The 72,089-nt window shown below is 36.4% G+C and overlaps 2 protein-coding genes and 2 long non-coding RNA genes across 5 annotated transcripts; all 4 read right to left on the minus strand.

Moving 5' to 3' along the window:
• Positions 1 to 1,625: 1,625 nt before the first annotated feature.
• Positions 1,626 to 2,647, minus strand: LOC130590201 (uncharacterized). The gene is made up of 3 exons (XM_057392235.1): positions 2,260 to 2,647; positions 1,940 to 2,139; positions 1,626 to 1,841 (listed from the first exon to the last, which is right to left on the minus strand). The coding sequence occupies exons 1-3, from the start codon at positions 2,645 to 2,647 to the stop codon at positions 1,626 to 1,628; spliced, it is 804 nt and encodes a 267-aa protein (XP_057248218.1).
• Positions 2,648 to 6,839: 4,192 nt separating this feature from the next.
• Positions 6,840 to 25,521, minus strand: LOC104903490 (protein LIGHT-DEPENDENT SHORT HYPOCOTYLS 10). 2 transcript variants are annotated; one of them, XM_048636042.2, is made up of 3 exons: positions 24,770 to 25,521; positions 20,102 to 20,146; positions 6,840 to 7,085 (listed from the first exon to the last, which is right to left on the minus strand). In XM_048636042.2, exon 1 carries the CDS (start codon positions 25,405 to 25,407, stop codon positions 24,823 to 24,825), a length of 585 nt encoding a protein of 194 aa, XP_048491999.1. In that variant the 5' UTR covers positions 25,408 to 25,521; the 3' UTR covers positions 6,840 to 7,085; positions 20,102 to 20,146; positions 24,770 to 24,822. The 2 variants fall into 2 exon arrangements, with proteins under 2 accessions (XP_048491999.1, XP_048491998.1); XM_048636041.2 differs by lacking the exon at positions 20,102 to 20,146 and having other exon boundaries at positions 24,770 to 25,513.
• Positions 25,522 to 44,490: 18,969 nt separating this feature from the next.
• Positions 44,491 to 45,596, minus strand: LOC109136070 (uncharacterized). Its single transcript, XR_002040835.2, has 3 exons — positions 45,455 to 45,596; positions 45,021 to 45,088; positions 44,491 to 44,767 (listed from the first exon to the last, which is right to left on the minus strand). It is a non-coding gene; the product is annotated as an uncharacterized LOC109136070 (long non-coding RNA).
• Positions 45,597 to 56,628: 11,032 nt separating this feature from the next.
• Positions 56,629 to 58,743, minus strand: LOC125493314 (uncharacterized). Its single transcript, XR_007269837.2, has 2 exons — positions 56,937 to 58,743; positions 56,629 to 56,827 (listed from the first exon to the last, which is right to left on the minus strand). It is a non-coding gene; the product is annotated as an uncharacterized LOC125493314 (long non-coding RNA).
• Positions 58,744 to 72,089: the final 13,346 nt, after the last annotated feature.

Here is a 72,089-nt window from a genome sequence, read left to right on the forward strand (position 1 = left end):
TACTCCTAACTGGGAAGGACCCTATAAGATAATCGAAGTCGTTCAGAATGGTACCTTTCGTCTCGAAGGATTGGACGGACGTCCTATTCCTAGGACGTGGAATTCTGACACTTTGAAGAAATACTTTGTTTAGAGCACCCAGCTAAATTGTAATCTTTTCCTAATGCATTACAATGAAAAAGTAGAATGTAGACATGTACCTTGACTATCCGTCAAGCAAACTTCATATAATACAATTCTACTTCTCTATGACTTTGTTTTAATTGTTTGCTTAAGTTACATACTAACGTCAAAAGCTAACTAATTTTCCAAAGCAAAAAGACAATGCACCTTTCATTGGGAGTTCGGCTGAACATGTAAACATGTCAGATTTGGCCGATTGTTTTCTTAAAGAGTTAAACATCTCCTGAACAAGGTCGGCTGGAAATAAGACGCCTTAGTAAAGGTATCTTACTGTCCGTCCAAAAGCCACAAAACTTCGAAATAACAACCTTAGTAAAGGAACAAGTTATTTTATGATTTCACAAAGATGGACGAGGTTTTCCGAAGAATCAGTTCGTCCAACTATCATTCAGACGAGTTGCTCTCCAAAGAGGCAGCCCGTCAGAATATTAGCCTGGACGAGTTGCTTCTGGCATAAAACGCTCGTCCTAGTTGTTTAAAAATTATCTTCTTAACTCCTTCTTGAACAGGGAAAAGTTATAAAAACTCTTCGTCCAAGAAGGGGGGCATATAGGGACATAATTTATAAAATGACTAAGTCTTTGTCCAAAGACGAACCCAGGGTCTGGCCGAGCAAACTTTTATACTTAAAATCCAAAAAGTAAAAGCAAGTCTTTGCTTGAGCATCTGGTTATGAACGTCCAGAAAAGAGCTACTGAGTCAGATCAGAATGATTGACAGTAATTTATACTTGGCTTTAATGATAGTACTAGAAGAAATCGGCCAAAAGAGTTGATTAGACCAGCCAAATATTAAGACGAATTACTTTTATACTTGAACATTGATGAATGTTGTAAGTATAATCGGCCAAAATGTTATGACGAACTACTTTTGTACTTGGTATAATCATGGAATTGTAAGACAATGCGTCCAAAACAGTAAAGCATAGAACAACAGAGATTGAAAAAGTTAGCTTCCCATAAATATAAAAAGATGATTACAACCTAAATTCATCTAAGTACAAAAGGAGAAAAAGTTACAAGTGGCTCACAGCCAAGATACAACAAAAGAACTAGGCGGCAGGAGGATCGTTGTCCTCTTCGTCCTGGGCCTCTGCATTGTCCTCTCCCTCTTCATCCTCAGAGGATTCTTCAAAGACGGGAGGTTCTGCTTAGTTATGGTGGCCTTATGCAAGGCTTCTTGGAATTCCAGCCGACGAGCATATCTGGGGATATCCTCCTCCTCGGCCATCATCTCAAAAGCCTTCACCGCCCATTCTTTTGAGGTATCTATGATGGTGTTCATAGCCTCTTTGGCGCCGGCAATTGTCTCTGCAACCTCAGTTCGAAGGGCTTGGTTTTTGACCTTCAGGACGAGGTTTTCCTTGAAGAAATCGGCAGCCATAGTCATGGCTGAATTCCTCTCGTCCGTCAGAACACGTTCCAACGAAGCCCGTTCGTCTATCACTCCGTCAACCGAAGAAGATAGACTTTGATCTGAGACTCCAGCTCAGCCGACCTTTTTTCCAAAGCAACTTTGGTTTGCTGGTGCAACACCTCTTGCTCGGAAATGACGAACTGAGCATGGTCGGCGGCCGCAGTTACGTCATGGACGAGCTTTTTATTCTCTTTTCTGAGCTCCTTCGCCCAGTCTTCTGTTATCATGCTGCGAGCAAAAAGCTGAAAACATAAAAGGATAGGGCATGTCAGGACGGATAATAAAAAAGTAAATGAAGACCAAGTAAAAAGCATAAGCGTCCGAAGAGGAAAGAATGTACCTCGGCAGCAAGCTGAGACATGTAACCTACATGCCCAGACGATGCTCCCCTTAACCCCTTGATATAAGTTTCGGGAAAGCACTTGAACAGCTCCGTCTTGAGCTTCTCACGATCAGACGACGACATCTTTCCAAAGGCTGGAGAAGATTCATCGTCAGAGAGGCTAGGGGAGCCGACAACAGCAGGACCCTTCCCTTTATCTGAAAGGTTAGACTCGTCAGTACACCTGATGGGAATAACCACGGTCTGTTTGTTGGACGGACTCATCGGACGCCCGCCAACCCGTAGTGTTCTAACTACGTTGGAATAGTAGGACTCACCAGAAGAACGGGAAGCCGTCCTATAAGCGGCCGGCATCTGGCCTACCAGTTGGGCCACTGGCCCAGAAAAGGCGGATCCGTCCACAGCCGCGTCCGGCTTGGAAGATTGTTCAGCGTCGTCCAGAATGACAACCTCGTCAGGTTGCGAAGAATCGGGTTGCTCAGCCGGACCAGTATAGGCCACCAGGGCTCGAGAGTCAACTTCAGCTGGCTCCTCTTTGGCCTCCTCCTTGGCCGGAAGGTCGATCACGACCTTGGGAACCGGCCGAGTGGTCTTCTTCCTCTTAGCAGAAAACCCTTTGCCTTTTTGAGGGAGGGGCTTCACTGGTGCCTGCTGGCCGTTTCTTTGCAGCGGCTTTCTCGGCCAGAGCTTTTGAAGTTGGGGCATTTTTCTGAAAAAGAAAGATTGGAATGTCGTCAAGATATCAATCAGGACGAATTGATCCTCAAATAAGCAACTCGTCCAACACTATTCTAGACGGACTGCCCCTCGAAGAGGCAAACCGTCAAGATATCAACCAGGACGGGTTGCTGTTCAGATGAGTAACTCGTCCTATGCTCACAGACGGACTGTCCCCTAAGAGGCAAGCCGTCAAGAATTCATCTAGCCGAGTTGCTTCTTGGGAAGTTAGCTCGTCCTGTGTTTCTCTGGACGAATTGCCCCATGGGTAGACAAGTCGTCCAGGCACCATCTTGACGGGTTACCCTCCAAAGTAGCAGACCGGCCGGCTCAAAAAAAAAAAAAAAAAAAAAAAAAAAAAAATATGATACATATACAAAGCTACCAAGGTGTCGGCCCTCTTTTCGGCACCTGACTTGCTGTACTCCTTCCATAGAGTGTCCGCAAATCTGGATGAGCTCATATCTCCTATCCAAGACTTCCTAGTTGCTCCTGGCTGAATCTGAAAGAGAGAAAAACAAATGTTGGACGAATGATAATAAGTCTAGAAATTTGTACTTGGAAGATTCTCAGTTGATATACCTCTGTCCTCGTCCTGCCTTAAGCCGGCAGCGACCAGGAAGTTGTCATGGTAAAACATTTCCTTAAAAGGAATCCAATTGGACGGACCTTTGAAAGAAACATCTTCCATAGTATACTCCGAAACCCGGAAGTACTCCACCATCTCTTCGGCAGAGTTACTCTCCAGTTCCAGTATGAGGCCATCCGTCCAGTATTTGTGGTTGTCCGGCTAAAATACCGAAGACGGTTTGCCACCGCTTTACTGGGCGCCTGGACAAAGAGGAACTCGCCCTTCCATGAGTGCATCTTGGAAGTCTTATCCCAAGACGTCAAGAATCCTTGACGGTTGCACACGCTCAGCCAGCTTCCTTCAATGGTCCTAGGGACCTTGGCGACGTAGTGAATATGGGTGAAAGCGGCCAGAGAAGGGTCCTTTCCCTTTAAATTGCAGACGGCCAGAAAGGTAAGAATGTTTTGCCAAGAGTTAGGGGCAAGCTGGTTATGTCCTATGCCGTAATACTGAAGAAGTTGGCTGATGAAAGGGTGAAGGGGAAAGCGCAGGCCGGCATCTAATGCCAGCCGATAAACTGCAAAATGGCCTGGAGGAGCACTGAAAATAGTGTCCTCTCGGCCGGGAAGTACAAAGTGGTAGCCAGGCATGGGCATTGCCACCGAAAAAGGACTAAGGTCCGAGCCTAATCGTCCTAACCATGTGTTGTCGGCCAGGATGAACCTAGGGTCAGAAAGGGGACCTAGCCGCCGTCTTATTTCAGACGAAGTGGTTGATGGCTCCTCTGAGCCACTAGCAGGGTCAGAAGAGCTAGCCGTCCTTGGCTCATCTGAGATCGTCCTATGTATGGACGGGCTGGCTTCTGGGAAGCCCCTGACTTCTGGTTCCTCCTCGGCATGTTCAGGAGAAGGAGTGTGGTAGGCAGGACGAGCGCTTTGGGTCTCTCGTTCTCCTTCGGCCGGAATTCGCCCAGTGGATTCCTCCCTTTCAGAGCTAGAGGCCGGCATGGTTACCCCTCTTCTGATGCGAGCCGTTTGCTTGACGCGCGCCAGATTACCCTGCACAGGTAAAGACTGGGTCGTCTGACTTTGCCGTCCATGGCTAAAGATAAAGAATGCATGCCCGGCCAAGATAGGACCAACTCTAGAAGATGCCGAGGAAGTTAGGCCCTCTGTTCTAGGGTTAGCACCAACCCGTGAGCGGCCGGAATTGTTCGAGGAAGAGGACGAATCCATTTTCTTAAAATATGTGTGCAATCAAGAAAAGAGTTGAGAATATACCTGTAGAAGAAAATTCGGACGAATGTTGAAGATGACTTGAAACCTCGGACGAGCAAAACACCAATAGCAAGAGCTTGGACGGGGTTGTTCTTCTCTCTAAAAAGTTCAGTAAAAATTTGCAGAGTCTCTCTCTCTAGAAAATTTCTCAGCAAAGTTAAAATGATTCCAGGAGCGACTAAGGCACATATTTATAGAGGGGTGAAAATGACCCCTCATCCGGTAAAAGTAACCGTTGTTCATAGGAAGTTGACCTGTGGAGACCGGCAAAATGGCGCCTCTTTTTTGAAAAAGAGAAGAGCAGTTCCAGGTCGGTTAAAAGAGGAAGATTAACCGTCTTGGCGCCCAAAAGATAATAACTCCCTCTTTTAAGGGGCAAATGTTGTAGCCTAAAAAATAAACGGCTCTGGTACTGACACGTGGCTTCATCTGAGCCCAACATGTGGCATATATGCAGGGGAATAAAAGTACAAAAGGGCCTGAAGGTGACAGGCCTAAAAGTACGTTTCTCTGGAAACGTACTAAAAAGACCTTCTTCTGGCCCCAAAAACTGTACTTAGGCCCAGTAAGTCTGATTTACACCTTTATATGAAAGTGAGGTGTACTGACCAGTTAACAGCTGCCACGTGTCCCAAAACTTTGATTAGCCAATCGGATGCTCCCAAATTAGGGTGACATCAAGGCACAGCAGTCATTTCAAACAGTATAAATAGTCCTTGATTTCAGGGTGAAAGGTACGTTTTTCAGAGCATAGTACTGTTACTCTGTCATAAATTCTTCTCTCTCTCTCTCTCTACTTTCTCTCTCTAAAAGTTCCTTTACATCCCTGATATCTGACTTAAGCATCGGAGGGGGAAATACCACCCAAACCTCCAGGGTGGGTCCCTTTTTGTGCAGGTTGCTGGTCAGGAGTTTGCTTCGGGATTTGAACCAATCATTGTTGCACAAGTCTCCAGTTCTAAGAACCCATCTTTGGGAGTTGTGATATCAATTGCTAGTTTTACACTGCATAACAGATGTTAAGTGTGTTTCGCTAGCCGCTCAAAAGTGCAGGCTGTTACACTTGTAGTTTAGAGCCCAAAACCCAACATACAAATACAAGTTGAACTAGATCATAATATGTTATTGTGGAAGATTTGGCCCATGTAGCAAATCTTTCAAGATTCGCCACTGATAAAAGGCCAAGGGTTGAAAAAGGAGGTTGGTAGATCTGATTGATGACAATAATATAAGTGAAGACTTGTACAGGGTGATTAACGGGTTATTAAGAAGGAAGGAAGTATTAGACTTTTAGGAGGCACTATACATAGAAATCGATAATTAAGGGTTATCATCTATACTAATATATTAAAAGGCGTGCATAAACTAGGAACGGTGCCACGTGGCGCTCTCCCTAAGGAGTTTTAGTTCATGTAATCCATGTACAATAAAAAAATTAGAAATTGCATAATATAGGTTTTGATCCCATGACCTCAAGTTCAATGTACTAAAGTTTTAACCACTAGACCAAGTTGTATTTAGTGTTATCATATCAAAGTAAAATATTAATAAATGAAATTTTTTCTTACCCGGGGCATAGCCCGGGCCTTATAACTAGTTTAAAATACTAAAACATGCAGGGCGGGGAAACATATGGACTTATTAATGTATTGTGCTCTATAGATGGTGTAGCTACATGACATTGTCACATTGACATAGGCTCTTGGGTTAAATAAGGGTTTAGGCCCCAAATACACAAGATAATACTCCCTTCGTTTCAAAATATAGTTTTCATTTCTCTTTTTTCACGGTAATTTATGCAAATAGAATCTAAGAGGGATGGTAAATTTTTTTTTGTTTATTTAAATCAATGTTGTATGGAAAAAAATGATTTTAGGAGAGAGAAACGAAAATAATTGGTGAAAGAACATTAATTGTAACTTTTTGGTTGAATAAACAAAGGAAAAAACAAAATTCAAGAAGCAAATAAATGATGGGACACGGTTTTTCTAGACAAATTACGGAAAAATTTAGAACAATATAGAAATAGGAACTATATTTTGGGACACTCAAAAAGGAAATGAAAACTATATTTTGGGACGGAGGGAATACTATCAGATAGTGTAACAATAAATACAACATATGGCCCAAGTGCCCACCAATATGCTGTTATAGTGGAATTATAGGTGGTTGCATTAATAATTAACACTTAAAAAGTTGCATCAACTATTATTTAGACAAAGATGCAAGATAAGATAATCAATTCGGAGTTTGTTTAAACTTGAATTTCAGAAATGATGAAAGTACGTTCATTAATACTATAATGAATTTCTTGTAGGGGTAAAAGATTGACTTGATGATGAAGATTAATAAATATGCATTACATATAGAGTGTACAAGAGAATTATAATTCCGGATAACAGCACATACTAAATTCAATACAAGTTAGCATCAATAATGATACTGATTTAGAGATAATCTTAATTAAGGAACGAAACAATATTGGTAACAGGCCTACTAATTAATGCCATCGGAAAATTTAACATCGTCTTCCACGCGGATGATACCCTGGCAGTAGAGACATCTTCATAGCGTGGTACTGTATTAAAAGAAACAATTCTCAATTTATATCATATAGATGAAAGCTATATATATTCATGATAATAGATGCAAATGAAGAGGGAGATCTATTTTTAACAGATCGATGACGTCACGACAAAATATGTAATCACATCCAAAAATATATAATTCCTTTTAGGTTTATTTACTCCCTCCAATATTGTCCATGTGTATGTAAAAGAAGTTATCATGTTATATCTTTCTAGCTATTTTTCAATATATGTATGTTCAAAATAAGTATTTATATTAGTGCTGATTAATAAGTAACCAAAAAACTTAACCATGAAAAGTATGCAGTTATGTATTCCCCAAGCTAAAATGATAATTGTTCAACATTATCATTTTCACGATCTTTAAAGCACTACATTTACCATTTATATACTCCCTCCATTTCCTGAATATCTTCCTTGTTACGGTTCCTACGGATATCAAGGAGGATCAATTTGTGTGGGGGTGGGATAGGTAAAATAGGAGAGAGAAAGGAGTTAAAATAATTAAACAAATAAAAAGGGGTTAAAGTAGGAGAGAGAAAGGGATAAAATTGAATTAATAATGTAATGTGGACCATATGATAGGGACATGAGAGGGTAATAAAAAGGGGGAAAAAATTTCAAATAAGGAATAAAGTAAAACAGGAAAGATGTTTTGAAAACACACTTAAATGGAAAGAGGGAAGATCTTTAGGAAACGGAAAGAGTATCTGATTACATATTACTAAAAAGTAAAGCAACTTAAATATATTAATAACACATTGAAGAGTAAAGTAATAATATTTCAACACTTACATATATTAGTGATAAACTTAATCAAAGATAAATGAATTTGACCCAAAAAATTAAACTAGAAAACTATTTGCTAATGGTCGGAGTCTTAGTGAATATTAATCATAAATGTTATATATGATCATAATCAAATGAGACGGTTCTCTCATAAAAAAATAAATGAGAAGATGAATTTTTTTTTTTTTTTGCATATAGATGTGAATATTACTTTACTAAGTATGACTTTTAATATATATTGAAGTTATTTTATATTATTTTCAGTTCAGTTCACCTCAGTTCACTTTAGTTCAATTCCGTTCAGCTCAACTATTTTGAAGAGAACATGCCTTAAGGGCAAAAGTCTAGTCAGATCTCTAAAACTAATATACTTATTTGTTCAAAAGCATGAGTTCTAATACAAGAATAACACAAGGATTTGGAGATAATTTACTAGTTTACAAGAGAAATCAATAAACAATAGGAAAATTCACAAGATAGAGCTCAACTATTACCCATCATCTTTTATAAGCCCCAACTATGAATTATTCACTGCACGTCCCAAGTTTCACATCTTGTGACTTTTACAAGACCCAGCAGGCAACCAACCCGCTATAGCAGGTTGAATGTCACGTGCTCACAGCTTAATGAGAGCACGTGAGTGTTGACATCCCCATATTTCCTCTCTTTTCTCTCATCTTCATCTCACCATGGCCGCAAGACTAGAGCTCCGACGAGTGGTAATACAATACTGACGAGACTAGGCAGTAGGGCTGCAGCGTCAGGGCGCGTGTCCGGCGGCAGCAACGAACAATAGCAGCAGCAGCGCAAACGAATTTGGGAAGAGAGCGAAGAAAAAAGGGGAAGAAAACTCCGGCGAGCAAGGGGTGATGGGGCAGCAGCTCAGGGGAGGAGAGCGAATGAAAGAGGGGAGCTGGGCGTCGGTGCGGCATCAGTGAGGGTTCACCGGCGAGAGGAAGAGAGAAAGGTGACGGGGTGAGTGAGAGAGAGAACGGTGAGGGTGTTTGGGTTTGGGGAGTTTTTTTTTCACGGGAGAGAAAAAAAGTGGCTGGGAAGGTGGCGGTAAGGGTGGCTCTGCCCTATTTTTCGGCTTGATGTGACATTTTTTTTGCGAAGGAGAAGGCGAGAGGGCAAGCGTTGACGAGAGAGAATGAGGGGTGAGGCTTAGGGTGGGGTTCGATGGAGAGAGGAAGAGAGAGATTATGGGTTAGGTTAGGAAGGCGGCGACAGGGGTGGCTCAACCCCTGTTTCCGGCAAGCTGATGCAGTGGAGGAGAAGTGAAGGAAAGAGAAGACGTGGGTCCCACATTTAAAAAAATTTAACCTTGGTAACAGGTTTTAAGTAAATTGAGACTTATAAAAATCACAAGATGTGAAACTTGGGACCTGCAGTGAATAATTCATAGTTGGAACTTATAAAAGAGAATGGGAAATAGTTGAGCTCTATCTTTTGAATTTTTCCTAAACAATATACCAAGAAGTATAATACAGAAGATAGGTGGTTTCATTAGCCAAGATATTACACGTAGATAACTTAGATCAAATTGCCAGGTATGAGATTATACTACATGATACGAATAATAAATTTGAGGGAGAGAGAGGAGAGTTTTCCTAAACATATCTATGAAGTGTTTGTTTTAATTCTTCTAGCTGGAGATGGGCCCTCAATTTAAAGGTAGTAGCAATAGGTTCACATTAGGGTTGTGAGTGCGTAGCGAAAGCAAATTAAAGATGTAGATATTGAGATAAATAAATAGAGTTGAAAATATGTGGCAAGAAAAGTAGTAAAAGATGGACACACAATTTAATGTGGGAAAAATCCTCAAATAGAGGCAAAAAACCCACGGACAACGAGTACCCAAAATTCACTATATGAAAATAGGAGAGTACAAGAACCCTAAATATTATTAGGTGAGTAATACGTTAAAACTCTCACTATAGTAATAAACTCACTAAAGAGTATTACAAAGAGGGATAGTGGATTAATAAAATAGGTGGACTAAAACTAGGAGGTGTATAATATAGGAAGACTTGTGATATGACTTCTTTTTTTTTTTTTTTTGATGTGTTATAAGTGCATCTACAACACTCCTATTTATACTTGTATAAGTCGGCAAGTTTAACTTGCATGATGATTCCTCATGAATCTAGATTTCTCTAGTTGAATGTCAGACATTTGCCGACATCATGCCTTGAGGATATTTTCCCAAAATGATTTCTAGAGAAATCATGATTAATCATGATCTTATTTCATAAGATGAGAATATATCTTTATTGTATTAGGCTTTTGGGCTAAGAAATTTGGGCCATGTAACCCAACAATCTCGACCTTGGACCAAATTTAATATGTACACGTCGTATGAACCCCAGACATTACGTAGATATGTCACACTGACCCAAGCTTATAGAAAAATGTGACATGTTGGAACCCGTCTTACAACAACATTGATGCCAAATCGGGGTTGTGTAGGAAGAAGCCATAATTGAAGAACCTTGTAATACATAGAGATTACTACGTTTGATGGCCTTCAGAAGTTCATGAGCACCTCTGGAGACTTTAAGTGCTCCACCTTGAGCCGAAATCTTGCACCCTTTAGAATCAAGAGTGCCCAAAGAAATGATGTTCTGCTTCATATCAGGAATATGTTGAACACTGGACAGAGTCCTGATCTTACTATCATATGTTTTGATCCGGGCAGAGCCAATACCACGAACTTTGCAACGGGAAACGTTACCCATAGATACATATCTATTCTTCACCAATTTGTAATCGATAAAGTGATCCTTTTGAGAACAAATATGGTAGGTGCACCGGAGTCAAGCACCCAATTAGAAGTTCTACTTCTTCCAGGAGAAGGAGCCAAAAGAACATCATCGGATTCTATTTCACCAAAATCGGCTAGTGCAGTTTCCGATGCTTTCTTTTCATTTTCTTCTCTTTCGAGCTTTTTGTTGAATTTAAAGCAATCAGAAACATCGTGCCCATTCATCTTACAATATTTGCATAAATTTTTAGATTTATGCCCATTAAATATGGTCCTAATTTTGCTAATTATTTTTCCGTGTGATCTCCTCCTACATTTAATCCTTCGGCATTATCATTGGAATGCACTTCAAGGTCAAAATTTTATTTTGAGAGTAAATATAATTTAATTTAACATCCTCAAAAGACAAAGTATCATTATTACCATATAACATGATTTCCTTGAAGTGCTTGTACGAAGGAGGTAGGGAGACAATTAACAACACGGCTTTATCCGCATCTTCAATCTTGACATCCAAATTTTCAAGATCAATAATAATAAAACTAAATTCACTAAGATGAGATTGGATAGAAGCACCTTCGGCCATCCGAATAGTGTAAAGCCTCTCCTTGAGATGGAGCTTGTTAGCGAGACTTTTAGTCATGTAGAGTGACTCGAGCTTTACCCATAGCCCTGCAGTGGTATCCTCGTGAATAACTTCGCCGTAGTACCTCCTTAGTTAGACATATTTGGATCGTAAATAATGCTTTATCATCCAACTCTTGCCACTGCTCGTCAGTCATAGTACATGACTTTTTCTGTTTGCCATCAATTTCCCTTTTTAATCCGCTCTGAGTGAGAACTACCTTCATCTGGACTTTTCAGATGCTAAAACCGATCTCGCCATCAAATTTCTCAATCTCGAACTTTGTTATCGAAGACATCTTTAATATAATAACGCTCTAAACAACCTTCGGCTATGATACCACTTGTTAGGGTTGTGAGTGCGTAGCGGAAGCAAATTAAAGATGTAGAGATTCAGATAAATAAATAGAGTTGAAAATATGTGGCAAAAAAAGTAGTAAAAGATGGACACACAATTTAACATGGGAAAAATCCTCAAATAGAGGCAAAAAACCCACGGACGACGAGTACCCAAAATCCACTATATGAAAATAGGAGAGTAGAAGAACCCTAAATATTATTAGGGTGAGTAATACAATAAAACTCTCACTATAGTAATAAACTCACTAAAGAGTATTACAAAGAAGGATAGTGGATTAATAAAATAGGTGGATTAAAACTAGGAGATTTTATAATATAGGAAGACTTTTGATATGGCTTCTTTTTTTTGATGTGTTATAAGTGCATCCACAACACTCCTATTTATACTTGTATAAGTCGGCAAGTTTGCCTTGCATGATGATTCCTCATGAATCTAGATTTCTCTAGTTGAATGTTAGACATTTGAAGATATCATGCCTTGAGGATCTTTTCCCAAAATGATTAGAGAAATCATGATCAATCATGATCTTATTCCATGAGATGAGAATATATATTTATTGTTTTAGGCTTTTGGGCTAAGAAATTTGGGCCATGTAACCCAACAGTTCATCCATACCAAAAAGATCGGATCATGGTTCTCAAATATGTAGAAAATTCATAACCAGATGGTGGTAGTCCTTCAATGTCCCCTACTCAATCCTTAAGCAGCCACTAAAAAGTACTCCATCCGTCTCAAAAATATATAGTTCTCATTTACTTTTTTTACGGTAATATATGCAAATAGAATCTAAGAGCGATAGTAAAGATTTTTTTTTATTTAAATACATGTTGTATGAGAAAAAATGATTTTAGGAGAGAGAATGAAGAATTTATTGGTGAAAGAGCATTAATTGTAACATTTTGGTTGTATAACCACAAGAAAAAACAAAATTCAAGAAGCAAATAAATGATGGGACATGGTTTTTCTAGACAAATTATGGAAAAATGTGGAACTAAATATGAATACTGAAATTATATTTTAGAACGGAGGGAGTAGTTAAATTGGAGTAGTAGCCCCTAAAAGTCTAAAACAATATGGCCATAAGAGGAGTAGTAGCCCTTTAGCCTTATAACGTGGACACAACACTACACATATATTCTTCCAGGTGGGATATATGACATTGTCCCGTATCATAATCCAACCCAAGCTGAGCTCTTGTATTGTGTTGAATGGGCTTGGGCCACGACCACCACAACAAATCGGGAAATAGTTATGTTCATACTATACAACGATAAGGGGAGTAGCCCCTTAGTCTTACCCAGTTGACATACCACTCCACATTCTTCGATGTGGGGTACATGACGCAAGACTCCTCCTGATGTTCATACTTTGTTCAATGTGGGATAACACTTCCACTCACATGTAGGTTGTTCATGAGATCTCAACAATATCCTTAATTGGTTGATAAAATTGCCTATTTTTTTATACTTGGTTTACTGATTTCTTTTGTAAAACTCTTTATGAATCTCCTAATCATTAGGGTTTTCTAGTGGTATTATTTTAAAATGTGTTTATAAATATAAAACTTTAAATATCTGTATGAGCTTAAAACTAACCTTAATTTGTTTGGAGAACGACCTCCATGAATTAGTTAGAGATAGGGGTGCTCAACAGGCTAGGGGCCCATTTTCAGTCGTCACCCATCTCGTTCATAAAAGGGCTGGGCACAAAATGGGTCGGGTGGAAGATGAGCTATATTAGAATTGAACTGGTTATGTTTTAAATGGATTGTATCAAAAATAAAAGGGTTGGATTTAATCATGTTATTCTCTCTCCTCTCTCCCCTTTGACTGCTTTCTATTCTGGGCATTTTCTCCCAAAATTAAACCCTAAGAAATTTTCAACGCCTAAAATCAAGCCTCTCTCTTTTGTAGACTCACTCCCCTAAAATCCAACACTCAAACCTCTCTCTTTTCACCGCACAGGATTTTCGCTTCTTCTGCTCCTACAAAGAAGGACAATGTAAAGGCTAGGCTTTTATCACCCAACTATTATTTATTCTTTTAATCTTCCTTTTTTTTAAAAAAAAATATACATGTTTTGACATGTTTGGTGTTTTTGTTTGATTAATATTGGCTTGTATTTCTGTAAACTTTTATTGGGTCATTGGTTGTGTATTGTTTAAGTGTTACTTAGTATAGAGTTAAAAAAAAAACTACTACCATAAATATGTTTTGGTATGTCAATTGATAATTTTGTGAGTTAAATGGGCTGGGCCAGGCTTAAAGTACCCTAATCCTGCCCGATCCGTTTAATTTATGCAGTGGGCTCGTCCCGAACCCGGCATGTTGGGCACCTTTAATTAGAGACTTAGAGAACTAAATGTATTATTGCAACTTTGGTGTATAATGAAACCTTTATATCTAAGAACATGTTTGAAATAAGAACATGTTTGAAATGATAACTGGTGTAGTACAAAAGTGTGAAAATAGAAACAAGAAAAAGAATGAAAAATAAAGTGCTTCCCTAATTAATGAGAATATTATCACTTTTATAATAGGGAGACATATTAGTCATTGAGATCATATGTAGCAGGAATTTTAATCTTATGATGCATAGACCCAGTTGCCTGCATGAGCGCATGACACATTTGGATTAGATAGTAGTGTACAAAGGATTATGCAGATGTGTTTAACGTAACCTCATGGAGAGAGACTTGCAAAAAGAAAAAACGTTAATTGTGCAATTACAACTTGACTCTACTCTTATCTCTAAATTAAGTGTGTCATTTTCACCTTGAAAATTGAGTTTCTAAACTACCTATAAAACTTTACTTTTGTATCTCTTATGTGTTGTTGTTTCCCATCCTGGAAAAGCGTTAGGAAAGCTACCATAGTAGCTCTTGATGCGTCAAAGATCTGGGCATTCCGAGTCTTCCAAATAGCCCAGAGGATTCCAATAAACACTAGTAGGGCCTCGCCTTGCAACCCTTGTGTACTAGCGAATTTAAGAGTATTATGTAAGAGCCAACCTTTGAAATTCGGGCTTGAGATTGTTTGAGAATCGATCACAAAGTTGTAGGTCCCAGACTTCCAGGGCCAGTGAAACTTTACTTCATATTTCTTATGAATTTTGAAGTTCTTTAATATTATTATACCACTAGATAATAAGAATTCATTAAATAAGTTCGATGTAACTTCGTCCCCCTTTGCACATGATTTCCATCTATTTGATTTATTTGTTACATTCACGAAAAGTGGAAATTCTCTAGTAAGTTTCCTCTAACGAAACAAAGCCTCTTGGCCAGATGGATCGGGGAGTATTATTTGTTTCTTCTATTAAATAATTTATGATCAACGTAAAAAAAATGGGGCTTTAATTATTAAACATAGTGTTTGGAAGGTCGGCAATGGCCGTACAATACACGCTGCATCAAATAAATGGGTTAACGGCTCTACCCCAGTCATAAGGGACAATATATCTCTTTGCAAGGCTGCCTCCCTTACTGTGGCTGACTTGATCAACACGCTAGCCAAGCAATGGGACTGCAGGCAAGTGAATCGCCTGTTCGCCCCACAAAGTGCATGACAAATTATGGAGCTTGAGCTCCCAGTGGTTTCCTATCCTGCGGACTGCCGGATTTGGCCACTCACTGAGTCCGATGATTACTCTATCGAAACAGGGTATGTTATTGTATTACAACACCAGCAAAATGATATTTGTAGCAGCGCATGACAGACGTTCAGGAGCGATTTTGTCGTATCCTATGGCGTTTGCACAGCATGCCAAAGTGAAAGCTTTTTCCATAGAAGCTATGGCAAAATGGCCTTGCCATCAATGCCAATTTTGAACTCGTGGTCTTCGTGCTTCTGCGGATTGCACTATTTTCCTGGAGGAATGCGAGGACAATCAACACTTATTCCGGTTGTGCCCACTAGCCCTGAATGTCTGGGACCTACAACTTTGTGAGATCGATTCTCAAACAATCTCAAGCCCAGATTTCAAAGGTGGGCTCTTACACAATACTCTTGAATTCGCTAGTACACAAGGGCTGTAAGGCAAGGCCCTACCAGTGTTTATTGGGATCCTCTGGGCTATTTGGAAGACTCGGAACGCCCAGATCTTTGACGCATCAAGAGCTACTATAGAAGCTTTCCTAGCGCTTTTTCTAGGATGGGAAACAACACCTTCTATTTACTCAAAATAGTGCTCAGTCTCCTCCTTCCGCCCTTCTTGACGGCCCGCCCCCTGGATATAAACTTGTGAATTTTGGTTGTTTCGACCAACAGGCCCCCGTCCTCCTTATTAGAAGCGACAGCTCATGGGACAATGAATCGCACCATGCTGTGGTCACCTGGGTGGAAGATATCCCCTTATCGGAGCATCAAGTTTCAGACTCTCAAGTCATGAAGGCACCCAATGCCTTGCAAGTTGAAGCACATGTCTGTCGCCTCGGACTCCTATGGGCGACCAAGAACTCATTCGCGAATGTCCTGGTCTACACAGATTCAGAGCTTCTTATCTCCCTTTTGAACCCAAACGCGACCAGAAACATATCCATTCACCACGCGCTCGAGGACATACGACGGCTAGCAGTGTCTATTAAGGGCTGTCGACTCATGAAGGTGTCACGCGATGAGGTTGCGATTGCTCATGATCTTGCCAGGACCTCTAGGAATCCAAGTTTCCCCTTCTTAACTCATTGAGTTATGGTCTTGCTCTAGGGCTCGTTTGGTTCGTTACTAGGTTTTTAGGATATCGTAGCTCTATTTTTAGTTTACTTTGTGTTCCACTTTCTTTGTATGTTTTTACACGTTGTCAAAAAAAAGAAAAAAAAAAAGTAAAAATGGGGCTTTTTGACCGTGATGCCAAATCGGTCTAATATTAGACAGCATGAGATACAACTAATACTCCGAAGGAGTATCACTCCGAGTATGTCGTCGATCATGATTCATGCTTTAACATGAAATCATGTAATGCCTTCCTTTATAAAGTAAGCTTACATCAAACTTGTTATCGGAATATTTTTTTTTTGGAAACATACTTATATTTGCCAGTCTTCCATTCTCAATTTTGTTCGTACAGCTGGATGAAGAGCTAGACTATTAGAGTGAAACTATGCAAGTAACTTTATAAAAATGTTTTTATTATTATTTATATATATATATATATATAGGATCAAGGTTGACCTATTTGGTTGAAAATCCTTCTTTTACCCTTATGACAGGGGTTTGATTTTCGCCTGTTAAGAGATTCCCAAAATTCCTTTCTACTTACGAAGAATATTTATTTTACCTTAACAATATATATATATATATATAATATAATATATATATATATATATATATTATAATATATATATATATATAAAATTCCTATGCATTTTTAAAAATTATGTATGGTGAACATTTGAATGATTATCCATGATATTGTAAGTGTTTATCCATCTCTTAACGTAGATAAGTATAAAAAAGTAGGAGTTAAGTATACTTACATGTACTGAACTTTGGATGTAGTTGTAGTTTACTCACCCAAACTTTAAAAGTTGCACTTTGCTCACTCGAAATACAAAGGTGTGAACTTTTCTGTTAACTTCAAATTTAATTTACAAAGAAACTGTGCGGTCCAAAAAACGAGAATGACAGTTATACTTTACAGGACAAAAATTTAATTCCCAACAGTAACTTAATGAGGCTATTTATGACTCCAAAAAAATGTGTTTTTTCTCCAAAATTCTCCAATTAATGCCCACTTCTCCTTCTTTGTAATATCCCTAAAATTTAAACTTGATTAACATTAATAATTAGCTTAAATAAAAATTTTAAAATTTCTTTATTTATTTAATCACTTCTCTAATATATTTGAAACAAAATAAAATCAAGTATTTGATAAAATAAGCTAACTTAGTCGGTGGTATAATAGAAGAAAGTAGAAAAGTAGTAATTTTATTAGCAAAAGAATTAGAAATTTTCCAAAAATGGAAAATCTCCCTGACCGCACAATTCATCTTGTTCCTCAATCTTTCTCTCCTTGTTTCTCAAGACATTCTAGAACACCTTAATCCCCAAGTATTCTTCAACATTAAGTATCTATTAGTTTAATAAAGTTTAATTCCTAAAATTTACTATAAATAATATGCTAATTTCACTATTCATTTCTACTTAATAATCAGAAAGTTTCAAACACCAACTACCCACAACTCCGGACACCACCACCACCACCACTACCACCACCCCTCTTCCCCTTCCCCTTTGCTGCCCAGACCCCGCGTGCACCATCATCGACCAACCGCTAGCACCACCGCCTTCTCCTCCATCCCCTACGCTACCCCGCTACACTCCTCCTCTTCTCCCTCTGCCCTTTCTCGTTGCTCCCCCTTCCCCCAATCTCTCTCCTCCTCGGTCCACAACTGAAATTGAACTGCTAATTATAATGTTAAAATGTATATTTAGTATGAGTTAAGTATAAGTCCAGTTTTAGGTGTATGGATCGAGTTAAGTATACTGCTACTGAAACCCCTTAGGTGTATGGAGTTAAGTATACTGCTAATAGAAGTCCACTTTTAGAAATAAATATACACTTTGCAAATTTGATGGAGTAGTCAATAAAAATTATAATTTTCTTGTTAAAAGAAAAAGAAATGAGGAGAGAGATACTCCCTCCGTTTCCTAAAGATCTTCCCACTTACTGTTACTACAGATACCAAGGAAAATCAAGTTGTGTGGGGCATGATGTGAGTAAAGTGGGAGAGAGAAAGGGGTTAAGATAAATAAACAAATAAAAGGGGTTAAAGTAGGAGAGAGAAACGGAGTAAAATTGAATTAATAATGTAATGGTGGACCATATGATAGTGACATGAGAGGGTAAATAGGAAAATTTGTTTTGCCAAATAAGGAATAAAGCAAAAGAGGGAAGATCTTTTGGAAACACCCTTAAACGGAAAGAGAGAAAATCTTTAGGAAACGGAGGGAATAATTGATAGGAAATGGGTAAAAAAAAAGTGTGGGGATTAAAATGCTACTTCATTACACCTCCCTACATTTTTGTGCATTTCATTATTATAATTAAATACCATAAAGTTAGTGGATGTTGGTTGACCATGTTAACAGAAAAGTACTTTGGGTGAACAAACTGCAACTTTTAAAGTTTTGGTGACTAACATGCAACTATATCCAAAGTTCAGTACTCATAAGTATACTTAGCTCAAAAAAGTAGATAGCAATAAGCAAATTAATTATTGACGAAATAAATGTGTACAAGCTAGAGCTGATCATTTAGGCCCGGCCCGACCTGATGTTTTTTTTGCTTTGGGCGGGATTTGGACAAGTCAAAAATGACTTTTTCGTCTATTTTTATTGGCACGGCCCGATTTCGACCAGAAAATCCCGCTCATTTTGCCCTGAAATAGCAGACTTTGGACACAAAATTTTTGTCCGGATTTTGGCCCGACCCGACTAATGAGCAAACTTTTTTAGGCGCGGCCCGGCCCGACCCATAATCACATCCAGTACAAGCTTCTAAAGTCAAAAGTTGCTGGTATAGTAAATGGTGATGCGGCTATAATAGTACTGATTGACAAAGAATAGTTGTCTCAATAAGAGTAAAAACTAAAAAGGTTGCAAAAAAACCTTTACATATGACGTTTATTTACAAATGACGTTTACTCGTTCAGGTTCATGCATGCTTTGTTTTTTTTAAGCTATGTGACTTTTCTACGGAAAACTTGACACCCAGGCCAACAGTCCGATCTCAGCTTGGTTCCTTAAACCATCTCAATTATTAAATAACTTGGAATAATCTAAATTTTAGAAGCATCTTTCTATACCAGTATGATATTAGCTTATAACTTTGTTCAACATGTAGAACAAGGTTTTTTTTGTTAAAATTTATTTATGGAATTGTTAATAAAGGTACGTGTACATTATCTAGTAAACGTAAAGTATAAAAAATGTTCTTTTCATTTAGAAGATTTATCAATGACTTTCCCCTCTATCGTCAAGACATATTTCGACGATTCACTTGTTATTGAGAGAGAATATATCATGTATATAAAGTGTCATACATGATGGTCCCTACATAAAAATGTTTTATCTTTTAAAAAAGGAAAGTTTTAAAGAGTTGTCCATCATGCATGTGTTCAACTTACTAATAGTGAAGGATTGAGAAATTACTCTAATATTTAAGCAAAGATCTATTATCTATAACATAAATTTACTTGTTACAACTTAGAGACTCCATACAGAAGCAGACGTGATTCACATTTGAGAAATAAATTACCCAAAATGGAAAGTGCGGTAAAAATTAACAAAAAAGTATCTCAATATGATCTACTACTATTTGTTACTATATTTATGAAGTATGTCAATAAATCAACAACTGTGTGCAACATAAGATTTTCTTTCCAATTTACCTAAGGATTATCTTTTTATCAAATTAGATCTTGTATCAAATAGGACACATTACATAAAGAGAGAAAACAGTAGGGGTACCTTTCCCACTTTTTGTAAGCAATTGTGGTCTAATCCTTCTTTCCCCTATAATCCATAAACTTCCCTCATAAGCTTAATAAATAACAAACTAACTTGTACATTTGGTTTAAATAGAATATAATATTCGGTTTTTCAAATTTCATTATTTTATCAGTAACTTTTTCCCTTTACAATCAAAGACACTTTTCAACAAAACGCATGTTTATTTGTCATAGAGAGAATATAAAGTGTACATACATAATGATCCCTACCTAACCTGTCTTATCTAGATAAAAAGAAAAGCTCATACGAGTTGTCTATCATGTCTCAATTTAAATAAAGACAAGGATTGAGAAATTATTATCTTTGCAATGATTCATTACTATCCATAACGAAAAATCACTAATTTTTCTAATTTAGAAACTCGATTTTTGGGCAATAATGTATCCAAAATGGGAAGAAATATAAACTTGAAAAGGAGATATGCTCATGGTCCATGGAATGTTAGGAAATTCTGAATTTTATGTGCTTAACAATTATAGGTTTTTGTGTGCTTAATGCTTTTTATAGTACTGTTTCTATCTATACATTGAGATAAGGAAATAGCACAATGTATGCACCAAGAATGAAAAAAAAAAATTGAAAACAAGAGCTTTTAAAGGTCTTTTCACCATCTTTCTCAATTTTTAAAACAATTGCATGATATGTTTGATTCAAATAAATGCAAAATGTACATCCAATAAGTGCATAGTACCAATATTTTATGAAATTCCTTGCACCAACCCAATTTTTTTTGTGAAATTCAATTCTCTTGCTGCGCACAGAAAGATTCGCAATGATGAATGTATAGAATTCACAATATTATATGAGAAAGATTGTACGGGAAAGCATATACATTCAATTAAATAATACTTCGAAAGCTTATTAAAACCTTAAAAAATACAAATTAAATATACAAACAAAAACGCTAATGTTCCAATTATGAGCATCCTTTAATTGTTTTGATCCTTGACATTAATAGATTATGGTGGGGGCACAAAATCTTTAAAAATCTTACAAAGCCAAGATCTAGTGAAAAAGTCGACAAAACAAGAGCAGAGATAATATTAAAATTACAGGAAATAGGAACAAGGGATATATAGTGTTTTATTTTTTCCTTTTTGCATGATGAGACTTACGTATCAAGAATCAAAATGTACTAAGAGTGATAAATCGCTAATGTCTGGCACTTGACTGACTGAGCCTAAAAACGGACAGTTCTACATTAGATTTCTACTTCACTATTTTACTTTATATGTTCTTGCTGCATCAGTCCATCTATGCACCTTCATATCAAGGTAATATGGGATAAATAAATGTGCTTTGTACTATGTGAAAATAGTGAGGTATTATTATATTTATATGTTAAAAAAAGTCATATTTTTTTAAAAAATTGCAGTAGCTGTATCCTTGGTATCCTATATTCCTATACATGGATGTGGTGTGTGGAGTAAAGTAGATAAAAGAAATCGGGATCACAAGTGAGACAAGGTTGATGTGGTAAAAAGAATATATTTAAAATTGTTGTCTTTTCACAAATAAAAATGTGAAAATATTTCGAGGCTACTAGAAAAATATAAGTACTTAGGAAAAATAATGGACAAATACGATGATACTCCTTTTGTATTTTTTTTTATCTGACTTACTTAAAATCATGACACTATTCACAATTAGAGAGAATCTTTTAGATTTTTCTCAATATATAAGAAAAATATAGACATGTGGGGTCTTATTTGATTCGTCTCAATGAATACTTTATTAATATCCAATTATTATAATTTTTACTAAGATGTAATGAAAGATATCTAATGTAGTATAAATGCATTGACAAACATGCAAAGTTAAAGTAGGAAAGATAAAAAATACGGGGAATAGTGCATTGTGATTGATTTTTCATAATTATCTTACTAGACCAACTCATGATAAGACCATGGAAAAGTTTCAACTATTTCAAAGAATCTTTTACTTAGGAGTTGAGGTAACACGACAATTATTGTGAAATGAAGTAAATATATATATGAGTTTTAGATTAACATTCGAAAATGGGATTTGGCAAGTAACATTGCACTATTGCACTATTTCAAAATACATGTATTACCAAATTGATGTTCTAATAAGTGATACATTGTGTCATTTAGCACATAAAAATAAAGGTGCCAACTAAAAAAGAATATAATTTTGATTATATTAATTCAATGGAGGAATAAATTTATGTGAGGAATCTATGATATGGACGAGTTCTCAAGAAAGAAAGATAGAAATTGCTAATGTTTGCTGTGGTACAAACACAAAAGAAAAAAACCAAATACAAACCATTACGATAATAGAAACCACAGCTAGTTTGACTGCAAGCTCTCAATGGAGTGAAGAACAAATAGTCCAAAAAACTTGTAAATAAAAGAGTCCAAAGAGGATGCCAGATAAGAGAAAGCTTCCCTCTTTGGAAAGGTCTGATGGATATATATCAGCAAAACAAGGGCATACAGAGAGGAGTGATCTGAGATCGATCCATCTTTACATTGTATCGTTTGTCACTCCTCTCTTTATATTTTAGGGAGGAAAAGATGTATGTGAAGTTCTGTGATTGACATGAAGAAACATAGGATTGGGCTTAATTAAATGAATGTGATTATTTCATATGGTTTGCATAGGCAGATTTAGAGGGGTACAAGGGGTACAACTGTACCCCCATTATTTTTGGAAAATAATGAAAATAAATCAATATGTTGAGCTTTGTCTTGTTGGTAGCAGAAGAGAAAAGAAAGATCCATGAATTATTCATTTGGACGTCTTGAGTTCAAAACCCCATAAGTTCTTTTTTTGCTTTTAATTACTCCCCTTTGACTCATGTTTAATTTATCTTCAACATTTCTACTATATACTACTCTCTATGGGCCTATGGCTATTAGTGTGAAACTAAAAATTTATAAGTAAGATTACTCTGCAACTACAAATTCATAAACCCACAAAAAGAAAAGCTCCGAAATAATAATTTTGTCTCTATTCTTTTTCCTTCAGAATTTCCTCATTTATATACTTAGACTACTATTTTTAAACTGAACAACTTATTCTTAAAGATCTGATTATTTAAATTGAAATATTGAACACTTAAATAGTTAGCAATTATATCTAAGTTCTTACTTAAACTTAAGGAGAAAAAAAATTTCCTCATTTATATACTTAAACAACTGTATTTAAATTGAATAGCTTATTTTAAAAGATATGGTTATTTAAATTGAAACATTAAACACTTAAATAGTTAGCAATTATATCTAAGTTCTTACTTAAACTTAGGGAGGAAAAAATGTTAATAATGCTTTATTTTGAAAAAAAAAAAAATCAACAAGTCTAACTACTTACGTATTCGTACCCATGAGTAAATACTAGATACGCCACTGAATTTGGCTTGTCATGTACAACAAAACGTACACTTAGTTGGAAGGATTGAGATTAATTGAACGAATGTGATTATTTCCTCACGTTATTAGCCGGGAGTTCAGGGTAATTACAATCAAAGGATCAAACAAATATTTGCCGAAAATAAATGAATGTATGGATGTACAAAGAAAAACCCGAGTACCACTTGGGTACACATTGCATAGATATCGGTACGTTCAATGCATAATTTAGGTTTTCAAAGGTGATTGGATTTTACGACTTTATATTCTAAAAAGTTCATGCGATCTCTAAATTGACCTTCCAAATATACGAGTACACATGTAGTACCTTCTAGATCAAGTAGCTTAAGGGAAGTACTTGATTGTGTACGATTTTTTTCATGTACATGTCAAGTATGAAGGTTGATGAGCAGAGGAGTTATAGGCATCATAATTTAGAATTGTGAACTTTTTGTGTAAATCTAGCTAATTCAGCAAAATCTTTACCAAATTTGGAGGATGTTCATGAATAAGCTAAAAATGAAAAAGTAAAGTTCTCAGCTAAAATCCAGTCTAGTTTTTTGTTGAAGGAAGAAGATTATAATTTATAATGAAATCTTATTACATTGATGAAGTAAGATCATCAAACTAGTTTATCAAGTGACCCAACTAATCAACCAATGTGCATGTCATCCTATGATCTAATATCAAGGGCATAAGTTAGATGGACTTTGGACAGTCGAATTACTAGAGAAGAGGCAGGTTGTGATTATCAGTTTTGTCAATTTCATTCTCTTTCTGAATTTCCTAATTCTAATAGGAGGGAATCCTAATATGTTAAAAAGTTGAGATCTCAAATCTCTTTTTTGTTTTGTAGAGAAAGGTAGGACAAATATAATATAAATTATATTGGATTGGTTTTGACTGGAGAAAACCTCGTAAATAAGAAGGAAACATCCTCCTCTTTTGTGCAGGTGACTTCTAAAAGGAGGTAGTTTGTATAAGATCTCGAATTTCCGGATGAGAGTAATATTATCAATTATTAATGTTAATCGAATTAACAATCAATGAATTTGAAGCCATGTTAGATGAATGAAATCTTTCGGGATTAGAGTACAAAATTGATTATGAGGAGGATCTTAATTAGTTAACTTATGGAGTCCTACAAAACTCGAACCCTATGGAACCCAAAAGAACAATCCTTTTTTTCAAGAATATATATTTCCTTAAATATGGGAACAATATAAAGGAAGGTGACAAAATGACAACATACCTCTTAATACTTGATGATCTTCAAAAACAACATAGTGTATATAGTGGATCATACTAAGAAAACCTCATCATCATAGAGCTTGAAGATCCACCAGGAGAAAAAGAAGATTGATCTTCTCCACTTCCACTTCCACTTGCACTTCCACTTCCACTACTACCTCCCCCACCTCTCCCACCCCCTTTCTTCTTTTTCTTGTAAGGAATACCCCTAGCCTTAGCTTGGCACTCCCGTACCTCCCTAAGATACACCCTTATCGCGCTACCGGCAAAAGGGTTAGTCTCCGGTGGTCCACCGTTCTCCTCGTAGGCTGCTCGAAGGCGGCCTATGAGGGCATCAAGACTACCCCAAGCCTGTCTAAGAGGGCACGGACACGGTGCTGGGGGTTCAGGCTGGCCATAGAACATGCAGCCAGGAACATGGACCTTGGTCTTACCAAACTGGTCTAAGTAGCGGAGGAAGTCTAAGACATGATGACAAGTGCACTGAGAAAGAGGCACAGGAGGATGTTGATTCCTTAGGTATTGACCGAAAGTGTTCCAATCTCTCCTCTTTTGGGACTCATAACGGCTAGGTGTTGGTGAGGGTGGTGTTGCTTCATAGTTTTGAGGTGAAGATGATGAGGATGAACCACCTTCCATTATTTTAGGGGTAGCATATGGAAATGGGATCTAGTAGTTTATTTTTTGTGTCTTCTAAAATATTATAGGAGTTATAATAAGCTTTTTAAGTGTCACATTAGATCATAGAGATTGTTGAATAGAGAATCAAGTAGCTAGGAGCTATCACATCCTAACTCCAAGGTTGGGAGTTCGAATCTCATTAATCCCTATACTTCTTCCGTTCCATAATAAGTTAAACACACCTCTCTTTTATGTGAGAGCTTTTTACGAGAAGTGTTTCACTTATTATGGAACGAAGAAAGTATAAGTTTAGTATATTGTGATTTTCTTATGAATAATGTATACTATCAATTATTGAAATAATAGTTGATGTTTTTGTCAGTTTTTTTCTTTCTTTTTGATAAGTATTGTCGAGTTGAGATTCCTTTATATCCACGTATTATAAAAACTGCGTAATTTATAAATATATGAAAATTTGGAAATGAAAAAAAAAAAAAGGAGGGGTAGAGGAATAGTGTAGAAGGGGAAGGAGATTAGTAACATCCCAAATGGAGGGACCTAATATGATTTTCAGTGGACAAATAGTGGGGTCAATTTGTTGGTGAAATTTCAGGCTATAGTTTCAATTGGTCTTGATAGTACGTAGTAGACTAGTAGTTGATGCTTCTTGGTCTTTTTTTTATCAATAAAAAAAGGAGGGGGTGTAGGGGGTTAGTCTATGCGTGTCGTTAATATGATATTTTGCTTTAGTAGTATATAAGAATAGCCACAATTTTTTTGGATTTTTGATGTAATCCTAAGCAGTCTTGAAGAGGTGAGGGTGGTTGTTCGATGTTGATTGCAAGGTTTCAGGTTTGATACGTGAGTTTACATCTCCTCGGAACTACTTAAGTAGTTTAGACAAGGATGTTTGGTGCCCTTTTGGACTGTGCGTGGTTTATTTGAAGAGTGTGAGGACTTGTAATTCCTGGATTTGCATTGTATCAATGTAATTGTTACAACACCTAAACCTGGCGGTGGCTAGTGGATCCATTAAAGTAATAGTTTCATCAGCCACCCATTAGTTGGACCATTTCAACTTAATTGATTCTCAATGAGGTGTTTATAACGGACTCGATAACTTGGTTAGGGTGGTTTGTGTCGATATACCTCACTAAATTCATTGTTTATCTTTACAAAATTGCTTAAAATAATATGATGGCAAATTAACTGAGGAGAGAAAAAGGGAGTAGTCTTTGGGCATGTTTGGCAAAACTAGCGGTTCTAGTAGCTGTTAGAGGTTGTAGTAGCGGTAGCTGTTGGGGGTAGCTGCTAGCTGTCTACTAGTAGCTGTCAGCGGTCAGCGACTAAATTAGTTGTTTAATTAGAAATGTTTGGCAAAAGTAGCTGTTGGAATTATAAAAGATAAAAAAATTAGTTAATAATTCTACCTTACGCTAATATATAGGGTTTATTTGCTAGACCGCTACCTCTAAATCTCAAACGTTACTTGTAGTAACGTTCCACAACCGCTACTCATAATCTACTCCAACTGCTACCCGCTACTACAACCACTACCTTACCAAACACTCATAATTTTCTTAAGTAGCATTTCAATATTGTCCAATCGCTAACCGCTACCTCAAATGCTAATGCCAAACAGGGCCTTTATCATTTCAATTATCTAATGTCTTATGGTTGTTTGCGTGAGCAAGGTACACAAGCTCTAACTAGTTCTTAATAAGCGTATGAATAAGTTTCATTTAATTGACCTTCTTTTAACTTAACGTATACTTCTTCTATTATCTTTAGTTGCCTCATTTTCTTTATACGTATTCTAGTACTTTTTTTGATTGGACATTAATATCTCTAGTTGCATATAACTAAAATAATTATAAAAGTTGATATATGGTATCCTCGCTTTGAGACGAATTTGACAAGACCCCGCTTGACTATATATTTTCTTAAACGGTTATTTCACCAAATACCCCTGACAAAAAAAATTATTCACCAAATACCCCCACTTTTTTTTTTTTTTTAAATTCACAAGATACCCCTGACTTTTAAAAATATTCACCACATACCCTTTGTTGACGGACGTTAGTCCTCCGTTAGCGTTTATTTAATAGTTTTCCCCAAGTCAACCTAATTAGCCATAAGTCAACCTAACTAATCCTAACCCTCTCTCTCCCCTAAACCACCAGCCCCGCACCCCCTCAGCCCCACCAGCCCCCATCTCACCACCCCCACCAACCCCTGCCCCACCAGCCCCCTCCTACGCACCCGCACCCGCACCAACCCCTCCCTTCTCCCCCACAGTCGCGCTTCCCCCCTTCGAATCCCGAGCCCACCACCATTACCCCTTCGAAGCCTGGGCCCACCACCCCCACCCCGCATCAAATTCGAGGCAAACTGCAAAGTAGAAAAAACTCGCCGGCAAATTGGTGTTGAACTGACGAGATCGAGTGAGTGAGGGAGGGGGGACTGGTATTGAATTGACGCAAACTGGTGTTGAAGTGATAAATGTGAGGGAGGGGGAGGTGCGAGGGAGGGAAGGGGAGGGGGGCTGCGTGGGGGCTACCGGGGAGGGGGAGGGGGGAGGGGTGGGGTTGGGGTTGGGTGGTGGAGCTGGTGGGTCTTGGAGACGGGTATGGGGTTGGGTTGGAGAGAGAGTGTGTGTTAGGCTTTTTAGGGTTTACTTAGGTTTAATGAGGTTTGTTTAGGATTTTTTAGGGTTAATTAGTTAATTAGTTAACGGAGCACTAACATCTGTTAGCCAAAAGTGCATTTCGGGTAATCGTTTTAATGGTCAGGAGAATCTGTGAATTTTTTTTAATGGTCAGAGTATCTGTAAATTTTGAAAAAAGTGGGGGTATTTATTGAATAATTTTTTTTATCATGGGTATTTGGTGAAATAATCGTTTCTTAAATGTACAATGGTAAGATAAAGCTTATCAAAGTTGGTTACTGATGTATCGCTCCTACTACTACTACTGCTAAGACTACTCCTAGTACTGTTGTTGTTGCTGATGCTTCTGCTACTACTACTACTAGTGATACTACTGCTACTACTGCTACTACTACGACTACGACTATTAATACTATGACTGCTACTGTTACTAATGCTACTACTACTGCTGCTGCTACTGTTGCTCATGTTGTTGCTATTGTTGCTGCTACTGCTGGTATTCTTCTTATATATTGTTACTGCTACTGCTGCTGCTGCTACTGTTGCTGCTATTGTTAGTACTGCTATTGCTGCTCCTGCTACTGCTACTGCTACTACTACTACTACTTCTACTGAAACTGTTACTGCTACTACTATTGCTGCTACTGTTGCTAGTGTTACTGCTACTCCTACTGCTACTACTACTACTACTACTGCTACTGCTCCTGCTACTGCTACTACTGCTACTACTACTGCTACTACTACTACTACTACTACTACTACTGCTACTGCTACTGCTACTACTACTGCTGCTGCTACCGATATTGCTACTGCTGCTGCTACCGATATTGCTACCGCTACTACTACTGTTGCTGCTACCGCTACTACTACTGTTGCTGCTACCGCTACTACTACTGTTGCTGCTACCGCTACTACTACTACTACTGCTACTACTACTACTGCTGCTATCGATATTGCTACCGCCACCGGTTCTGCTACTGCTACTTCTACTACTACTGCTACTATGCTACTGCTACTGCTACTGCTACTGCTACTGCTACTGCTACTGCTACTGCTACTGCTACTGCTACTGCTACTGCTACTGCTACTGCTACTGCTACTGCTACTGCTACTGCTACTGCTACTGCTACTGCTACTGCTACTGCTACTGCTACTACTTTATAAAAAATGATATAGACACTTTCTTCTACACACATATTAGTAGTAGTAGTAGTAGTAGCATATTATATGTTGATTATATTATATTTGGTGCCACTAATGAATCTTTGTGCAAGGACTGTGCTAATCTCATGAGTAAATTAAATAATTCGAAATGAGTATGATGGTTGAGCTCAATTTCTTCTTGGGGCTACAAATCAAACAAACCATAGAAGGAATCTACATTCATCAACAAAAGTATTATATCAAGGAGCTACTGAAAAAGTATGGTTTGGAGGCTTCTAAAGTAAACCACACACCTATGGGAACTTTAACTAAATTGGATGAAGATGATATGGGAACAAGTGTGGATAAAACCAAGTATGGTATGATTGGCTCCTTATTATATCTAACTGCAAGTCGTCTAGATATTACTTTTAGTGTAGGTTTATGTGCAAGGTTTCAAGCCAATCTGAAGGAATCTCATCTCACAGAAGTAAAGAGAATCATAAGGTACCTCAAAGGAACAAATGATTTGAGCTTATTCTACTCAAGATGTGATACCTTCAAGGTAAAAGGATATGCACATGCTGACTATGCTGGAGATTGGGTCCGCACTTGAAATTTACTTTGATAGCCATAGTTTGGTCAGGATAGTAAGGATAGTCATAATTTGGTTTCTTGGAGTACCAAGAAGCAAAACATAGTTCCATTATCAACAATTGAGGCTGAATATGCTATAGCAGAAGCATGTTGTTCTCAAATGCTTTGGATAAAACAACAACTTCGTGACTGCGTAATTTACTTTGATTGTGTTCCTATCTATTGTGATAATACTAGTGCTATTAGTATTTCTAAAGATCCAGTGCTTCATTCTAGAGTTAAGCACATTCATATTAGGCATCACTTTCTTAAAGACAACGTTGAAAAGGGTCTTATTAAAATAGAACTTTGTGAAACTGAAAGTCAGATTGCTGATATTCTTACTAAGCCCTTAAGTAGAGATAGATTTGAGAAACTAAGATTGGAACTTGGATTGATTAAATTGAAATACCTGCTATAATATTTCTCCTTGTTGGTTTGACTCTTTGGCATTATTTCTTTGTGAATAAACTTGAGTGATTTCATTTATTTAAATCCATCACAATTCTTATATATATGTTTATTACATATGTATGAGTGAAAATGTCTCAAAACTCTCACTAATGTCTAATAATATTCCCCTTATTATTCATTAGTTAATTTAATGCCATTGGAATAGATGAAGGGTTAACATATTAATTGCATTCTGAAGTAGCACCACTTGTTGTTCCCAAGCATTGTTCCAAACGAATAGATCTAGGATCTTTTCTATCCTTCGTTAAAATTCAAAAATAAAATCCTAAAAGGTTTTGTTCGGATTTTTTTCCTAAAACTCTGATTTATTTTCTTTAATATCTCCTAATATCTCTCAAGTTAGTTAGGGAGTTATTATCTTTTTTTTTTCTTAATTTTTTTCTTCTCTCCTCCTACAACCGTGTACATTACACGTTTATTTTTTTTTTCCACTTCAACTTCATTGTTCCTCTTTTAATTAAACCTCAAATCGCCAGTTTCCTAAAACACACCCATTCATCCCTCATAAAAACCGTCCATCTCTTCACAATGTTAAGAACAAGAAATCTCCATCTCAACATCCAACAAAAACTCAAGAATTGTCTGAAATGGAGATCGAAGATGAACATGTAACAATTTAGGGGGAATTATCTGTTGTTCCCGTGAAAGGAACAACCAAGAAAGCAAAGGTTTCCCAAAGCTCCTCGAGGAAATCAGATAAATCTGGTATGTTCTTGGTTTATGCATCGATTTTAGTTAGGGTAGGCGTGTTAATTTCAAACAATTGCTTGATATTGTGAAATTTCAAGCTTGGGAAAACTTTTTAAAAAATTGTTATGGGTAATCCCTAATTTCTCAAGCAATGGATGAAATTTGTGGTAGTTTTAAGGTGGATGATGATGGAAATTGTACGGCTAAGATTAGGGGAACAAACATTGAGTTTAATGCTGAGTTTTTGGGGAAATTGGTTGGAGTTCATGTGAAGGGAACAAATGTTTATTTTAAGAAAGAAAGGGGGTCGTATCCATTTTGAGATTTCGTTTGATGACTTGATTGATAAATATGGTGGAAAACGTGGAACGACTTTCTTAGAGCATAACCTCCTATCTCCCTTTCACAAAGTTCTTTTTCATTTCATCAAGAAAGCTCTTCTACCCCGATTATCCAAACTTGCTCAAGTTGGCATGCTTGACCTCATCTATATGTCACTCTTTTCCGTCCGCCAAAATCGGACGCTAAAAACGCGGGATCAGACGCTAAAGAGATTAGCGTCCGTCAACGGACGCTAAAAGGCTGATGCAAAACCCCTGGTCGCTAAAAATTTAGCGTCCGAAATTCAGAGTTAGCGTCTGATTAATGTCGGAGTCGGACGCTAAAGCTATGAAACCAGACGCTAAAACAGACCCCATCAGTAATTCAGATCCCATCGTAATTCAGTATGACTTGTCACTTTTCAGCTACTTTGCCTAAGCTGTTACTTTTTTTTCTTTTTATTATCAGCTTTCACTTTGCCCAAGGCTTTACTTTATTATTTTTATTTAATTCATTTCATTATCTTTCAATTATTATTTCAAAATGAACAATGTTAGAATAACAAAAATTGAGAATTAAACAAATGAGAATTTCATTTAAAATAAATATATATAATTACAATCTAATACCAAAATTTAGTACTATAATAATATAATTACATTGTAACTAACATCTAATACAACAATTTCAATCTAATACTAGTCGGAGCCACTGCCCATGCCAAGGTACTGCACCACAGGCCCAGCCATCGCACCACCAGAAACCTCACCAGCGCATCAGCCACATCTTCGCCGCATCAGCCACCGCTCCGCCGCGCCAGCCACCTATAAATACCAAAAAATTAAAAAAATCCACCAAAAAAAGAAATAAAACTAATTAATTTTAGAATTGATTAATGTTACACGGTAGTTCTATATCAAGCCTTAATTCCAAAAACTCCTCAAATTTCGAATCCTAGATACCAAGAATCACTAAATTTCGAACCCCAAAATCCAAAAAATCCCCATATTATGAAGCCCAAAAAAAATTTAAAAAGTAAAGTTATCTTGATGGCAGTTGTTGCTTTAAGCGAACCACAAAAACCCCGAAATTAAGAGGGCGAAATTGAATGAAAATTGATAGAAAAACTAAATCTGGAGACAACATTCATAAAACCATAAACAACTCAAAATCTCAGAAAAATCAAAAGATGAAAACCGAAAAACCAAAGACAAAAAACCCAAAATCGAAAAATTGAAAAATTGAAAAATTGATAAACCAAATCAAAAATAAAAACACACAAAATAAGAATCTCATAAAACTGAAAGCTCAAAAAAAAATTAAAAAATCTTAGGAAATTCAGATGTAGGAAAAACCGAAAAACCAAGAACAAGAAAACGCAAAACGAAATAAAAAAAACAAAGAAATCGAGAAAAGAAACTCCATGATCAACAATTAAAACTAAAAAAACAAATTTATTAGTTAAATCTGAGTAGAAAAACCTGATTTCGTGAGATCTGAAAGAAAGAGAGAGCACCATGGGGTGAGGTATTAGAGAGAGAAACGTCACATGAGGCGGTAGAGAGAGATGAGAGAGAAACGTCCGATTAGAGTGAGGAAGAGAGAGAGGCGTGGAAAGAGTGAGGAAGAGAGAGAGGCGTGGGTTAGGGTTAATGGTTTGGTTAACTGGAGGTACTAAAATGCTTATTTATACCTCTTATTTACCGTCCGTCCTTCGGACGGTATTTTAACTGGAGGCGGACGGTAAATTGCAATATTTTATTTTTTAAAATTCGGCTAAAATTTCCCTTTTTTAGCGTCTGCCAAATGGACGTTAATTTACTTAACAGACGCTAATTAGCATTAGTTTAAAAGAACGGACGCTAAATCTCAGAAAGCGGACGATAATTTGTGTTTGTCATATATCGGACGCTAATTTTGAATTTACTGTCCGCTTATACTGTCGAACGCTAAATTCAGACGCTAAAAAGGCGGATTCTTGTTGTGAAGTTTAAGGTTGATTTAAAAGGCTTATCCTCCATTGTTATTTCAACGAGAAATATGCTTAATTCTAAGGAATTGAACAATTTGCAAGTTTTTGTGGTGGATGGAAATATGAATCGAGGCTGAGCCAATGTGGTTGATGTTTGATGATGAGGATGAGGAATTTGTTGTTCCCATTTCTAGGGAACACAGTGATGATCATGGGGAAGGTGGTGAAACTGGCCAAGAAAAAGATAGAAAGAAAAAAGAAAAAATGCAAAAGAAAAAAATTGTTATAGGTAATCCCTAATTTCTCAAGCAATGGATGAAATTTGTGCTAGTTTTAAGGTTGATGATGATGAAAATTGTACGGCTAAGATTAGGGGAACAAACATTGAGTTTAATTGAATGAAAAAAAATTAAAGTTATCTTGATGGCAGTCGTTGCTTTAAGCGAACCACAAAAACCCCGAAATTAAGAGGGAGAAATTGAATGAAAATTGATAGAAAAACCAGATCTGGAAACAACATTCATAAAACCAGAAACAACTCAAAATCTCATAAAAATCAAAAGATGGAAACCGAAAAACCAAAGACAAAAACCCAAGATCGCAAAATTGAAAAATTGAATAACCAAATCGAAAATAAAAACACACAAAATAAAAATCTCATAAAACTGAAAACTCAAAAAAAAAAAAATAAATCGAAAAACAAAAAAAATGAAAAAATCTTAGGGAATTCAGATCTAGGAAAAACCGAAAAACCAAGAACAAGAAAACACAAAACGAAATCAAAAAAACAAAGAAATCGAGAAAAGAAACTCCATAATCAACAATCAAAACTAAAAAAAACCATTTTATTAGTTAAATCTGAGTAGAAAAACCTGATTTCGTGAGATCTGAAAGAAAGAGAGAGCACCGTGGGGTGAGGCAATAGAGAGAGAAACGTGACATGAGGCGGTAGAGAGAGACGGGAAAGAGAAACGTCAGATGAGAGTGAGGAAGAGAGAGAGGCGTGGAAAGAGTGAGGAAGAGAGAGAGGCGTGGGTTAGGGTTAATGGTTTGGTCGACTGGAGGTATTAAAATGCTTATTTATACCTCTTATTTACCATCCGTCCTTCGGACGGTATTTTAACCGGAGGCGGACGGTAAATTACAATGTTTTATTTTTTAAAAATCGGCTAAAATTTCCCTTTTTTAGCGTCTGTCAAATGGACGTTAATTTACTTAACGGACGCTAATTAGCGTTAATTTAAAAGAACGGACGCTAAATCCCATTAAGCGGACACTAATTTGCGTCTGTCATATATCGGACGCTAATTTTGAATTTACTGTCCGCTTATACTGCCGGACGCTAAATTCAGATGCTAAAAAGGCGGATTCTTGTTGTGAAGTTTAAGGTTGATTTAAAAGGCTTATCCTCCATTGTTATTTCAACGAGAAATATGCTTAATTCTAAGGAATTGAACAATTTCCAAGTTTATGTGGTGGATGGAAATATGACTCGAGGCTGAGCCAATGTGGTTGATGCTTGATGATGAGGATGAGGAATCTGTTGTTCCCATTTCTAGGGAACACAGTGAAGATGATGGTGAAGGTGGTGAAACTGGCCAAGAAAAAGAAAGAAAGAAAAAAGAAAAAAATGCAAAAGAAAAAATTAAAAAAGCAAAAATAGAAAAAGAAAAAGAAAAAGAAAAAGGAAAGATGGCGGTTTCATTGGAAGAAATGGAGAAAAAGGAACAACCGACTCTTAAGGCTCCTCGAACAAGTAAAAGGGTTCGAAATATGAAGGTATTCAGTTCTCCTTTCTTTGTGTTTGGCATAATGCAAATGATGATGATGATGATCTTGTCTTGATTGCTAAGGAATATTACAAGACTTGTTCCCATGGAGACTATCCCACAAATAGCCTCTTCCCTCTCCACAAAAAAACTACTCCTACCTCCACAAAATATGTCTCCCCTGTTCCCAAGGAAAAGGAACTAGCTGTTGTTCCCCTCCTAGAGAAACAACCCGCTATTCCCAATCCTAAGGAACCCTCTTCTACTGTTCTTAACCCAGATTTTCCCTCCTCCTCTTTCTCATAAAATCCAACCATCGGATCTACCTATACACTTGAACATGCTAAGAGGTTGGACCATTTGTTCAATTCGAGGCTATGATGGAGTTTGCGGGAGAAGCTAAGGATGTTAATGGTATGGTCAAAGGGTTAATGGAAAAAGTGGATTTTGAGTCTTTTGAATTGTTAATATTCTTTTGAGAGCTGAATGTGTTATTTACTTATACTAACCAATTGTTCCTAACAAATTTGATGGTGTGATGAGTTTTTATGGATAGCATTATTCTTTTCAAAATCACGGGATATTATTTTTGAAGATGCCAAAGGGGGAAAGAGAAAGGCAGTAAGAGTAAATTAAATTTTTGCCTTGTTTCATATTTTCACTTTTTTAATTGAGAAAGGCAGTAAGAGTAAATTAAAACGATTGCCTAAGTTTAACATATAATAAAGGTCAAATAAAATTTAATTTAACTTGGTTAAGTTTTTTTATGTGACTAATATAATTACATATATTATATATTTTATGTGAAGTATGCCTTCTGTTGCCATCTTCAAAAAGGGGAAAATTATTAATCCTAAGTTTTGAAGAAGACTCAACCACAAAACACATGCTTGTATTATTTCATGTATGATGTTGCTAGGTTATTCATCGAAGAAATAAGAGAATACTTGATTGAAGACTAAAGAAAGGAGAATTAATCAAGATCTAAGTGAAGATGTTCATGAGATGAAGAATCAAGCTTGGAATGAGGATTAGAATGCATTAAGATGTATTATATTCTTCATGTTAAGGTCGAGTAAGGTAAAAGATGTTTGGTGTTGTATTCTCAAGCGGAACTTAATTCTGTTCCCATGACAGGAACAAACATTGGCACAGTTTAGGAACTATGGTTGGAACTAATTTTGAAACGTAACTAGGAACACCTAAATCGAATTAATGTTGAGCGCTTAATTTATGTTCACTAGTAGAATAATTGCTTATTATTGCAGTGTTATTGTTGCGGTTTTACCCATATGCAGCAGCATATCACGTAAAAAAAGGAAAAATATAAAATGATCATATTGCTACGATTTCGGCCAAAAACCGCAACAATATGGTTTCAACAGAAATTTTAAATTTTTTTTTGACTATTTCACCAGACATATTGCTGCGGTTTCTGACAAAAACCGCAACAATTATATTAACATAATGTAAAAAAATTATTTAAACCTATTGTTGCGGTTCCTACAAAAAAACCACAATAATAGGCGTTTAAAATTAATAATAAAATGATCCACATTTAGGGTTTCCTTGTTCAAGTTTCACTGTTCTCACTCTCTCTCCTCCTCTATCAATTTCACGCCTCTCCTCCATCCCTTCATCTTCTCTATCTTCATCACATAAGTGCCTCTCCTCCATCTCCTCTCTCTCTTCCTCTCTCTTTTCCCTCCTCGTTTCCGCCCAGATTCCGTCGGAAAAACGCCCACTTCTCCACTTAATAGCAACGTCTCAAGTTCTTCATTGGTTGTTCTTCGTTGACAAATCTGAAGACTCGATCTGAAACTCGTTGTTCTTCGTCGGCTGTTCTTCCTTCTTCGTCGTCTCGTTTTGTCGTTCTTCGTCGCTGTTCTTCGTCGGCGTCTCGAGTTCTTTGTCGAAGATTGAAGACTCGAAGATCAGACTCTTTTCAATTTTATTTTTTTTATCTATTCTCGTTCTTTTTTTCATTTTGTTTGTTTTTCAGATTTTTTTTCGTTTTCAATTGTTACTTATTTATTTATTTATTCGTTTTTATTATATATGCCATCCAGGCTGGGCTTTCATATCTGTTTTTTTCGTTTTTTTTTTAATTATTTCAAATCTGCTTTTTTTCCTTTTTTTCTGATGTAATATTAGTTTGTCTCTTTATTTTTTTTGTTTATGTGTTAGAATCAATGTAAGCTTTTATGAAATGTTAAGTTTGTCTTCATTTTTTTTTTCAATTTTTATGTTTTGTAGTTAGATTTTCTTGAAAGTTTATGAATTCTGTTCACCTTTCGAATTTAATGGCAAAATGCAAAAAAAAAAAGATTTTTTTTTACCTACACCTCTACATATTGCTGCAGTTTTGGCTAGGAACCGCAGCAATATGCTTTTTATTTATTATAAAATAGAGTATATTGGTGCGGTTTAAATCGCAACAATATACTCAATTTTGCTAATATTAAATAAATATATTGCTGCGATTTTACCCAAAAACCGCTGCAATATATTAATTACCTATTGTTTCCCCCTTAATTGTTGTGCGGCCAAAACTGCCGCAATAGGCCACTTAATGACCGCAGCAATAAGCATTTATTCTACTAGTGGTTGAGCGTATAAAAATAGGAATCCTAGTAAAATTTGGCATAGATCCACTATTTTATGGAATTAGGTAGGAAAAAAAATTTAAATAGTTTCTTTTGATTGAAAAAAGCTATTATTCTATTTCAAAATCTTATCTTTTCTATTTTAAATAAATAAACCGATTTTCTTCTTAATACAATATGATTTTCGAGTGTATTTAAAATAAATTGAATATATATTTTTCTTATATTGAATTATTTTAAAAGGTTTAATTATTCCCTAAGTAACCACTTATCACGTAATACTTACTGCTACACATTTTCATGACTTAGTGGGCTAGGTTTTTTGTTCTCAAGTAATTTAATTAGTAGAGATCATGGTGTTAGTGGGTTAATTAATGGTAAATTAATTCTTGACTACTTACTCTATGAATAGGCGCCTAATCCCAAGATTGATTTGCGTCTAACATAACTTAAAATCCTAAGTTGTCTAACGTGTCAGTGCCTTGTTCCCAAGAGAATTCATACTTACTATCTTTCGTTTTTACTCATCCATTGTTATCAGAAATTGTATTTATTTGGTTAAGGGGTTTGAGTGAAATCCTGTAAGTGTGAGAAAGCTTGTGAAGCAAGAGAAAGGGAAAAAGAAAAGAACTTCGAGTGAAGTTTGAGAGGAACAACAGTTAGTCGAAACTGTTGTTGGGAACTTGAGTTTAGGAACTCAAGTTAGGGTCCGAGAGCATCAATAGGTTTGTAACAGAATTGTTGGCCTATTATAGTGGAAAATTTGAGTTAAAATCCCTTGTTGTCGAGGTTGTTTATTCCTATTTGGCCTAGGAAGTTTTTTTTCGCTAGAATCTCTTGTGTTCCCATTGTTTGTTCCCTAGCTAACTTTGAATTCTACAAAAAGTTACGCTTATTCTCGCACTATAATTCACCCCCACTATTATAGTGCTCATATTATACAACAATAATGTAAAGCAAAATGTGGATAGCAATAGCTTTAGACTTGTGCACGTCTGAAGTGTTGGACAAGTATGAGTTGGAGTATCTGGTAGTAGCCCGTGGCTTTTCTAAGGACCAGGTTGATCACCATTTCCTCTTTTTGTTTAAAGGTTCCTCGATATCGTAGGTTAAGGGAATACAGAGTCACGCCATATTTTGTCTTCTAAATTGAAGACTGATTTTGGTTTAGACAACTCGGTCCATTGACTATTTTATCTAAATTACACTAGTAGAAAAACGACGATTTGCGTCCCCTTATGTGCGTCGCACTGAAACGGAAACGACGCAAAAAGGCAATATGCTTCGCATGCCACACTGTGTACGACGCAAAACATCAACAATCAAGAATCAGGGACGAAGAATATGTGTCGCATCCTCAGCATGTGCGACGCATATTGCCTTTTTACGTCGTATTCTAATGTGGTGCGACGCATATTGTTGCGTCTCAGTGGGGAGAAAATGAGGATAATCTGCATCGCACTACGGGCTGCGTGCGACGTAAAAGAGCTATGTGCGTTGGACCCTCTGACCCGTCCGACACAAATTATCTAGGCCCACCTATTAGGAAAACTAACGACTTTTTTTTTTCGAGCCCTAACTCAATACAAACTACTGCTGCTCTCTCTCTCTCTCTCTCTCCTGCGACGCACCCTAAGTCACCCTTAAACTGCTTCTCATACTCGCCGGCGCTCTCTAACTCTCGCCGGCGCACCCTTTCTCTCGCCGGCGCTCTCTAACTCTCGCCGGCTCACCCTTTCTCTCGCCGGCGCACCCTCGCTCCCGCAACGACTTCGCTTCTCCGGCGACCCTCCGACGCTCCCTCAAAATTTTTTCACACGTTACATGCAAAAAAACTCTCTTCTCTCTCACCTTCTGTCCTTGTTGCCATTATCATATCGCCGGCGCTCCTTCACCCTCGCCGGCGACATTGCTTTTCTGGCGAATTACCATCATCTCCGGCACTTTTCTCATTAACTCCGAGTCTATCTCTCGCAAGGAAGGGCACACTCTCTCTCTTATCTGCCCTGCCACTTCGTCAGCTCTCTCTCTACACAGTCGTGCCGCCACCGCTTGGACTGAGTTGCCGCCGTCGGTCCCGCCGCCGACAATGTATGTAATTCTTGGTTTTTTTTAAATTTTTTTTGTATTAATGTATATTAATTATGTATTTTCAAGTTATTTTAATTTTTGTAATGGTTGCTTTGAATAATCTTAGTTCTAATTTTTGTTAAGGGTTAAAATTAGAATTCAAATCATGATAAACATGTGAAATAATTTTGAGATTGAATCTAGGATTTTGTAGCTTATGAATTGAATTTGTAAGTAGTGTAGTGTATAGTTTCTTGAATACTCACTTTAGAATTATGTGTTTCGATTATGAGTTAGAATTCTTGAATGCTCTCTTTAAAATTATGTGCTTCGTTTATGAGTTAGAATTCTTGAATGCTCACTTTAGAATTTGAAACTTATGTCATTCCTTTACATTGTACTTTAGTTGCCACCTTAGTCCTCATCGGTTTGCCGGTTCTCCAAGCTCGCGTCTTTGTGCTTGTCTTCGCTGCTCCTTGAGAGCGGAGGTATGTATTATACCTTTTGTTATTTTTTAGTTTGGATTTGTGGATTTGTATATGTGAATTTTTTGGTTATTATTTGATTGGGAAAGTATAAGTTGAATCATAACCAAACCTATATGGACATACCTCAATGGGGTGGGGAGGGAAATCTAAGGAATGGATTGGTTTGTGTTGTTTTATTGCAATGTGCATCATTTGCCTAGATACCTGTTCGAGGCTTACTCGTTAGGAGTAAGTATTGAATAGTCCCCGGTTTGGGACTATCTTTGAGTTTCTTATCTCACTTAGGATGTGAATGAATGTTTGGTTTTTGATTCTAAGAAAGACCCGGCTCATTTCCCTAAGCGTTCTCTGGTACATATTTGATAGTTTAACTACTATGTCATTGTGTACTTGGAGAACTGTAGGAAGTGCTGCCGGATTTTTCTTAGAATTGAAAACCAAATGTTCATTCACTAGTGAGATGAAAACTCAAGGATGGGTTAGGTTGGAGTGATAAGGACCCAAATGGTCATAACTGCATTTGATAAACCACTTTAAATGATGTGATCGATTGTATTTTTGTTTGGTATCTTTAGTGTATGAATATGGATCGAAACTCGATGTATGGTAATCGAATTTCGGCGACATTTCTACAAGGGGTTAACGAATTTATTAGAGTTGCGTTAGAACATCAATCGCAGAATGGGTCAAAGTTAGTTTTTGTCCTTGTTGTGATTGCAATAACTCAAGGGGTATCGTGATAGGATCAATTTAAAATCATTTGATTTGTCGTTTAAGTAACTATACTATGTGGACATGTCATGGAGAGTTTTATGATATGGGTATGAGCTTCACTAACTTGTGTGATGATTTGCATGTTGATGAGGTTGAGATTGAAGGAGATGCTGATAATGAGAATGATAGGGTAGATGATGAAAATGATATAGTAGATGATGAAAATGATAGAGTAGGATAGAGTAGATGAGATGTTGCACACTTTGGAGGATGAAGGAACCGATCGTCCGCATATGTATGTTAGTATTTTAAGTGCAGCGGAAAAACCTATGTATCTGGGGTGTAAGAATTTCACTAAACGTTCTGGCATCCTCACATTGTTCAATATGAAATCGAAGCATAATTGGACAGATAAAAGTCTAAGTGAGTTGTTCACTTTTTTACAAGAATTGCTACCTGAAAAGGAATGAAATGCCCAACTCTACTTACGAGGCAAAGAAACGATTGTCCATTAGGTATGGAATATAGAAGATACATACATGTCAAAATGATTTGTGTTGTATCGAAACGAGTACCAGGATTTGCGTGAGTGTCCTAGGTGTGGAAAGTCTCGATACAAGGTAAAAGAGAATACTGATGAGGGGATGAGAAAGAAAGAATCTCCGACGAAGGTTCTTTGGTATCTTCCGATCATTCCGTGATTTAGGCGTTTATTTTCGGATGAAAAGAGTGCTAAATTATTAAGATGGCATGCGGACGAGAGGAAGAAAGATGGGATGCTTAGACATCCGGCCGATTCTCTGCAATGGAGAAATATCGACCGAAAGTTTCCCGATTTTGATAAAGAACCTCGAAATCTTAGGCTTAGACTGTGTACAGATGGGATGAACCCATTTGGCACACTAGGTACCCAACATAGCACTTGGCCGATTCTACTAACAATATATAATCTCCCTCCCTTTTATGTATGAAGTTAAATTATTATGCTATGCTTCTTATTTCGGGTCCTAAGCAACCCGGAAACGACATTGATGTGTATCTTGACCCACTCCTTCAAGATCTGAAATTGTTATGGGATGAAGGTGTTTCCATGTTCGATGCGTATGCGAAAACTGACTTCACATTGCGTGCCATGATATTTTGCACGATAAATGATTTCCCGGCTTATAAAAATTTGTCAGGGTATACAGTTAAAGGAGCAAAGGCATGCCCTATTTGTGATGTGGATATGATTGACAAGCGGTTACATCATTGTGGGAAGAATGTGTACATTCATTATCGTACATGGCTTCCTTTAGATCATCCATTCCGTAAGAAGAAAAAGTTGTTCAACGGAAAAGTGGAGATGAGAGAAGCCCCTGTACCCTTACGCGGAAAAGAGGTTTCTAATAGGGTAAGGATATTGAAACAATTTTTGGCAAGCCCTTCAAAAGTGTCTCAAAGAACTTATACAAGAAAAGATCTAAGTTTTGGGACCTTCCGTATTGGGAATGTTTGGAAGTCCGACATTGTCTTGATTTGATGCAGATTGAGAAAAATGTTTGTGATGCCATTATCGGAACATTGTTGAATATGCCTGGGAAGACAAAGGATGGAGTTAAAGCAAGGAAAAACATGGCTGAAATTGGCAGACCAAAACTAGCACCTCAGCAGCGGGGACAATGCTATTATCTTCCACCAGCTTGCTACACTTTGTCTAAAAAGGAGAAAACCAGTTTTTGTGAGTCCCTGCATAGGTAAAGGTTCCTGCTGGATACTCGTCAAATTTTCGAAACCTTATCTCACTGAAGGACTTGAAACTTGTTGGTTTGAAATCTCATGATTGTCATATCTTGATGCAACATTTATTACCTGTTGCAATACGAGGAATTTTGCCTTCCCAAGTAAGATATACGATCACAAAGTTGTGTTTCTTATTCAGAACTATCTCTAGCAAGGTGATTGATCCTAACACTATAGATAACTTGCAAGCCGATGTAATAGAGACGATTTGCTGATTTGAAATGTACTTTCCACCATCTTTCTTTGACATCGTGCCTCAATTGATAATCCATCTTGTCAGAGAAATCAAACTTTGTGGGCCTGTTTGTATGAGGTATATGTGGCCTTTTGAAAGACATATGGGTACTCTGAAGGGTAAAGTGATGAATCCAGCTAGACCACACTAGTAGAAAAAACCTCAAATGATTCGGTTTTATCTCATAAACCGGAGCATTTATGTTACAAATGCTCCGGTTTTTAAGACAAAACCAGAGCATTTGATCGCCTAAAAATTTTAAAAAAAAAATTTAAAAGCTTTTTTTATCCCAAATTGATGGACAATCATTTACATGTAGATAAAAGTTTCATTTCTAATATTTTTGTTCATAAATATAAGATATAGTACAAATAAATAACAATTAACATTAAGGTAAACTAATATATTTATGAACATATTCCTTAAATGTTATAAGGACATCAGATTTTCTGGAATCCCATGCACCAAAACTTAATAATCAGTGACCATATTGAATTGCCTTATGAAGATGTCATAGACTACAAGAAAATTGCAATATTCGTAGATACAGCCTCATCAGTGAAGCATGGCTTTCTAGTTAACCTTCTCAGGACTATTACTGAACCTAGAATTCTGGAATACCAGTAGTAGATGAAGAAGGTACTGATCCTAATTATGAAGGCTTTGTCTTTATAAATTGGTATATATTGACATTTACGAATGAACCTTGCATTTAGATCAACAAAATAGATAAGTAAAACATGGATTTGCAATCTCTTCAGAAGCAAATATTGTGGCTGAACTTGTATATTTGCAAGAATGTCAACTTTAATGTTAGCTTTTAGGGCTCATAGTCATCATCTTGGTATGTTATTGTATCAACTAAAGTCATGGGCTATAATACTGTTATCTTTTTGTGTCATGATTTGCATTGTGGGTCCCAGGAGGGGGTTGGGGCTATAATAAAGTTATGGGCTATAATACTGTTAGCTAATACAGTTTTATAAAGTTCAGTCCAAAACACTCTAGATTATATACTCAAAAATCTAAAACTCAATAACTTCAAGAAGCATTTGAATGAACTCTGAAAGTAAAAACAGATTCACTGCAATCATGTTTGTGATTAGATGAGTTGTGATGTCAAGAACAAGGTCGATGAGTAGAATCTCTTTTCTAATGTACCTAGTTGTAAACATAATAAGCTTATAATAAAAATAGTGTATAACCCCTAGACAACCATACCAAGCATCATATAAGTTTCTAAATATCTTCTCTATCTATATAAAACAAACCAACAAACCAACAAACCAAATAAGACACATCTACACAAAAGAGATCATATATTGGGAATAATCCTCTAATAAATCACATATTGGGAACTAATATTTTTTGTCATATAGATCAAGAATAAAATTAAGACCATGTTTCAATAACAATCGCAAAAACATAACACAAACCTTCAGCAGATGCCAGATTAGATACTTCTCAAAAATTCCAGGAAAACAGAAAAAAAAAGTAATTATTTAAAAGAGATGTAAAAACTATTACCTAAACTCTTAAACTCCACTTGATGTGGCTTCTTTATTGCCTGAAAAGGCTTGCTCTATGTTGTTTCCAGCCTGAAAAGTCTCGACTGAGAGCAATTGAAGCTGAAATCGGCATTGGCAACAATGCGGCCGCCACAACACCACCAAGGCCATACTTCCTAGGGCTACCTCTCTTCTTCTTCATATCAGAAGGGAGTACTCCTGTAATATTAACTGATGGAGCAGCAGCTACCATAGTTGGATCGCCTGACTGACTCATAATGTTTTCACTGTTAACTGTTAACCTGGAACTTATTGTTGTTAGAAGCTTGTTTATTAAGGTTTTGGTGATAAATTAAGATAAAAAAGGCAAAACACAAAAAGCAATTCGTCAAAAGGTGATTCCCCAAAATAATAATCATAATACAAGTAAATAGAGTTGTTAGATGATCAATACGAGTTATCGACCGAACTATTGAAAGCTGCAAATTTAAAAAGACATATGTGCTACATTATTCAGGCAATGTATCAAAGTAGTATCACTAGGTAAAAATATACCTCTCCTCAATATAAGTTGTGCTCCCTTGTTCCCTTTCTTCTCATGATGTACACCATTTGGGGATTCCCTAAACATATTTAAAATGCCAATGTCAAACAGTCCATCAGAGCTTACCAAGCAATAATCAAATATGACAATATTATAAGATCAAATATGCTTATGAACAGTGAGATTACCACAACCTGACCAATTGAAATATATGAACAGTGAGATGACAATATTATAAGATCAAATGTGCCTATGAAATACTTTTGTGAAATGGACATTGAAAATGCGTATAAATGAAGTCTACTAGTACCAAATTCTTCCCATGAGAGAGATCAGTTTCAGATGCAGGACAAAAACTTATATTCAACAGTGGACATTGAAAGAAAGAATGAAAGTCAGCAACATGTTACACCACGAAAATGCGTATAAAAGCATCAAGCTATACGTTTCGTCTCTCCTGCAAGTTCGAGTAATGATTCCTACTCCACTTCACAGCAAAATCATAAACAGCATCTTCTAAAGCAATTTGGAGATCATCACTAGACAACACTGCCTCAACTCCAGCAAGAGGAAGATTCATCACTCATCATGAAATCTGGTAAAGAAATGGTCTATCAGCTATTACTCTCACATGGGGGAGTTCAAAATTAGAAGAAATGGGGCCTATTATTTAGAAAATTCACAGAAAGTTTCTTTTCTCTCCATCTTTTATAATACAAATTATTTGGTGAGAATAATGAAAATGAAAACTGAACTCCTGCAGAAATGGAAATGTAACATAATATTAACGGAGATAATATATCGAACAACAATGTCCAAACCTAGATTGATAATAGATAAAATAGCCACTTCCTGACTGTGCAAAGCATCTAGTCAGCTTAGATATATAAACACCCCAAATCAAAGCACACCAATAAAATTAACGTTTATAACAATTCTAAATTATATAATATGATATATAAACACCCCTAACAAGTGAAATTGCAATTTATTTTCCAATTCTCATGAAATTGATAAACCCTAATCTGTAAACAAGAAATTATATAATATGATATATAAACAAGAAATCAACAAAATTGAGCAGATTAAGATGTACCTAGTCTGCTAGTCACGAGTCACACCGTCATCCACCGAGTTTCGAGCCATAACATTGAGGTTGCAGGTCGGCGATTACGAAGCAACCAGGCAACAGCAGCCGGCAGGAGGTCCGAGACTCCGAGTCACGATTTCACGACCATCTTTAGATGTGTGCACCGCCGCCGGTGAGGACGTATGAGGGAGGAGTGAAGGTGACTGGATCTGAGGTTGTATGAGAGAGAAAGGGAGAACTGAGGTCTGAGATGAAGTGAGATGTGAGAGAAAGAGAGCTTGAGAGAGTGCGAAAATGAAAATGAATCGCTGAAAGATGCGTGAATTGGAATTGTTTTTTTTATTTTTTTTATTGCTGGTGTGAATTGAGAGAGGGTTCAAATGCTCGAGTTGATTAGTCAACCCGAGCATTTGAAAAGTAGCAAAAGTAGTTTTTTCCACTAGTGCCAGAAGCAAGTATTGTCCAAAGAACAGTTGCTGATGAAGTATCTGAATACGTAAGTCAGTATTTAGCACGCGCAAAAGAAATTGGATTGCCAAAATCTAGACATGAAGGAAGGCTTGAAGGTTGTGGTACCATTGGGAGAAAAAGATTGTGTCTTGATGGAGAGTTGAAAAGAAAAGCAGAATTGATTGTGTTAGAAAATCTAAAACAAGTTCATCCTTACTTAGATGAGCACATGACTGTGCTTATTGTTCAGTATCCATTGAAGAATGAACATGAGTTGATGATTGAGCATAATCGGACATTCGTTGATTGGTTTAAAGAACGAGTTATAAACCAATTATCTGATGCTCCTAACGATGTATCGAATACGTTGAAATGGTTGACATATGGGTCAAAGACGCAAGTTCTTTCCTATGAGGGGTATGACATCAATGGTTATATATTTTACACTAAGCGGCAAGATGACAAATCCACGATGCAAAACAATGGTGTTACGATGGGGGCTTTGTCATCAGAGTATAAAAGTAAAAGATATAGAACGATTGTTGAGACAATGTAGTCGTACTATGGGTTCATTGAAGAGATATTAGAACTTGACTATGTTGACTTCAAAATTCCATTGTTCCAATGCAAGTGGGTTGATATTCGTCGTGGTGTGAAGAAGGATGAACATGACTTTTTTACATTAGTCAATTTCAGCCGGTTAGGACATCATGAAGATAACTTAGTATTGGCATCACAAGCAAAATAAGTATTCTACATGGTTGACCCTGCCAATTCAAAATGGTTTGTTGTCATGGAAGGAAAAAGGAGAATACTTGGAATTGATGATGTACAAGATGAAGAAGATTACGATGCACAATTCAATGAAGTCATTGCTTCGTCAGTATTCATTCCAAGTACATTAGGGGAAGATCTAGACACAAATTACATTCATCGAGACCACAATGAGGGATTTTACGTTGGCAAATAAATAGTGATTAATAGGTAAATTATGTAATATTAACACAACTACTAATATTTATAATCTTTAATATTTATTTTTGGTTTGCATGCTCAAATAATTGTGTATTACTTTATTGATTAATCTAACATGTACATGGTTTCAGGTGTAGTGATGGAAGATGAGATAATGCATGATGCATCTGATCATGAGCCCCAAAATTCTGATGGAGCTGTTAGGAAGAAGAAAGTGAGCCAAGAGGTCCTACCCGGTTTTCAGAGAGTTCTTGATTGGGATGAGTGGATACGTCCGATTAGGCACTTTGCTGGTGAGTACAAGACATATTGCGGGGAGATCAGTAAAAGCAAAGTGTCTATCTTGTACGACAATTGGGATGATGTTCCAGAAGGCACAAAAAAGACTTTGTGGGAAGACGTTAAAGTAAGTAACCTTATTCTTTAAATACAATAATTGAGTTTATGTTTATTCTTCTAATCATTTATTATTAATTGATTTATTTTTTGTATATTGAAGAGAGAGTTTGGAATCGAAGAGGTTGAGAAGAAGAAATGAGATGTCTTGACTACATGTGATTAACGGTGGAGAGATTTCAAGTCAAGATTGGTGAGTAGATGGATCACGAAAACGAGAAAGGGACCTAACAATGATAGGCGACCGTACGAGATGTATCCTTTCATCACGCGAGAGATCTGGGACCAGTTTGTAGAAAAATGTAGCTCTAAGGAGTTCCAGGTATGTAATATATAATATGAAATTATATTATCATTAGGTTCTCTAATATTGACTAGTTACTAAATCCTATATTAGGCTAAAAGTGAGAAGCAAGAATCTCTCACGCTGCTAACAAGCATCCTCATTTTTTGGGTCAAAAATCATATGCAGAGATGATTCCCATTTGGCAATCCAAAGGGTATATCCCTTCATCCTCTACAACATAATCTGTTGACTCATCTACATCATCAGTGATTTCCTCCTTGTCGGATCGGACGTTGCCTTGGCTTCTTGTGAGATCGAAAAAGATAAGGATGGAAATTTCTTCTTTCCTAATGAAGAAACACAAAAGATAAAAGAGTCCATTATAAGTATTGTTCAAAGTTTATAACGTTTTTCTTATCTACTTACTCGTCTTCTACTAATCATATGATTTTTTTTAACTTGAACGCAGGATGATTGGAAAAAAAAAGAAAGTGAAGGAGAGTTTGTTCCAAGTTGGATGGATGATGCTCTATCACGTGCTCTGCAGAGGAAAGACCGACCTGGCGTGTGTTAACAGCTGGGCGTAGCATTGGGATTACATCTGTTTGGGGAGATCCTGATCGGAGCAGTACTGTCGCAAGGGTAGGGGCATGGATGATGAGGAGATGCAGGCGTTAGAGGCTAGAGTGAGCCAAAGAGTTAGAGAACAGACAATGGAAGAGATGAACTCGAAGATAGATGCATTAGTTCAAGAAAGGTTAATGGCTTTTGCGCGCAGTTAGTTTCAAGTACAACTCCTTCCACTCCAGTCGTTCCTAGTAGCTGTCAAATCGGGGGCAATGATCCATTTGCGGACTTCAGGTAATTTTCATTTTATATAGTTCTAGTTATTATATTATGCTTCTAAAACACTTAATTGATGACTCTTTTCTCATTGGATGTTAAGAGTCAAGTTCCATGTCGCTTGGCAATAGCGGATGTCTCGGGACCGATCATTGTAGCTGAGGGTACCGTTCATCCACGACAGGAGTCATCGTCACACTCTACGACTACCGTGAGAGTATTTGTTGATGATTTTTATGCGGATTACGCAGATGCTCCAGTTCCAATCCCTACTCCATTCATCACGAAACGCAGTCAAGCCGAGGCAACTGTCTTAGAATGGCCAAAAGAATTGGTATTTTTAGTCTCAGATAATCAGGTAACTTATGTTTAGTATTATGATTTAGTATAATAAGAAATCTAAATGTATATCTTATAAATATTGATTATATATACCAAATAATCTTTATTTTATATATAATATGAATTAAAAAGAAGTCGATTTGAATTAGGAACATATACCTAAAGAAGTGCGACGACGAAAAGAAAAAGAAAACAGTTGCTAATGTCCTTTGCACCGTGAGTCTGCACATAGACATGTAGATCCATTGATGAGTTGTCACTGAGGATATGTCTGATTCTGTCAAGGATATGCATCAAATGTTTTGCAAAAAACCGCAGATGAGCCTTTTAGTATCAAAGTTAGTCGGAGTTCCTACTTTAACTCTACTTCTGATTAGATGATCATTCTCTCCCGACAAGATGTTTTCCAACTTCTGACGGGAGAATGGCTTAATGTATCCATTTTGCAAGTATTTATGATGTGAGATTTCTCAAACTCTAAACTAATCAAAATTGATATTAATTATTATTATTGGTCTAACTATAAATATTTAGAATGTAGGTACTTGTCAGATGAGAATGAGCTAAATGGAGATTCAAATATTGGTTTATGTGTCCTATTTTGATTTCGGAGACCATGATACACACTGAACCAAATGCCGCGATCAACTACATGCAAAGGTCAATGAAAGCCTATCGAGAGATGACATACATCATGTTTCCGTACATTGAAAAGTATGTTGGTTAAACTAATTTTTACTTTGTTTTATCTTTATATATGAACTTGTAGTTAAAGTATATGTTGAACATCACATTTTGTTGCATGCTTTAGGGAACATTGGATTATTCTCGTCCTTTCTCTATCCAAAAAAGACCGTATATGTATTTGATTCTCTTTAGGAGAGATAGATCCTTAGCTATCAAGGAACGAATGCATACGTAAGTTAATAATTCTTATAATTCTTAAATGTATTTTATGATATTTTAAATAATTTATAAATGTTTGTAGTAATTCTTTTATTGTCAAAATTTTTTGTACTTAGTGCATATACATCATTCACGCGCCTTGAAGGTATCAAAAAAGCAACAAAATTGTCTTGGATACCTATGAAGGTAAAGCTCTTATGGTTTTGTATTTGATACGCATTTTATAGTTCTATTTAATATTTCTTAATTTTTCGATTCTTATATGTGTATTTAAATGTGGTGTAGTGTGCTCAACAAACGGGAGGAGATGAATGCGGCTATTTCGTCATGAGATATATGTTTCTAATCGTCCGCTTTCTCTTTGAGTCAAATTAAATAATTTGAAGAAGGTATATATATATGTTGTAAATTCGTTACTTTACTTATATAATTTTAAAGTTTATCAACTAAGTTAAAATATTCATAGGATTTTCCTTCAAGCATTGAGCCATACACCATAGAAGATATCAACGAACTCAAAGAACATTTTGCACAATACTTTAAACATCTCGTGGTGGAAGAAAATGCCAAGTAACTTGTTAGTGTAGTAGTTGTACATTATTGGTTGAGTATTGCAACATTGGTTGCTTGCTTGAGATCATTTGAGATGTATTGAAACAGGTTTTGATATATATATATATATATATATATATATATATATATATATATATATATATATATATAATATATATATATATATATATATATATATATATATAAAACTTTTTCCCAACGATTTATTGGGTTATCCAAATTACAAAGGAGACTCTGCCGAATTTTCCCCTCACAACTGCTGATATGAATGCTTGTTTAGTTTTGAATCATCATATTTTAGTAATATGTAAACAAACCAACAAAATAAGCTGAAAAAAACGAAAAAAAGAATCATACATTTGCGTCGCACATGGCAAAAGGTGCGACGCAGATGTTGGCCAATGTGCGTCGCACATAGCACAATCTGCGACGCAAATTAGAAACGTGCGTCGCACAGAGGCGAGGTGCGACGCACATTGCCCCTGCCATCCAGACTAGGCTGGGAAGGGTAATGTGCGTCGCACCTTGCCAATGTGCGACGTAAATTAGCAATGTGCGTCGCACATTTGGCAAGGTGACACGCATATTGCTAATCCCAGCCCAGCCTGGATGGCATGGGCAATGTGCGTCGCACCTTGCCTATGTGTGACGCACTTTGCTAATTTGCGTCGCACGTTGGCCAGGTGCGACGCACATTTCCTAGGGGACTGGGTAGGGTATTGTGCGTCGCACGTTGCCTCTGGTGCGAACGCACATATTTTATCCTCTAGTGAGCTGGGGAGGGTATTTTGCATCACACCGTATACAACGTGCGATGCAAATACCTAAATGATCTGCGTCGTATCCGCATACGACGCAGATCAAGTATAGGCCATCTGCGTCGAGACCTGTGCCATCGGGCCCCGGTCCGACGCAAATAGGGGTCCCAGGTCCGACGCAAATCGACCTTTTTCTACTAGTGTTAATTAATCTATTAGTTGTGGAGTTTAGTTTAGTAAAAGTAGCCTCCAATGTTATTTTATTATTATATATCTCTTAGAGGTGATCATTTTGGCCCGGCCCGCTGGCCCGGCCCGCTGGCCCGGCCCGGCCCGCTTTTGGGCCGGGTTTTGGGCAGAATTTTTCGGGCCGCGGGCCGGGCCCGGCCCGGCCCGGTCGTTTTTTTTTTGTTTTTGGGCGGGCTTTGGGCAAGCTAAAAATGACTTTTTAGTTTCTATTTTTTGGCCCGGCCCGTTTTGGCCCGCAAAAGCCCGCAAAGCCCGGCCCGAAATAGCGGGCTTTGGACACAAAAATTCGGCCCGAATTTAGGCCCGGCCCGGCCAATGGGCAAATTTTTTTGGCCGCGGCCCGGCCCGAACCCGGCCCGGCCCGGCCCATGATCACCTCTAATATCTCTGCTTATTATTTATCAGTATCATGTTAGGATTATTTATTTATTTGTTATGTAGTACTCAGCTTTGCTGATTACGTGCTTTGTATGTATATGTTGATTATAGCTATCCCTTATTGATCATGTGATGACCCCTTGGTGAGTTGTCTTTAGGGATCAATAGTGCATTGTCATTCACAGGTTTGAAGATGATGCATCATGGGTTCGGGATTAGAGAGCTTGTCACTAGGGGAAAAAAAAGAAGGGTTGCGCAAGAAGGGCTGCGCTTTTGATAAAAGCGCAGCCCTATGGTTGAAGGGTTGCGCCTTTTTGGAAAAGCGCAGCCCTACAAATAAGAAGGGCTGCGCTTTTTCAAAAAAGCGCAGCCCTTCAATTGGAAGGGTTGCGCCTTTTAAAAAAGCGCAGCCCTTCACCTTGAGAAGGGCTGCGCCTTTTTAAAACTAGCGCAGCCCTTCCCATGGGGAAGGGCTGCGCTTTTTAAAACGGCGCAGCCCTTCTCAAGGTAGGGCTGCGCTTTTTTAAAACTAGCGCAGCCCTTCCTGAAAAATTTTGAAATTTCGATACCGCGGGCTTTGAAATATTGAGCGGGGATTCAGATATATTATCCCTCATTCTCTCTCCTCTCTCACGTCCCTCATTATTCCTTTTCCTCCTTCTCTCACATCCCTCCTCCCTCTCCTCCTTCTCTCTAATCCTCTCAAAAACTCCCAGAAATTGCGACAAAAACGCTGAAATGATTTGCACGAATCATGCCGACGGAGTCCGATTGCCTATTGTGATACCTTTTCGGAAGCGGAACGAGCCAACGAGTCAAACACACCGCTATGCTGTGACATTTAGGCTTTTTAAGCCATCCGAGTTCGTTTAAGCCTCCAAATAGGCATTTTAAGTTTTTCCGAATTTTTTTTTCCCTTAAATTATGTATTAGGGTTTTGTTTTATGTATTTAAACATTATTAGGTTAATGTTTGGAGGTATTTCTTGTATTTTCAGATCTATAATGTTCTTGTATACTTCTCTTTGTTTATATATTTTGATTAATGTTCTTGTATACTTCTCTTTGTTTTGATTAATGTTCTTGTATACTTTTCTTTGTTTATTTTGATTAATGTTCTTGTATACTTCTCTTTGTATATAATTTCTTGTATTTTCATCTTTGTTTTGATTAATGTTCTTGTATACTTCTTGTATACTTCTCTTTGTATATTAGTTTCATTCTTTTTTTTTGTTTTGGGTTTAGTATTTTCGTTTCGTTTCTCTTCTCTTTTGTTTAATTTCAGAAAATGTGAGGTTATGAGTAAAAAAATGTCAAAAAAAAAAAATTTTTTTTTATTTTTTTTTTGGTAGGAAGGGCTGCGCTAGTTAGGAAAAACCGCAGCCCTTCTAGCTCATAAGGGCTGCGCTTTTTCCTAACTAGTGCAGCCCTTCTGAGCTAGAAGGGCTGCGTTTTTCCTAACTAGCGCAGCCCTTCTAGCTTAAGGGCTGCGCTTTTCTAGCGCAGCCCTACTTAAAAAGTGAAGGGCTGCTACTGAAAGGACTGCTGTCAAAAAGCGCAGCCCTACAGGCCTTTTTCAGCGCAACCCTTCTTCATTTTTCCACTAGTGTGTGTTGATTATTTAGTATATTTGACTTTGACTTTTGTTGTATTGACTTTTAAAATTCACTTTTTGGTTGACTAAGTTTTATTTCTAAAGTATATTTATTATGTTTTATGTCGTAAACTGCTGAATAAGCCGATACAACCACACATGAGATAATACTTTGATAATTCTCTAAGTTTTATAATGAAAAAGTATTTTAAAAAGTAGAGAATTGTCGGAGTGTTACAAACATTGATTTTGGAGTCTCTCTTTAAAGTATAACAATGTGATAACTAGTTTGCTTGTGGGAAGACAATGATCGCTAGACAAGACCATGGTAGCGCTACTCGAGGCGAAAAGTCTCATGAAGCAAAGGGGCATTGTCCACAACCAAAAGGGAATTATTGGTAGTAAAAAGTTGTGGTAGCAAAAAAGAGCAATCATAATCCAAATATCAAGTGTTCCAAGTATAAGGAGGATTTAATGGCATTGACTAATGATAGGACCGCGACTTCTACTTTTATTTCTCTTGAGGAAGGATCATATAAGTCTCTCTCATGGTTGAAGAAACCAAATATTTGAATGATTGTTGGATCTTAGATTCGGGATGGTCCCGACATAAGTGTTGAAGGAAATAGAGTTTTATTTTTCCAATAAACAAACTAATGGATAATATATTATCTTGCCTAATGGGAAAGAGGCAAAGGTTAAGGGTGTTGTTGAAGCTCGGATCAAGACACATGATGAGAGGACTTGCAAATTACACACGAGGTAACGTATTTGGATTTATCTACTCATATCGAGAGAAGTTGCTTAGAGGGCACCAATGGAAGGAATGTAATCTTGTGGGGACGATGGACTAGTTGATACAGGTTGCGGGAGCCCAATATTGACTCGTGGAGAGTTTTTGTAGGAGCAAAACCCAACGTATACAAACCAACAAGAGTATTTGGACAATGTAGTGATGGGTTACAAGGTAAAACAACCAACAAGAGTGTTGAGCCTACTTACAACAATTGCCAGCGACTTTAGCAGTCGATGATATAATTTGGTTGAAATAGATGACCTGAAAATTTCTTGTTTAAGGATTTCCATAATCTTATCATTTGTAATTGTTGGGTTCCTTCGTAAGTATTTAGCTAACAAGATTTGTTTTTTTTTTTATTGTAATGTTTTCTAGTTTCATTAGGGTAAAATATATATAAAAAAAACTCAATTGATTTGTGGCAAGTGATATATTTTAGAATTATTATTTACTTGGGGACAAGTATTGTAAGTAGGAGAAATTTTCTTGTTTATCCTTATGCCTAACTAGAACAGACTGAGTTGAAGGAACCATTAGGTGATATAATTTTCTTGAGCGGAAGGAACCTTTAAGTAATAAGAGGGTTACAATTTATTTAAGGGAGTACATTAGAATTCTCTCATAATGACTTGTTTCTTATTTATTGTTGTTTTACTATTTTCTGTATTGTATATGCATTGATTTTCAACTCCTAGGTGTATATATTATACTCTCATGGGTTAGTTGAGATGAAAGCAACAAGGAAGAAAGACGGTGATATATACTAGGTTGGGGTAACAAAAGAAGAGGGTGTAATGAGACTATTCGGGGCGGATTATAGAACAATGAACAATAATCGAAAATAATGGTAAAAATAGGAAGACATAGGAGCTAGCAAGGTGGGGGTGATATGGGAGGAGATAGAGGACTACATCTTAAATGAAAAAACGATTAGCTAATCGCATTATGGCACATTGATGACTTGATCAACTATTGAAGCAATTCTTTAAGTCAGAATATCATTCTAATTTTAAAAGACACTTCAATTAGTTGAGGTTATTTTAAATAACTCGTGGTTTAGTTTATACTATTAGAACGATCATAACTATTTTCTTTGTGTGAAATTTCTTTTAAAAAAACTTGTCTTTTTTTTCTCCTTCAAAATGTAGATATACTAACCCCACATGTTTTATCTTCTGCCTTTTATTTGGCATTTGGTACTATATATTTTCTTAAGATAGGTGTGGAGAATGGTAAGACAAACCCACCCCATAGCGTTTATAATAGGGTTTGATCTTCTGACCTTAAACTTATGATATCAAACCTTCATCACTAGATAAAACCCTGCTTTGTTGCCATTTGGTAATTTAGTATGGGCACAACATATGGAATATTAGTATTAGTTTGAGAGCAACGGTCGTAAAGCGAGGCTTGCTTGAAATTTCCAAAGGTTGCATCAGTAGTAACTTGCTTCACCACTGCAACAAACAAAGCTCTGCTAAGGTGTGTAGCTCCACAAAGCAAGTAGCGTTATTAAGTGGCTGAACCGGCAGCTTTTAGAGAGAGAGATTTGTGCGTGGGGAGCTTACACAATTGGATTCTACATAGGAAGGAGTTTAAACCTATTGAACTCCATTGATCAACTACCTTTATTTTTCATTTTTGGTTCTTCGGCTTTGTATTTGCAACGCTCATTTATTCAGTAAGAATTGTATATTAAGAAAAGTTGAAATGATGATGGACATATAGGACCTATCAAAACCACAAGTGATTATGCCTTTTCATTAAGAGATGTTGTAATATGAAAACGTTATTGTTTAATAATTTGAGTGGCAAATAGAGCACAAGAATTATAGTCCGTTGTTGTGGATGCTCATATCCCACTTTTTCTTGTGTATATATTTGGACCTAGAACATATTTATTTCTTTGTTTGGAAGTTGTCAAATTCAAGATGTATGCATTGATGAGAAAGAAGTGTAGGGCATGTTTGCCGTTGGGTAACACTTGACATGCAAACAATGTATTATTTGTATTCTAGACAACTAATGGAAATATTTAGTCTTTTTGATATCGCAAAAACAATTGGAGTACTGAGTACAACTACATGGTACTGTGCTTTTTTTGTCAACTTCCTCTGCCGACTTAAGTTCTTCGTTAACCAATCACTTTCAACTCTACAGGGCTTACTTTGCCACCACTTTATCTTCAAAACACACAAAAAAGAAAGTTTCTTTTAAGTTTTAAACTTTCTCATCCCTACAAATCTAGTCCTATAAAGCTAGTCCAGGGGAATATTTTCTATTGGATCTTACCAGGAAAAAGGAAGAAAATTTGTTGGAAAGCAACAATCACAAGCATAGATAATTTATCTTCTTTTCACTAGAAAGTGATGGAAACAACAATTTTGATGGAAATTATGTGGGACCTACAGACCAAAACATTACAGTGTTAGTGTCCATGCATAACTATGGTACTCCAGCACATTTCTCGGGCATTCATGAGATGGAAGTTGAAGAGTTGAAGCCTATGTAGTCGGATGTTGATTTATGTAATTTTTCTATTCTAAAATAAATAAAATAGTTCTTAATAAGGTTTCACTTATTTCAAAATAGAGAACTTATGATTTTACACCTCTCATATCAATTATCAATGATATCATTCACTTTATATTCCTGTTTACAACATGTGATAGGAGAAGAATATGAACAATATATCATACTTTAATAGACAATAAAAGATTTTAAGTACTCGTTTTAACATATAGTATACTAGCCTCCTTTGCACGCGATGCGTGCGTGGATTGTTTTGGCAATTATTATCAAATTTTATCTAAATGCAATTTTTAAGAATGTAATTTACAATCATCATTAGCTCTAATTAAAAATATCATGTGGTGTAAATACAAAATATAAAAATTACTTGATGAAGAAGTGGTTTCTTGGTATTTCTATTACTTGTTAATGGATGTTGGTATTGTTATTGCATTTCAAAGTTTAGGCAAAATTAAAATTTTATGTGTTTTGTTTTGTAATTGATTTAGAAACTTTTTTAGTTATGTTACTTTGTTCTTCAATTACAAACTTTTTCTTTCACTACACGTATTTTATAAAAGTTTATTTTGACTACTTTGAACTTGTTTTGATATAAATATTTTGAATTAAGGACTATTATTGAGGAAAATCTCAAAATCTTAATCTGTAAGTATTTTTATTGAATGAAGGGTTAAAAAGTCTTTTCAAAAGGGGACAGCATAGCTTTCATATTGACTTATATAATAGAGATGTAAGATTTTGTTCAAATCCTAAAACCAATTAGTGATAGTAGGACTGTTAGAGTTTAGCCCACTTACAAGCTAGGAGGTTCAATCCTAAAATAAATTGGTGATAGTATGAGTAACTCCTAATCTTATAAAGTTGTTTATTCTCTCCTCTTTCTCCAATGTAGGAACTCACAAGTGGACATTTAGGGCATGTTCTCCCCAGCTTATTTTCAGTTCAGTTCAGCTCAACTCCATTCTTTTATAATCATTTTGTTAAATATTATTATTATGTTGGTATAATTTATTATTATTATTATTATTATTATTATTATTATTATTATTATTATTATTTATTTTTATATCATTACTATTAATTATTATTATTATTATTATTATTATTATTATTATTATTGCTGTTGTTGTTTCTATATATTATTTTATTTATTATAGCTTTACTCATTCTTATTACTATTATTATTAGGAGGAAGATGGTTTAGGTCAAAACACAAATAAACCCACGTTTTTCAGCCCATAAACCAATCAAATCGCGTCAAGACGGTTTATGATGTAATTTTCACGGGCCAACCCAATCATTATTTTTATTACTAATTATTATTATATTATTAAATATAATTATTAAAATAGTAATATTAATTTACTTCTAAGATATTATTGTTATTATATATCATCATCAAGTATTAATATATTAATACAAATAATATAAAATAATTATTATCATTAATTATTATTATTAATAATTTATGATTATTAATATTATTTATTTATAAATATCATCTAAAAGTATCCAAAATACTACTATTATTATTATTCATTATTATTACTTATCATTATAATAATTATCTAATATTCATATTATTACTGTTTAAATATTATCTATATATTTATTACTCCCTCTGTCCCAAATTATTTGCTACATTTGCTTTATCACAAAGACCAAGGAGGAAGTGGGGACCACTGCCATAACAAGAATCAACAAAAAAGCAAATAGGTAAATTGTGGGACCTATGTACTATATATGGAAATATTTACAAAAACCAAGAAGGGAGTGATGACAAATTTGTAAATAAAGTGTGGGACCTATATACTATATATGCAAATATTTGCAAATGTAGCAAATAAATTGGGACACACCTAAATGGCAAAATGTAACAAATAAATTGGGACGGAGGGAGTACATTTTAATTTAATTTAATTTAATTCAACTCAATTCAATTCAATTCAATTCAATTCAATTCAGTTCAGTTCAGTTCAGTTCAGTTCAGTTCAGCTCCAATCAGTTCAGTTCAGTTCAGCTGTTTTATGCCGAAGAGAACATGGCCTTAATAGATTTCAACAACTTTCCCCAAAAAATAAAAACAAGATACAAATTAATTCCCAAACTAATCCACTCTCAATACATGACCCAATAAAAGAAAACTGAAATCAAGCAAGCGGAATCCACATGATCAACCTATAAATTTATAATTTTATGTAGAGGGATCTATAATAAGTTTGGATCAATGATAAGCAGCATATATAGCTCTATAGCAGTATAAAACAACATTCATAGAAATTAAAGATTAATCATCAAACACCAAGTGGATTAATCGAGGGAAGAACAAACACAACTGGGACCCTAGCCCAGTAACCCACGGTTGTTCATAAACGAAAAATTAGAGATCAATCACTAAAAATTTGTCCCTAGCTAAACGAATAAAAGGAAACAAGGGCGAGAGCATACTTGGGTTGGAACTTTGGAACTGAAAATCGAAGGTGCGAGCTGACTACCGACAACGGTTAATGGTATTCAAAGTCTCGAAGATGGAAGATTGCCAGCATTGAAATGTCGTCGCTTACTTTAACTCAATGCAAAAGTTCTGAGGGAGTAGAAAATAATGAAGTTATGTTGGTGATCATTAATTATAATACATAATACAATAAGATGAAACAAAGTTCATGGTGAAGGCGAGAAAGCTAGCGTTTGATAAAATGATGGTCGAAGCGAAATGCGACGGTAATGCTTATATATTTTTATGGTTTGGCTTCGTGGCTTGGTGATCATGGTGAGAGAAGCAGGCCATGGGTTCTTCCACGACTGAAGCTTGGTTTGCTTAATTTGATAAGGGGCTTGATTTTTGTTAATGGTTTTGATCTCGAAATAAGAGTATATGATGGGTGCCGGGTGGTATGAAGGTGCGTTACTTATTTAAGGTCCAGTATAGAGATGGCAATGGATCTTGGACTCATTTCAGATTCGTGGATCCAAATCCGTTTTAAAGGATATGGATCTTAGCATTTTGGATTATGCTGGTCTACGTCGGATACAGATCCCACACAAAAAATACAGATCTAGATCTTATGGAGAGGATCTAGATCCGACCTGTAGATTCGTTTTTTATAGTTTGAATATTTTAATTTTTAACTAGTTACTTAACGCTACTGTTTATCTCATTCTCATACAAGATTGAATATTTTAAATATTGGAATGTTGCTATATTGTAGTTTAGTGAATGTTATAATAATTATATCATTTAGTGATAAAATATTGGCAATTGTTTGTACAACTTTTTGGGGAAATAGTCAGATCCCTATCCAGATACGTAGAACTGTGGATCTAGTGGATCCAGATCTGGGTATTGCCTTTTCTGATCCGTAGGATCCGATCCGGATCTGGGTCTAGGCTCAAAAAAGGGATCCGGATTTGGTACCACCAAGAACCGGTCCAAATTCGGCCCGTTGCCATCCCTAATCCAGTGCATTACTTCGCGAGATAACGTCTGACCGTCAATTGGTCGGCAAATTGTTGGGAAAACCAATCTTAAGAGTATGATCGTCAATAGGTCGGCAAAAAGTAGTTAAAAGTTACAAATAACGATAAGTAACAAATTATATACTTAGATATATATACAAAATACTAAAATTTAGACTACTATAAAACACTAGTAGAATCATATTTTGTGCTGCGGTTTTTAAATTATATATTGCTACTTTTTTTTCAAAGTAGCGAATCAAAGCGCTCTCAAAGTAGCAAATCAAGGCGAAACCTATTGCTACAGTTTCGTAGCAATAGGTTCAACCTATTGCTCAACCTATTGCTACAGTTGCTGCCCAAAACCGTCGCAACAACTAGTGGTAAAACCAAAATTGCAGAAATAGGTAGTTTTAAATGGTTTTTTATTTTCTTCTCACACAATTTGTTGTTGTGTATGCGTAAAACGCATCAATTATATAGTAATAATAAGGTCATTTTTAGAGTTAAATTGACATTCATAAGTTAAGAAAAATTTGTAAAAAGGTGAGTGGTTTAAGCAAAATAATTTGGTGACACCATCTAAAACTATAATTTTGTTTTCAAGTAGTTGTAATGCTTTGACAACTATTATGGAGCAGTTCATATCATTTCTGTTTAACTGTTTTCAATACATGATTCTAACCATTAGATCTTCAATTATCCAGTAAAAGTAAAAAAAAAAAACAAAAGATGATATTTTGAAAATTCATATCAAGAAAATTCTAACAAGATCATACATGAATATGATGTTTTTTCCTTATATAATCATGATAATGTTCAAAAAAAAGTGTGTGAAATTAAGGTCCAAACATTGCAATTAATATAAAGCGAAGGATGTATGTTATTGGATATGTCTCAATGCATATTTACAAAATATTGATTTCCTATAAATTTCACTATTAGATAATTTAAAATATTAATAGTCTAAGTTTTGCATTTTTACGGATCGAACTAAAGTGTTTAAGTAATAAAACTCATAAATCATGAAAGGAAATAATGACTGATAAGCTCAATAATCCATTATTTTCAAATTTTACAAGCTAAAAGTTTCATGATTAATAGGTCATTAGATATACCCACACTTATGTTGTAACCTTGTCAATTTACCATGCCCAAGCTTTCTTGTTTTGCTTGAACACATTCACCTAAAAGCCATATTGATCTCCTAATTCTCTTTAAATAAACATTATCGTCATCAATCTTCTCAACTTTTTCCTCCATTTTCAGATTCCTAATCTGAATAATTAATCCACATTTCTCAGGTGTCACATTGAGAATAAAAGCACAAGTTGCCAATGCAGCCTCCTTCACATGGTCCACAGGGTGTCAAGGTCCAAATTGTCCCATACATATTCCACCCAAAACTTTAAGCAAGCTTAAATGATTGTGTGTGTTACCAATTAATGATAGTTAATAGAACCTAGGGTTCGCTAATCAATCCCACCAAATATAATTAATGCAAAGTTCAAAATTTTAAATGATAAAAAATGTAATATGAAGATGATATAAAGGATGAACGTGGTGCGGTCAAATACACTAAAAATTAGAACATTGGAGCTTTTTTTAATCGTTCTAACGGAGGAATTAATCACAATTGAGAAGAAGAATGATGAGACGAGAGAGAAATTTTTTCAGGGCTAATTTGAATCTTAAGGTTATAAAATGGCTTTATAAAGCCTTATATGTCACTCTGTAAAGTTTACAAAGAAACCCAAACAAACGATACTGAAATCGGGTTAAAATTACAAAAATCGAAGAAAATCCCGAATAAACAGAGTAGACCGCTAGGCACTGTGCCAAACTGCCCATCAGGATAAAATGCCTGTCCTCCGAGGAGATAAGTCTCGAACTTCATGCCTCAACTTGATTCACAAAGGCCTGGACATGGTCTTCTTCCTCGAGCGGGCTGCATCGCCTTCCCAGGCCACCATCAAGCCTGCCTGGCCACGGAACAAGCAAAACCACAAAGGTAGCAGTTGCATACCACACACTTCGCCTGTGTGCCTTTAAATGTGGCCGCCTCACCTTTTCTCCATCTTTCTCCTTTTTCTTCCCCAAGAAATCCAACGCACATATTACAATTATCCATGGTTACTCGTATTTCCCCATACATTTTCAATAACATCAAAAACACCAAACAACTCCAAGGTTCCACCCTAATGAGACCTACAACAAACAAGAGGAGAGACCAGCCAAGTTCACACAAAGCGGTTGGCAAGGGCTTCATTTGTCAACATATCGGTATGAATGTTCATCCATGTCAACTCCTTATCAATGGCATTTTGGATAAAATTGTACTTCACATTAATATGCTTCGTTCTTCAATGGAATGTGTTTGGTTCTGAACCAAGTGAATGGCTTGTTGGCTATTACGAAATACAAACACCACTTTAGAGCCCGACCTAATTAATCTCCCCAACTGAAATTTTGAGCCACCTTTCCTCCTTGAATGTCTTGGTAATGACAATAAACCCGACGTCCATGGTTAAAAGAGCTAACACATTTTTTAGTGAAGATTGCCAACTCACGATCTTACCTCACAAGGTAAACACATATACCTCGAAGTTGATTTCCGATAATCCAAGTCTCCGTCTTATAATTCGGATCACAATACCGATCACACATTTTGCACATTGGCCAAACTCTGAGGAAACATGTGAGGTACCTTTTAAGTACCTTATTAGAAGCCATTTCAAAGCTTCTTAACATATAACGGCTCACCATTCTCACCTGTTGCGCAATGTTATTCAACCTAGAACTAACATTTCATGGCATACATCACACTCCCAACGACACTAGTATAAGGGATATACATCATAGCCCTTTCTTATTCTTCAAATTAAGAACAAAAGCTCCTTTAAGATCTTGAAGTGAGAACTGAAAGCATTAAAAACACGCTTTGCATTGTTCATCGGGAACCGCTCAAGAACCTTCTCAATATACCTCCTTTGTCTAAGGTACAATGGCCCCTTAATTCTATCTCTCTAAATCTACACTAGTGGAAGAAAGGCCAAGGGTTGCGGTCAAAAGAGCCATATGGGTTGCGTTTTTTTACCGCAGCCTTTGTGAATAATGGAAGGGTTGCGGTCTTTGATCGCTGCCCTTCACAACTAAGAGATGTTGTTTTTAGCAAAACTGCAACCCTTAATTGAGATAAAGGGCTACAATTTTTAGCAAAATCGCAGTCCTTGTGAGCAAAAAAAACTTCAATCCATATGACCCAAAAAAATAGAAATAAAATTTGAAATTAAGGTCCAAACATTGCAATTAATATAGAGCGAAGGATGTATGTTATTGGATATGTCTCAATGCTTATTTACAAAATATTGATTTTCTATAAATTTCACTAATAGATATTTTAAAATATTAATATTCTATGTTTTGCATTTTTACGCATAGAACTAAAGTGTTTTAAGTAATAAAACTCATAAATCATGAAAGCAAATAATGACTGATAAGCTCAATTATCCATTATTTCAAAATTTTACAAGCTAAAAGTTTCATGATTAATAGGTCATTAGATATTCTCGCACTTCTGTTGTAACCTTATCAATTTACCATGCCCAAGCTTTCTTGTTTTGCTTGAAGACATTCACCTAGAATCCATATTGATCTCCTAATTCTCTTTACATAAACATTATCGTCATCCATTTTCCTCCATTTTCAGATTCCTAATCTGATCAATTAATCCACATTTCTCATGTGTCACATTGAGAATAAAAGCACAAGTTGCCAATGTAGCCTCCTTCACATGGCCCACATTGTGTCACGGTCCAAATTGTCCCATTCATATTCCACCCAAAACTTTAAGCAAGCTTAACTGATTGTGTGTGTTATTAATTAATGATACTTAACAGAACCTAGGGTTTGCTAATCAATCCCACCAATTATAATTAATGGAAAGTTCAAAATTATAAATGAGAAAAAATGTAATATGAAGATGATATAAAGGATTAATGTGGTGCGGTCAAATCCACTAAAAATTAGAACATTGGAGCTTTGTTTAACCGTTCTAATGGAGGAATTAATCACAATTGAGAATAAGAATGATGAGACGAGAGAGAAAATTATTTGAGGGCTAATTTGAATCTTAAGGTTATAAAATGACTTTATAAAGGCTTATATGTCACTCCGTAAAGTTTACAAAGAAACCCAAACAAACACGACTCAAATCGGGTTAAAATTACAAAAATCGAAGAAAATCCTGACTAAATAGAGTAGACCGCTAGGCACTATGCCAAACTGCCCATCAGGATAAAATGTCTGCCCGCCGAGGAGAAAAATTCTCGAACTTCATGCCTGAACTTGATTCACAAAGGCCAGGACATGGTCTTCAGCCTCGAGCGGGCTGCATCACCTTCCCGGGCCACCATCAAGCCTGCCTGGCCAGGGAACAAGGAAAACCACGAAGGTAGCAGTTGCATGCGACGCACTCCACCTGCGTTCCTTGAAATGTGGCCGCCTCACCTTTTCTCCGTCTTTCTCCTTTTTCTTCCCCAAAAAATCCAAGGCACATATTACAATTATCCATGGTTACTCGTATTTCCCCATACATTTTCAATAACATCAAAAACACCAAACAACTCCAAGGTTCCACCCTAATGAGACCTACAATAAACAAGAGGAGAGACCGACCAAGTTCACACAAAGTGGTAGGCAAGGGCTTTATTTGTCAACATATCGGTATGAATGTTCATCAATGTCAACTCCTTAACAATGGCATTCTGGATAAAATTGTACTTCATATTAATATGCTTCGTTCTTCAATGGAACGTGTTTGCTTCCGAACCAAGTGAATGGCATGTTGGCTATCCCGAAATAAGAACACCTATTTAGATCACGACCTAATTAATCTCCCCAACTGAACTTTTGAGCCACTTTGCCTCCTTGAATGTCTTGGTAATGACAGTAAACTCGGAGTCCGTGGTTAAAAGAGCTAACTCATTTTTAGCGAAGATTGTAACCTCACGATCTTACCTCACAAGGTAAACACATATAACTCGAAGTTTATTTTTATAGAATCCAAGTCTTCGTCTTATAATCCGGATCACAATACCAATCACACATTTTGCCTATTGGCCAAACTCTAAGCAAACATGTGAGGTACCTTTCAAGTACCTTATTAGAAGCCATTTCAAAGCTTCTTAACATATAACTGCTCGCTATTCTCACCAGTTTCGCAATGTTATTCAACCTAGATTTAACATATCATGGCATACATCACACTCCCAACGACACTAGTATAAGGGATATACATCATAGCCCTTTCTTGCTCTTCAAATTAAGAACAAAAGCTTCTTTAAGATCTTGAAGTGAGAACTAAAAGCAGTAAAAACGGGCTTTGCATTGTTCATTGGGAATCTCTCAAGAACCTTCTCAATATACCTCCTTCTTCTAAGGTACAATGGCCCCTTAAATCTATCTCTCTAAATCTCCACTAGTGGAAAAAAGGCCAAGGGTTGCGGTCAAAACAACCATACGGGTTGCGTTTTTTGACCGCAACCCTTGGCCTAGCATCCCTTGGGAATAATGGAAGGGTTGCCGTCTTAGACCGCAGCCCTTCACAACTAAGAGATGTGGTTTTTAGCAAAACTGCAACCCTTAATTGAGATAAAGGGCTGCAAGTTTTAGCAAAACTGCAGTCCTTGTGAGCAAAGAAAAAACTGCAATCCCTGTGGCCCAAAAAAATAGAAATAAAATTTGAAATTAGGTCCAAACATTGCAATTAATATAGAGCGAATGATGTATTTTATTGGATATGTCTCAATGCATATTTTCAAAATATTGATTTTCTATAAATTTCACTAATAGATTACTTAAAATATTAATAGTCTAAGTTTTGCATTTTTACGCATAAAACTAAAGTATTTTAAGTAATAAAACTTATAAATCATGAAAGCCAATAATGACTGATAAGCTCAATTATCCAATAATTCCAAATTTTACTAGCTAAAAGTTTCAATAATTAATAGGTCATTAAATATTCCCACACTTCTGTTATAACCTTATCAATTTACCAGTCCCAAGCTTTCTTGGTTTGCTTGAGCACATTCACCTAGAAGCCATATTGATCTCCTGATTCTCTTTAAATAAACATTATCGTCATCAATCTTCTCAACCTTTTCCTCCATTTTCAAATTCCTAATCTGATCAATCAATCCACATTTCTCATGTGTCACATTGAGAATAAAAGCACAAGTTGCCAAGGCAGCCTCCTTCACATGGTCCACAAGGTGTCAAGTTCCAAATTGTCCCATTCATATTCCACCCAAAACTTTAAGCAAGCTTAACTGATTGTGTGTGTTACGAATTAATGATACTTAACAGAACCTAGGGTTTTCTAATCAATCCCACCAATTATAATTAATGCAAAGTTCAAAATTTTAAATAAGAAAAAATGTAATATGAAGATGATATAAAGGATTAACGTGGTACGGTAAAATCCATTAAAATTTAGAACATTGGAGCTTTTTTTAACCTCTCTAATGGGAGGAATCACTATTGAGAAGAAGAAAGAGGAGGAGAGAGAGAAATTTATTTGAGGGCTAATTTGAATCTTAAGGTTATAAAATGACTTTATAAAGCCTTATATGTCACTCCGTAAAGTTTACAAAGAAACCCAAACAAAGAGGACTAAAATCGGTTTAAATTTTCGAAAATCGAAGAAAATCCCGACTAAACAAAGTAGAACGCTAGGCCCTGTGGCAAAATGCCCATCGGGATAAAATGCCTGCCCGCCGAGGAGAAAATTTCTCGAACTTCATGCGTCAAATTGATTCACAAAGGTCGGGACATGGTTTTCTGCCTCGAGCGGGCAGCATCGCCTTCTCGGGCCACCATCAAGCCTGCCTGGCCAAGGAATAAGGAAAACCACGAAGGTAGCAGTTGCATGCCACAAACTCCGCCTGCGTGCCTTAAAATGTGGCCGCCTCACCTTTTCTCCGTTTTTCTCCTTTTTCTTCCCGAAGAAATCCAAGGCACATATTACAATTATCCAAGTTGACTCGTATTTCTCCATGCACCTCCAATAACATCAAAAACACCAAACACAACTCCAAGGTTCCACTCTAATGAGCCCTACAACAAACAAGAGGAGAGACCGACTAAGTTCACACAAAGTGGTTGGCAAGGGCTTTATTTGTCAACATATCGGTATGAATGTTCAAAAATGACAACTCCTTATCAATGCCATTCTGGATAAAATCGTACTTCACATTAATATGCTTCTTCTTCAATGGAATGTGTTTGGTTCTGAACAAAGTGAATGGCATGTTGGCTATCACGAAATACGAACACCGCTTTAGAGCACGACCTAATTAATCTCCCCAACTGAACTTTTGAGCCACTTTGCCTCCTTGAATGTCTTGGTAATGAAAATAAACTCGGCGTCCATGGTTAAAAAGAGCTAACACATTTTTTAGCGAAGATTGCCAACTCACGATGTTACCTCATAAGGTAAACACATATACCTCGAAGTTGATTTTTCTATAATCCAAGTCTCCGTCTTATAATCCGGATCACAATACCAATCACACATTTTGCATATTGGTCAAACTCTAAGGAAACATGTGAGGTACCTTTCAAGTACCTTATTAGAAGCCATTTCAAAGCTTCTTAACATGTAACGGCTCACCATTCTCACCAGTTGCGCAATGTTATTCAACCTAGAACTAACATATCATGGCATACATCACACTCCCAGCGACTCTAGTATAAGGGATATACGTCATATCCCTTTCTTGTTCTTCAAATTAAGAACAAAAGCTCCTTTAAGATCTTGAGGTGAGAGTTGAAAGCAGTAAAAACGGGCTTTCCATTGTTCATTGGGAATCTCTCAAGAACCTTCTCTATATACCTCCTTTGTCTAAGGTACAATGGCCCCTCAAATCTATCTCTCTAAATCTCCACTAGTGGAAGAAAGGCCAAGGGTTGTGGTCAAAAGAGCCATAAGGGTTGTGGTCAAAAGAGCCATAAGGGTTGCGTTTTTTGACCACAGCCCTTGGGAATTACGGAAGGGTTGCGGTCTTTGACCGCAACCCTTCACAACTAAGAGATGTGGTTTTTAGCAAAACTGCAACCCTTAATTGAGATAAAGGGCTACAATTTTTAGCAAAACTGCAATCCTTGTGAGAAAAAAAAAACTTCAATCCCTGTGACCCAAAAAATATAAATAAAATTTTTTGTTGCATTTTTTTGTCCTAAATGATCCCCGAACATTACTTATACATAAAAGTATCATTTTTCATTACAAATTATGTTATTTATACATATATATAGGGAAAATATGACCCAATTAGATAATTCCAAGAGCTACTTGAATAAGCCTATGAGGATATTATTCAATAATATCTATCCTCCTATTCTTATAATCTGCATTAGCCACACGTCAGAAATGGAGAACTATAAGATGAAACATCATATTCTATAAGTTGAAGCTCTACAAAGACAATATTTCGTATGTCATCACACATTCTCCTTGCAATGCATACCAAATAAATGTGACATTCAAATAATAAAGTTTATACTTAGACTTTGGAGTCTTTCAATTCAGGCTTTAAAATCCAAATAAGTGATAAATGAGTTACATAATGCAGCTAATAAAAAACACAGGAATCTTCAATGGGTTTTTAGGAAACAACAAACAATGAAGTTTTTCAGCCACATATAGTTTAATGTCTCATTACAAACCAAAATGCTCAAATTTAAATAATGTCTGATTTAGAGTGGTTTTGACCGCAAGCTCTTTTGACTGCGTGTCGAGTCCATGCCACTGCTCCAAAGAATGCAGATTATCACACGAGAGAATAGGTGAAAAAAAGGGTCAAGCTAAAGAAAGGAGTTTGTAAAACATACCATCCACCTAAAACTCTGTACAACGGCTCCTTCTGCATTCATTTTCTGAATTAGAGCTTCGAAAGAGCAAAAGTTTAAATCAATAGCCCAACCTAGTGTAGTTTTTGGAGGCTCATGGCCTCCTTCCTGCAAAAGTATAATGGTATCGTCTGTCAAATTTAACTTTATAATGACCATTTATAAAAAATCTCATCATTGCTACTTTCACTAATTGGAGCAAGGTTCTTCCGGAAAATTGAGTGATTCACATGACCAGCCATCAAATCACAAATATTAAAAATCTACTTTGATATTATATTCTCTCCAATGTGTAGAGGCAATCTGCAGATACCGACAAAGCACCCACACTTCAACACTAAGAAACTCACACATCACGCATTGACAACTCAATCGCCCTTACCCATTAAAGTCTCTCACCTTTTGCGATCTAGAGAAGTCAATTTGACAGCCAGAACTTCATTTAGTTGTTTCATCTGAAGACTTCAAAGTATGACAAGGAACTGTACAAGTTTTCATAGTAAAGGAAAACTACTTAAACGAAATAAAAGGTGCTTTCGGATCAAGCACAACCTATAGTCCAACACCTATATCTCCAATTCACAATTTGATGAAGCAACGCAGCCGTGCAATAATAAATTTGATCACAAAAGGCAAAGATACACTGAGGCATATGTAATTTTTACAAAGAATTGTTTGTGAGCACTCATAAAGACTAATGATAGTCATTGGAATCACAACAACATACTTGCTCTCCTCAAATAGCCAAAAAACGTTGTATTCTCAGATTCCCCGAAGATTGGAATCCCCAAATAGTTCAAAAGGCACATGCAACTATACAAAACATTAGATCACAAATATATACTTCAGTAACTACCACATCAATCACGCAAACACATTTTATACTCAAAGAAGTCAATGTCTAACAAAACTTTTAGTTCATTCTTCATATTACTTTGAACTTTAACTTCACTAATCCTCATCTGTGATTATCTTTGTTTAATTAAGAGACAATATTTAAGTAGCAAATATTGAGACAACCAATTGAGAGTATAAAAGAATTAATTTGCTTCATAAAATTGAGATGAATATATAAACGACGAAACCATAACATTTTACAAACAAAAAGATATATAATCGGAAACAGATTATCGCTAAAAGTACCAAATACACAAGTAAAGATCTCATATACATCACCATATGATAATTGAGACCACGATGCAAATGTGGTCCACCAAATCCAAATTTCCCATTATTAATCACAAATTTCATCTATCCTGTGACAAACCATATGACTTAAACAACGACTAAAATCGAAAAGTCAAACAAATCATTCAACAAAATGTAAAATTTCATCAATAACCCTAGCTGAAATGCGACAAACTCGAGCACGGTCAAAATCGATGAAAAACCAAACCAAAATATAAAAGTAGAAAATAAATTAAATAAGAGAGAGAGAGAGAGATAATCAAATTTGATGGCGCTTTGAAGCTTAATGAAGAAGTGTGAACTCTGTGAATCTGCAGCGTGGATGTATTGTTAGTCAGACGAGGCAAGCTTATGCGAAGAGAGAGAAGCTCCGACGAGCAAACGGCGACGGACGGTGAAGAGAGATGCGAAGAGGGAGATGTATGGGGGTTTGCTGTGGTGAGTGGGAAAATCAGGGACTGGCGATGAAGAAGAAAAGTTAGGTTTTTGTTTTGGGATGTGTATGCGTGTATGTAGTAGAACATCGCCCAAGTGAGTAACTGGGCCTACTAGAGGATGCGGTTAACCCAAAAATCGCAGCCCTGCTTAATTTATAAAGGGTTGCGGTCAACCCGAAAATCGCAACCCTTTATTATAAAGGGTTGCGGTTTTTAACGTAACTGCAACCCTACACTATTAAGGGATGTACTTTGCAATAAACTGCAGCCCTTGCACCACATCGCTTGCGTTTTTTTTTTCCACTAGTGCTCAATAGCAAGTATCTTCTGGTCAACAACATTTTTCATATCAAACTCACTACTCAGGAAGTTTTTCAAATTGTTGACCTCAATCAAATGCTTGCAAGCAACCAATGCAACATATCATCAACATAAAACAAAAGGTAAATAAAGTAACTACTTACTAGCTTTATAGTAGACACGACTATCATATGAGCTTCTTATGAATTCATGAGCCAACATAAACCAATCAAATCGCCTATACCATTACCTAGGAGATTGCTTCAACTTATACAACAACTTCACCAAACGACACACATGTTCTTCTTTCCCTTCAACCTCAAAACTTCTGGTTGTTTCATGTAGCTTTCCTCCTCCAAGTCCTCATGGAGGAAAGCGGACTCAACATCAAGTTGATGCAGTCCAAGTCTTCAATAGCTACCAAGGTAAGCAAAACTCTAACGGATGATTATTTCACGAGTAGTGAGAAAACTTCATGAAAACCAACACCCTTAACATGAGTGAAACCCCTAACCACAACTTTTTCCTTGCAGACGAGACCTCTCGAATTCGATCTACCTTACATAGCTACCAAGGTAAGGAAAACTCTAACGGATGAGTATTTCACGAGTAGTGAGAA

The sequence above is a fragment of the Beta vulgaris genome, chromosome 9, assembly GCF_026745355.1.
Source record: "Beta vulgaris subsp. vulgaris cultivar EL10 chromosome 9, EL10.2, whole genome shotgun sequence".
In the NCBI taxonomy this organism is placed as follows: domain Eukaryota; kingdom Viridiplantae; phylum Streptophyta; class Magnoliopsida; order Caryophyllales; family Amaranthaceae; genus Beta; species Beta vulgaris.

Bases quoted from the DNA above. Each gene is read 5' to 3' on its own strand.
- LOC130590201 (XM_057392235.1), bottom strand. From the start codon at position 2,647: ATGCCCCAACTTCAAAAGCTCTGGCCGAGAAAGCCGCTGCAAAGAAAC. The intron at 2,140-2,259 runs GTGAGTCCTACT...CTAACCTTTCAG, and splicing joins GACGGCTTCCCGTTCTTCTG to ATAAAGGGAAGGGTCCTGCT. The intron at 1,842-1,939 runs GTACATTCTTTC...TTATGTTTTCAG, and splicing joins TGTCTCAGCTTGCTGCCGAG to CTTTTTGCTCGCAGCATGAT.
- LOC104903490 (XM_048636042.2), bottom strand. From the start codon at position 25,407: ATGGAAGGTGGTTCATCCTCATCATCTTCACCTCAAAACTATGAAGCA.